This window comes from Camellia sinensis, chromosome 10 (genome assembly GCF_055761805.1).
Source record: "Camellia sinensis isolate YWXY chromosome 10, ASM5576180v1, whole genome shotgun sequence".
Classification (NCBI taxonomy): Eukaryota; Viridiplantae; Streptophyta; class Magnoliopsida; order Ericales; family Theaceae; genus Camellia; species Camellia sinensis.
In genome coordinates this window covers 114,691,532-114,763,620 of record NC_138970.1, presented here as the reverse complement: position 1 = coordinate 114,763,620, position 72,089 = coordinate 114,691,532, and the positions used below count along the sequence as shown (strand labels likewise).

Sequence of the window (72,089 nt, the reverse complement as noted above, 5' to 3'; positions counted from 1 at the left end):
GCAACTGAGAGACAAGTCCATCCCAATGGTGAAAGTTGAATGGAAAGAACACTATGGGATGGATGCTACATGGGAAAAAGAGGAGGAAATGCGATTACGCTATCCACATCTGTTTCCCGACGAAGGTAAAATAAGTTTGGGGGACCAAACTTCCTAAAGGGGGGAAGACTGTGATAACCCTGTCCCTTATAATGTTAATTGGTCCTTAATACGAATGTGATTATGTGTTTTGATATGATTTTGTGTGCCATTAGGTGAAAATATGTGGTTTTGAATTTCTATCTATTCACCGTAGGAATATCTATTTAATTGTCTGCTTTGGAAATTAAATTGAAGGCCTTATCGGCCACAAAACCCGGAATTGATTGCGCCATTGTGATTGGCATAATTTCTAGAGCCTACGGTGAAATTTAATTGAAAACTGATTCGGATCAAATTAAATTGATTTAATTAGTGACTTTGTGCTCTATTATTTGATATTAAAATAATATAACAAGCGGGGCTTTTAATATGGGCACTACACACCCAATTTCTCTCCTTTAAGCTTTATTTGTCTGATCATAAACACTAAGAAAAGGAGAGGGTCGGCTAGAGGGAGAGAGGGTGAAGGAAAATTGAAGTTTTGGCCTCAAAACTTGGTGATCTTGAAGGCACACTCAAGAATTTACCATAAATTGTAAGGATTAAGCTCCTAGGTGAGTAATCATCGCTTGATTCATAAGTTTGGACTTGTGATTTTGTGTATTCAAGCTAGTTGGGTAATCAAGAGTGAGAATTGACATAATTTGAGTTGTATGTGTTGAATTTAAAGTTAATAGATGCATGCATGTAGGAAATTACTATGAATTTCTATATTTGAACACAATGTGTATTGTAATACCCCTGTTCCGTAATATGTTAATTGGTCCTTAACATGATGTGATTATGTATTTTGATATGATTTTGTGTTCCACTATGTGGTTTGAAGTTCTATCTGTTCACCGTAGGAATATCTGTTTGAATAATCAGCTTTGGAAATTTAATTGAGGGCCTTATCGGCCACAGAACCCGAAATCGATTACGCCATTGTAGTTGGCATAATTTTTAGAGCCTACGGTGAAATTTAATTGAAAATTTATTCTGGTCAATTTAAACTGATTGAAATGATAAATTAAGTACCCCATTATTTTATATTATTATATTGACTTAGTGAGACTTAATATATTTGAGCACTACACCTTATTTCTCTCCCTTAGCTTATTTTGGCTGATTCTTGAACTCAATTTGAGAGGGAGAGCCGACTATAGGGAGGGAGAAAGAGGGATTATGCAACTTTGGTCTTGAAACTTGGAGATTGGAAGTCTAATTCAAGATTTGATCATAGATTGTGAGGATCAAGCTCCTAGGTGAGTGATTCTTGGATTATAATTGTAATTTTGTGCATGTCCAAGCTATCTTGGTGATCAAGAACAAGATTGTAATGAAGTTGAGTTGTGTTTGTTGAATTGAAGCTTAATATGTGCATGCATGTAAGAAATACTTTGAAATTTGCATGTTTGAGCACAAATGTGTATAACCCATGTGAAATATTAAAGGAAACTCATGTCTTGATCACCATTTGTGTTATCTAAGTTGAGAATGTGGCTAATCCATCACATGCATGTACAAATTGAGAAGATATGAGCTTTGAATGCATGAAATGGTTACATTGGTAATGAGTTGGTGGAAAATGAGCCATGCATGTAAATAAATTATGAAATTGAGCTTCAATATGTTGTAATTCTATGTTTGTACCATGTTAGTATATGATTATGTGAAGTTTGGGCCGAAATCATGCATTTAGAGCCTTTGAATGTCGAGATGAAGCTCAAGAACTCAATCTGGAAAAACCCAGATTTTTGATGTCCGCTCGAGCGGGTTAAGTGACGCTCGAGCGAAGAAATCGAGCTCCCAGCATTTTCTGCAGACATGGTTCCCGCTCGAGCGTGGAAGTTGACGCTCGAGCGTGGGAGCTATTTTGACAGGCCTTTCGCTCGAGCGCCCTATTTAACGCTCGAGCGTATTTTTCATGCAACCAGTACTTTTGCAGGCCTTGAGGGTCTGCTCGAGCGGGTAAATTGACGCTCGAGCGGGGACCCTAATTTCTGGAATTTTGTTCATGCGTTCTGTGTTTCGTTTTCCGTTCTCTTTCACTTGTAATCACTCTTAGGCGTATGTTAAACATTATAAATGAGTTAATGAGATAAGAATAAAACCTAAAGAGGAATATGTGAATTAAGGGACGGATTGAATTGTTAATGACCCTTTTGTGTGCATGGAATGTGTAGGGTCAAGCTCCAGGGCGAATCCACAAGCCGATCACTGTGAGTAATATCAATATTTGAATGCTTGCGAATGTCCAATTGTTTACTCCCTTTTAAGCTTTATGAATTGCTAATTGGGATTGTGGACGTAAGTCTGATATGAATGCATGAATGGACCAAAGGTCGTTTTGATGTGAATGAATGGACCAAAGGTCGTTTTGATGTAAATGAATGGACCAAAGGTCGTCTTGATATAAATGAATGGACCAAAGGTCGTCCTGATGTAAATGAATGGACCAAAGGTCGTTTTGACACATGTGAGTGGGCCGAAGGCCGTTTTGACATGAATGAGTAGGCCGAAGGCCGTTTTGACATGAACGAGTGGGCCAAAGGCCGTTTTGACATAAATGAATGGGCCGAAGGCCATTTTGACAAAAATGAATGGGCCAAAGGCCGTTTCGACATAAGTGAATGGGCCGAAGGCCGTTTTACCATGAATGGAAACCCAAATGGGCCAAAGGCCAGAATGTTGGAACTACAGTTACTTGATTTGCATTTCGTATAGTCTTATGTATTTGCCAATTAGAAGTATGAATTGGGCCCAAGGCCATTTGGAGCATGTTGTTCTACATATTGTGATGTAACTGTCATATTTGATATTATTCACTGGGCTATCGCTCACGCTCATTCATGTCTTTGTAGGTGAGCCAAGAGAAGTTCAAACCCAGCCCCAGTGAAGTCTGCCAGGAATAACATGAGTTTGGAGAGTCATCCTTGTGTCTCACGCACGAGACTCAACCTTGCCATTCTGTTATGTATTTCCATTTTGTCTTGTTAGCAAGGATCTTGTGTATATCGGTATGTAGTTGTGATATGGGTTGACTCAATTTAGATGATCCTGTCTGTAATGAATTTTGTGAAACTGTATCTTTGACGTGGGTTATTAACGTATCTGAGCATGGTTTGTTTGATGTGCATATAAGCACGGCTCTATGGACAAAGTTTTTAAATTTTTGCTTCCGTTTGGCCCCTTTACTCTGACAAGTTACGTCTGTATCGGCCTGAGGCCGTAGGTAATCACAGGATTACTGGCCGGTCATGTCCTTAACCCATAGGGGCGAGTTTGGGTCGTGACATGTATAATCTATGTTGAATCTTATTTGAAATCCATGTATTTGATCATCTCTTCACCAATTAAGTTGATATGAATGAATATTTCTCACATGCAAGAGTAGATCATGGAGGTATGAGCTTTGCATGTTTGAATTTGATGCATTGGTGATGAGTTTGGGTTAATTTGAGGCATGCATGTAAGTAATTCAACAAATTGAGCTTCATTGTGTTATGATTTGGTGTTGGTATCATGTGGGTATATGTATGTGTGAAATTGGAGCCATAATATGCAAGAAATGTGGTTGAAATGTCGAAATTGAACTCAAGAAACCATTCTGGAAAACCCAGAATTTATGATGTCCGCTTGAGCAGGGGAACCGACGCTCGAGCGGGGAATTCATGCTCCCAGTATTTTTTTTTTTAGGCATGGGTCCGCTCGAGTGGGGAGCTATGTCGACAGACCTTCCGCTCGAGCGCCCAAGTTCACGCTCGAGCGTGAATTTGATGCAACCAGCACTTTTGCAGACCAATTGGGTCCGCTCAAGCGAGGAAGTCCACGCTCGAGCGGGGACCCTGTTTTCTGAAATTTTGTTTATGCGTTCTGCGTTTCGTTTTCCGTTCTCCTTCACTTCTAAGTACTACCAATTGGGTCTGCTCAAGCGAGGAAGTCCACGCTCGAGCGGGGACCCTATTTTCTGAAATTTTGTTTATGCGTTCTGCGTTTCGTTTTCCGTTCTCCTTCACTTCTAATTACTCTTAGGCATGCATTGAGCATTGTAATTGGGTTAAAGAGATAAGAATAAAGCCTAAAGAGGCTATCCACCCAAAAAAAAAAAGCCTAAAGAGGAAAATGTGAATTTAAGAACGGATTGAATTGTTGGTGACCCTTTTGTGTTCATGGACCGTGTAGGGTCGAGCTCCAGGGCAAACCAACCAACCGATCACAATGAGTAATATCGATATTTGGAAGCTTGTCATTTGTCCAATTGCTTATTTTCTTATAAGCCTTATGCCTTATGATTTGCTAGTTTGAATTATGGACAAATGTCTGATAAGAATGAATGGGCCAGAAGCCGTTTTGACAAGAAGAATGGATGGGCCAAAGGCCGTTTTGACATGAATGGATGGGCCAAAGGCCGTTTTGACATGAATGGATGGGCCAAAGGCCGTTTTGACATAATGAGTGGGCCAGAGGCCGTTTTGACAGGAATGAAAGATAAATGGGCCAAAGGCCAGTATGTTTGAAACCACAGTCACTTGACGTAAATTGTGTATATAAATGTTAAATAAAAATGTGAATTGGGCCCAAGGCCGTTCGGAGTATGCTGTTCTACATATCATTTGTATCTTCTTATTTGATATTATTCACTAGTCTATCGCTCACGCTCATTCATGTGTTTGTAGGTGAGCCAAGAGAGGTCCAAACCCAGCCCCAGTGAAGTTTGTGTGGAACAACTGAGTTTTGGAGAGTCAGCCCTAGTGTCTCACGCACGAGACTCGTCTTCGCCTTTCTGCTATGCTATGTTATTTTTGTCATGTTGGCGAGGACTTTGCATATGTTTGTATATAGTTTTCATGGGTTGACTTAGCTTTTGGATGATCCTGTTTGTACAGAACTTATGCTACTGTATTTTTGTTGTGGGTTATTAATGTATATATGTTTGGTTGTTTGGATGTGCCATGTAAGCACAGCTCTATGGACAAAGTTTTGAACTGCTTCCGTTTGGCCCCTATTAACTCTGTTAAAATACATTTGTTTTGGTTTGAGACCGTAGGTAATCCCATGATTACTAGCCGGTTATGTCCTTAACCCACGGGGGCGGGTTTGGTTCATGACATTATGCCACCTCTGACCGGTGTTCGCAGAGGCGAGGGAGCGAGAGCTCCTGTTGCGAGGATGGGGCCTAGAGCGACTAGGGTAGCCAAGGCCTATGGAAGAGGGGCTCCTTAGGCGAGGCAGAGGACTGGCTGGCCGGAGCTGCCTACTACACTCACTTATTAGCGGTATACTGGGGAGGCATATCAGATTCTGATTGAGCCTACGGCAGCTGGGCACAGATATGTCAGAGCTCCTGACTCACCCCCGGTATGTACCATAGTTTTTTCCATCTCTTTCTGATATTTGTTCCCTCTGGACATTGATCATTCCCAAATGCATTTGCAGGCACCCCCAGGATACATCGAGGATCTGCTGGAGCTATTAGCCTCATTTAAGGGTATGATATTGAGAATGGGGGCACTGCTCGGCTTCCACCGCATTCAGGTAATTTCTTCAGTTTTCTTACATTCTAGTCATCAAATTTCTGCTGACACACTAAAACTGACATTTCAACTGAACACTCCCCCACACTGCACTAACACACTGCATCTGACATTTCGACTGAACACCTCCCCACACTGCACTGACACACTGCATCTGACATACTGCACTTCCAGACTGTACTCATACATTGTATCTAACTCCTGTATACTTGCATCTGATATGCATACTGTGGCTAACATATGACAACCGCCTTTTCAAGTCCCACTCATACCGACAGCACCAGCGGCGACTGCAGTAGGACCATTAGTGCTGTAATAACCCTCACCACTGCTTACCGATAAACCTTGATGACTGATAACTGAACTGATTATGACTGATAATTGAACTGATTAAAGTACTGAACTGACTGACTGAAAACTGGAACTGAATTGACTGAGTATGTATGTCACGACCCGAACCCGCCCCCATGGGTTAAGGACGTAACCGGCCAGTAATCCTAAGATTACCTACGGCCTCAAACCAAAACAGACTTAACACATCAGAGTAAAGGGGCCAAAAGGGAAGCAAAATTTAAAACTTTGTTCATAGAGCTGTGCTTACATGGCACATCAAAACAAACCATACATATGCACGTTAATCACTCACAACAGAAACATAGCGACATAGGTTCTGTACAGACAGGATCATCCAAACTAAGTCAACCCATAAAAACTATAAGCAGACATATACAAAACTTTGCCAACCTGACAAAATGTAAATACAAACAAAAGGGCGAAGACAGGTCTCGTGCGTGAGACACAAGGGCTGACTCTCTCAAAACCTTAGTTGCTCCACACAGACTTCACTGAGGCTGGGTCTGGACTTCTCTTGGCTCACCTACAAACACATGAATGAGCGTGAGCGAAAGCCCAATGAATAATATCAAATCAAATACAGAAGTTACATAACAATGTAGAACAACATGTTCCAAACGGCCTTAGGCCCAATTCCTATTTCTATTTAACAGATATATAACTATACGAAATTCAAATCAAGTGACTGTAGTTCCAAACATTCTGGCCCTTGGCCCATTCAGATTTCCATTCATGTCAAAACGGCCTTCGGCCCGTTCATTTACGTCAAAACGGCCTTTGGCCCATTCATTTCTATCAAAATGGCCTTCGGCCCATTTGTTTACATCAAAACGGCCTTCGGCCCATACATTTATGTCAAAACGGCCTTCGGCCCACTCATTCATGTCAAAACGACCTTAGGTCCATTCATATATGTCAAAATGACCTTCGGTCCTCTCATTTCTATCAAAACGACCTTCAGTCCATTCATTTCTATCAAAACGGCCTTCGGCCCACTCATTTCTATCAAAACGGCCTTCGGCCCACTCATTCATGTCAAAACGACCTTCGGTCCACTCATTTCTATCAGAACGACCTTTGGTCCATTTATGTTTATCAGAACGACCTTTGGTCCATTTATGTTCATCAAAACGACCTTTGGTCCATTTATGTTTATCAGAACGACCTTTGGTCCATTTATGTTTATCAAAACGACCTTGGGTCTATTTATGTTTATTCATATCAGAGTTACGCCCATAATCCCAATTTAGCAATTCATAAAGCGTATAAGGGAATAAACAATTGGGCATTCACAAGCATTCAAATATCGATATTACTCACAGTGATCGGCTTGTGGATTCGCCCTGGAGCTTGACCCTACACATTCCATGAACACAAAAGGGTCATCAACCATTCAATCCGTTCCTTAATTCACATATTCCTCTTTAGGCTTTATTCTTATCTTATCAACTCATTTACAATGCTTAACATATGCCTAAGAGTGCTTATAAGTGAAAGAGGACGGGAAACGAAACACAGAACGCATGAACAAAATTTCAGAAAATAGGGTACCCGCTCGAGCGTGGACTTCCCCGCTCGAGCGGACCCTATAGGCCTGCAAAAGTGCTGGTTGCATCAAAAATACGCTCAAGCGTTAAATAGGGCGCTCGAGCGGAAGGCCTGTCAAAATAGCTCCCCCGCTCGAGCGTGAATTACCCCGCTCGAGCGGGAATGAAGTCTGCAAAAAAAAGTACTGGGAGCACGCATTTCCCGCTCGAGCGTCAGGTTCCCCGCTCGAGCGGACCTCAAAATTCTGGAAAATCCAGAACTGTGTTCTTGAGCTCCAATTCGATTTTCCAGCTATATTACTTGCATGCAATGGCTCAAATCTCAAATATAATCATACCAACATGGTACCAATGCAAGATTATAACATTATGAAGCTCAACTTCTTGATTTATCTACATGCATGGCCCAAAATATGCCAAACTCAACACCAACATAACAAATCCATGCATTCAAGCTCATATCTTCTCAAATTGTACATGCATGTGACGAATTAGCCACATTCTCAACTTGGATAACCCAAATGGTGATCAAAACATGAGTTTCCTTTAACATTACATATGGATTACACACATTTGTGCTCAAACATGCAATTTCACAGTAATTTCTTACATGCATGCACATATTAGGCTTCAATTCAACAATTCCAACACAATTTCATTTCAATCTTACTCTTGATCACCAAATTAGCTTGAACACACAAAATTACGAACTATAATCCAAGAATTACTCACCTAGAGGTTTTGACCTTCTAAGCTCTAATCAATTCTTGAGCTAAATCCCCAAAATGCCAAACTTTAAGCCAAATTGCACAATTTCTCTCCCCTTCTCTCACCAAGGCCGACCCTCTCTCTCTCTCACAATTGAATCCCCTCAGATTTTTGAGTCCATCAGAGTTAAAGGGGAGTGTAGTGCTAATATACAACAAGCCCCACTAACAAATATTTATATATAAAATAATGGGGTACTTAATTTATCAATTTAATCAGTTTAAATTGACCAGAATCAATTTTCAATTAAATTTCACCGTAGGCTCTAAAAATTATGCCAACCACAGTGGCGTAATCAATTTCGGGTTCTGTGGCCGATAAGGCCCTCAATTTAATTTCCAGAGCAGACTATTCAAACAGATATTCCTACGGTGAGCAGGTAGAATTCCAAAGTCGCATATATTCACATAATGGCATACAAAAATCATATCAAAACATATAATCACATACGTATTAGGGACCAATTAGCATATTACGGAACAGGGGCATCACAATGTACGTTTGAATTGCATTCTATCTGTTGATTGTTTATTTGATCTGTTCGTATTTTAGTGTTTAAACTGCTAATTGAAGGCCTTATCGGCGGCCAAATCCGGAATTGATTGATGTTTTATGATCATCATAATTAATGTGATTTTACGGTGTAATTATCTAAAAACTGATTAGGTATGATTAAATTAGATTAAATATTAACCAATTGCAGAGTTTGACTCATTTACAACTTTGCCCTTGAGTGGGCCACTACCTATACACCTTTGAGCTACACCACACTTAAATCAAAACATTTCATCAGCCTTGTTTGAGCTCTTGCCGACCTTAGAGAGAGAGGAAGGGAGAGTAGTGAATTCAACATAGAGATTTGGCTTGAATCTTGAGGAATTGAAAGCTTAAGTGTATAATTGAACCTCTAGACTTGCATTCAAGGAACCTAGGTATGAATTTCATCTTTTTGATTTCGTCTTTAAGTTGATTCATGCATGGTTCATGTCTAATTGTAGAGCTAAGTCATGAATTGGTTCATTAATGGTGAATTGAAGCTCATTTCCTGCATGCATGTTAGAATTGTTGAGTTGTGAGTTGATTTCATGGTAAAATGGTACACGCATGTCCATAATTTTGTAATGGTCCATGTTTTCAACTTGTTTTTGGATCAATTGGCTCCTTAGAGCATCAAATTGAACTTTGAAGTTGTTTAAAATTCTTGCATGTTTGCATGTTCTCCATGTTCATGAAATTGGTTTGAAATTGGGTTTCAATTAAACACCCTTGGGCTTTGATTTCACAAAATTAAGCTTTGAACCACGATATTCTATGTGTTTACAAATGTTTTCTGGAAATTCAGCCCAAGAGGTCGAGTTTTGAATTGTGAAAACTTGGTTTGAGCTTGGAGGTGCAATCTGGGTTTTCCAGATTTTGCACTTCCGCTCGAGCGGGGAAAGTGGCGCTCGAGCGTGGAATCCGAGCATCCAGTATTTCTCTGCACTATTTTACAGTCTGCTCGAGCGGAGGATCGGGCGCTCGAGCGGAGGATTGTGTCTCAAGCTCGAGGGGGCGTCGAGCGTCCGTCGAGCGGAGATTTCACCCATCCAGTACTTTCCAGTACGCTCGAGCGGGGGATTTGCCGCTCGAGCGGGTGCCTTTGTCTGCATGTCCGCTCGAGCGGAGTGACCTACGCTCGAGCGTGACCCCTGTTTTCTGAAAATTATGAAAATGCTTTTAAAAGTACATCCTTGCATCCTCATCCCATTCTAGGCATTCTTAGGCCTAGTTTAAGACATTTTAATGAGGATATAGATGTAGAACACACCGATGCATTAGGGGTTAAGTTATTATCTTTCCCAGCTGTGTAGCTTAGTGTGTTCAATCTGTTAACTGTGTAGGGTTGGCGACTGGGGAGACACGCTCTAGCATACTGTAGCCCAAACTCTGTGAGTAACGATTGTGTAAAGATATGTTCACAAATGATTATCTTCTGAACAACTGAACTGTACTGTTTTCTGAACTGATTACTGTTAACTGAATGAATGTATGTCCTATATTATGAACTGTATTGTGGCATCCTTAGCACCTATTGTTTACTATTACTGAGACAGAAATCTCTGTCGGTTCCCTTTTTGGAACCACTACTGTTTACTGACTGATGGCCATCATTACTGCTCGGTCTTTTAAGACCTACTGTTTACTGTACTGTTATGCTAATGGGTGTACCACATATGACTGTACTGACTGAACAACTAAAATACTGTTTAAATGAACTATTTTCATACTGTAAGGACATTCATTCTTAACCTCTTTACGCATTATGTTATTCACTGGGCTTTAGCTCACTGCTCATATATATATGTAGGTGTTCAGGCACCAGACCGCGGCTAGGAGCGTCAGGGTTACTCCAGTTTTGTTAAGCCAACTACTGTGCCTCACTGCGAGGTTCCGAGCCTATCATGTTTAGGCTTAGGGGCGTTTTGCAATTCCCCCTTCTGTACCGTCTTACTATTCTGTATAGACTGAATGTTTGCTGTACAGTTATATAGGGATTGAGTCCCTAGTCTGAATGATTGTAAATATTGTGCATACTGTTCTGTACTGTTTACATATAAATGTATGGAAAGTCTTTTTGCATACAGACTGTCACAGCTCATTGGGCATTCTTTCTTTACTGTTTTGACTTCTGCCAGGCCCTGTACTCTGTTTTACTGTTCTACTGTTAAGCAGGCCTTCGGTAATCTCGGATTACTGGCCGGTTACGGTGCTAAACCCATAGGGCCGGGTTTGGGTCGTGACAGAGTGGTATCAGAGCGATACTTACCACGAGTTATATCGCACACACGTGTCCAAATGAGCTATAGGGTGTCCTAGAAAAGTAATTAGGGCATCTCATGAGCATGATAAGTGTGTCATATGACTGACTGAATCTATGCTAACGTGTTAAACTATTAAACAAATGACTGCTTATGTTTAAACCTGTTATAACTGCTTATAGTGAAATGGATAATGCAAATACTGCAAATGAAACTGAAACCTCATCCTCTGTGGCCAGAATGGCCAGACTTGAACAAATGATGGAACTGATAACTGCAAGATTGGACCAACAACTGAATCAACAGCCCCTATCTCCTCCGGTTGTACCGGAACAGAATGTGAATGTGAATGAACAGAATGTGAATGCTAATGATGGGGACATAATTGCTCTCACCCAGAAGTTTAGCAAAATGAAACCGCCATCCTTTCAGGGAGGCCTTGAACCGTTAAAAGCTGAAGCTTGGGTTCTGGAGACTGAAAAATTGTTTGAAGTTTTCCCGTGCTCTGAAGCACACAAGGTACTGTTAGCCACCTTTACATTGCAAGAAGAAGCTAGAAGGTGGTGGATGCTCATCCGTGATGAAAATACCGTTCTGACTTGGGCTCAATTCAAAAGAGACTTCTTTGAAAAGTACTTCCCTCAGTGTGCTAGGGACAGAAAAGTAACTGAGTTTGAACAGCTGAGACAAGGGGCAATGTCTGTGGCTGAATATGAGACGAAATTCACCGAGCTTGCTAGATATGCACCGCATATGGTGGATACTGAGTATAAGAATGCCAGAAAATTTGAAGGCGGCCTTAATGTTGCAATTCTTGACCGAATAAATGTTCTGAAACTACCGAACTATGTGAATGTCCTTGACCGAGCCTTGATGGCTGAATCGAACATTGAAGCACTGAAAACTAAAACACCATTGCCTGAATGGCGGGGTAAAAGGCAGAGTTTTAAGTTTAAGAAAGGCAAGCATGGTCCATTGAACAAGAAACAGAATACGGGGTCAACGACTACGTCTAGTCAAGGAAACCGTACAATACCGCCCTTTTCTGAGTGTGGTAAAAATCACAAGGGAGTCTGTTACAAGATATCAGGAGCCTGTTATAGGTGTGGCAAAGTGGGCCACATGGTTAAAGACTGTCCCTCTGCTCCACAAGCTAGTGGTAAAGCTACACCAAGCATAGCGGCATCAATTGTTGCACCGAAACCGAACCCCAAAGCTACCGGGAAAGAGCCTATGAGGCAGGGCCGAGTGTTCGCCCTAGTACCGGGAGACGTCCAGAATACCGAGACTGTTGTGTCAGGTATTCTCTCTATTTGTACTCAGAATGCTTATGTACTGATTGATTCGGGGTCTACGCATTCTTATGTGTCGCATGCTTTTTTGCGTAAATTGAATAGACCCTTAGAACCTATGAATTATCTGTTAGCTGTATCATCACCCGTTTGGGGATCTATGACCTGTGCATACATGTACCCTGCTTGTGAAATCATTGTTGGAGATGCACATCTGTTTATCGATTTACTGCCATTGAACATTGACCATTTTGATGTTATATTGGGGATGGACTGGTTAACGAAATATCATGCCACTATAGACTGTGTAACGAAACAAGTAGTTTTCCATCCACCTGGTCTACTTGAATTTGTGTTTAATGGGGTTGGAGTAGTACCTCCCCCGTATCTAATTTCATCTGTGAAAGCTGTAAAATTGATTAGAAAGGGCTGTAAGGGATATCTGTGTTCTGTATTGATTGTGTCTACTGATGATAATGCTAATGTGAACTGTATTCCTATAGTCAGAGAATTCCCAGATGTTTTTCCAGATAATCTTCCAGGAGATTTGACTGACAGGGAGATTGAATTTACCGTTGATGTGGTTCCCGGAACACAGCCAGTATCTAAAGCTCCTTACCGAATGGCTCCAACTGAACTGAAAGAACTGAAGGTGCAATTACAAGAACTCTTAGACAAAAAGTTCATCAGACCTAGTACCTCACCATGGGGCGCACCTGTTTTGTTTGTAAAGAAGAAAGACGGCTCACTGAGACTGTGCATTGACTATCGTGAACTGAATAAGGTAACTGTAAAGAATAAATACCCATTACCGCGTATTGATGACCTGTTTGATCAGTTACAGGGTGCTAAAGTATTTTCGAAGATTGATCTCAGATCCGGATACCATCAGTTGAAAGTTAAATCAAATGACATTGATAAAACTGCTTTTAGAACGAGGTATGGACATTATGAATTTTTAGTTATGCCTTTTGGAGTCACGAACGCACCAGCTGCATTTATGGACCTCATGAACAGAATTTTTAAACCGTACCTTGACAATTTTATTGTTGTATTTATTGATGACATACTGATTTACTCCAAAAGTATAGAAGAACATGAACATCATCTGAGACTTGCCCTACAAACCTTAAGAGAACAGAAACTGTATGCTAAATTGTCTAAATGTGAATTTTGGCTTAACCATGTTATGTTTTTGGGGCATGTTGTTAGCAAAGATGGAATTTCTGTTGATCCGCAGAAAATCGAAGCTGTAGTGAACTGGCCTAGACCAACCAACGTGACTGAAGTCCGAAGCTTTTTGGGTTTGGCTGGATATTACAGAAGATTTGTCAAAGATTTCTCCAAAATTACTTTACCGTTGACTCAACTGACTCAGAAGGGGATATCATTTGACTGGACTGACCAAAGAGAATCTGCTTTCCAGGAGTTGAAAACTCGATTAGTGACTGCACCGGTTCTTACCTTACCTTCAGGTACGGATGGTTATACTGTATTTAGTGATGCTTCTCATAAGGGTTTGGGATGTGTTTTAATGTAGAATGGGAGAGTAATTGTCTATGCTTCCCGTCAACTGAGACCGCATGAAAAGAACTACCCGACCCATGATCTGGAACTTGCTGCAGTAGTATTTGCACTGAAAATTTGGCGTCACTATCTGTATGGGGTGACATGTGAAGTATATACCGACCATAAGAGTTTGAAATATTTCTTCACACAGAAAGAACTAAACATGAGACAACGGAGACGGCTAGAACTGATTAAAGACTATGACCTACAGATATTGTATCATCCCAGAAAAGCCAATACCGTTGCCGACACATTGAGCCGGAAATCAATTGGGAACTTAGCATGTTTGCTTACCGGACAGAAAGAGTTGCTTTGTGACCTTGAAAAATCCGAAATTGAAATTGTTTTGCGAGAACAAGGTGGAACCTTAGCTGCTATTTCTGCTCAACCGGCACTGATTGAAGAAATTAAAGAGAAACAACAACTGGATGACTTCTTGAAAAAGATCATCGAAGAAAGAGAATCTAAACCGAGACCGGGATTCAAATTTGAGAATAATGTACTGAAATTTCAAGAAAGACTGTGTGTACCAAATGATACTGAACTGAAAAGAAGAATTCTGCAAGAGGGCCACAACTCAAGATTTTCTATCCATCCGAGGAATACGAAAATGTACCAAGACCTGAAATTGAACTTCTGGTGGCCGGGAATGAAGAAAGAAATTGCTGATTTTGTATCAAAATGTCTTCATTGCCAACAAGTTAAAGCCGAACATCAACGACCCGCAGGCTTATTGCAACCCTTACCGATACCGGAGTGGAAATGGGAGCATATCACCATGGATTTTATAGTGGGATTGCGTCGCTCCAGTAAAGGTATGGACTCGATTTGGGTTATTGTTGATAGACTGACTAAATCTGCTCACTTCTTACCTGTTAAGACAATTTATAATGCGGACAAATTGGCTATACTCTACATTGACGAAATTGTTAGACTGCATGGAGTGCCTGTGTCCATTGTTTCTGACAGGGATTCGAAGTTTACATCGAGATTTTGGCAAAGCCTACAGACTACATTGGGTACTGAACTGAGACTGAGTAGTGCCTATCATCCTCAGACAGATGGCCAATCAGAAAGGACCATCCAGACTTTGGAGGATTTATTGAGAATGTGTGTCCTTGATTTTCAGGGAAACTGGAAAAGTCATTTACCATTGGCTGAATTCGCCTACAATAACAGCTACCATTCGAGTATTGGTATGGCGCCTTTCGAGGCATTGTATGGCAGACAATGTAGATCTCCGATTTGCTGGGCAGAAGTTGGAGATGGGCCTTTGCTTGGGCCCGAGATTGTTTATGAAACAACTGAGAAAGTAAAACTGATACAACAGAGATTGAAAACTGCACAGAGCAGACAAAAGAGTTATGATGATGTCAGAAGACGAGACAGAGAGTATGAAGTGGGTGATCACGTATTTGTGAAAGTGACACCGATGAGAGGCCAGACTCGTTTTGGAGTCAAAGGCAAGTTAGCACCGAGATACGTCGGACCATATGAGATTATTGAGAAAATCAATCCGGTGGCGTATCAAGTTGCGCTTCCTCCTAAAATGGAGCATATGCATAACGTCTTCCACATTTCTATGTTGAGAGACTACCTCCGGGATCCTTTTCATGTGATAGAGCCTACTCGTGTAGTGTTGAGTGATGACTACACTTACGAGGAACGGCCTATACAGATTGTAAACAGACGGATCAAGAAGTTGAGAAACAAAGAGATCCCGCTAGTGAAAGTCGACTGGAAAAACCATGGTGGCGTGTATGCCACTTGGGAAAGGGAAGATGACATGGCTAAAAGATATCCTGAAATGTTTCCACTGAATCCTGTTTTCTTCCAGAACGAAGGTAACTCGAGTTTAGAGGACTAAACTCTTTATCAGGAGGGGAGACTGTAATAACCCTCATCACTGCTTACCGATAAACCTTGATGACTGATAACTGAACTGATTATGACTGATAATTGAACTGATTAAAGTACTGAACTGACTGACTGAAAACTGGAACTAAATTGACTGAGTATGTACGTTTGAATTGCATTCTATCTGTTGATTGTTTATTTGATCTGTTCGTATTTTAGTGTTTAAACTGCTAATTGAAGGCCTTATCGGCGGCCGAATCCGGAATTGATTGATGTTTTATGATCATCATAATTAATGTGATTTTACAGTGTAATTATCTGAAAACTAATTAGGTATGATTAAATTAGATTAAATATTAACCAATTGCAGAGTTTGACTCATCTACAACTTTTCCCTTGAGTGGACCACTACCTATACACCTTTGAGCTACACCACACTTAAATCAAAACATTTCCTCAGCCTTGTTTGAGCTCTTGCCGACCTTAGAGAGAGAGGAAGGGAGAGTAGTGAATTCAACATAGAGATTTGGCTTGAATCTTGAGGAATTGAAAGCTTAAGTGCATAATTGAACCTCTAGACTTGCATTCAAGGAACCTAGGTATGAATTTCATCTTTTTGATTTCGTCTTTAAGTTGATTCATGCATGGTTCATGTCTAATTGTAGAGCTAAGTCATGAATTGGTTCATTAATGGTGAATTGAAGCTCATTTCCTGCATGCATGTTTGAATTGTTGAGTTGTGAGTTGATTTCATGGTAAAATGGTACATGCATGTCCATAATTTTGTAATGGTCCATGTTTTCAACTTGTTTTTGGATCAATTGGCTCCTTAGAGCATCAAATTGAACTTTGAAGTTGTTTAAAATTCTTGCATGTTTGCATGTTCTCCATGTTCATGAAATTGGTTTGAAATTGGGTTTCAATTAAACACCCTTGGGCTTTGATTTCTCAAAATTGAGCTTTGAACCACGATATTCTATGTGTTTACAAATGTTTTCTGGAAATTCAGCCCAAGAGGTCGAGTTTTGAATTGTGAAAACTTGGTTTGAGCTTGGAGGTGCAATCTGGGTTTTCCAGATTTTGCACTTCCGCTCGAGCGGGGAAAGTGGCGCTCGAGCGTAGAATCCGAGCATCCAGTATTTCTCTGCACTATTTTACAGTCCGCTCGAGCGGAGGATCGGGCGCTCGAGCGGAGGATTGTGTCTCAAGCTCGAGCGGGCGTCGAGCGTCCGTCGAGCGGAGATTTCACCCATCCAGTACTTTTCAGTACGCTCGAGCGGGTGCCTTTGTCTGCATGTCCGCTCGAGCGGAGTGACCTACGCTCAAGCATGACCCCTGTTTTCTGAAAATTATGAAAATGCTTTTAAAAGTACATCCTTGCATCATCATCCCATTCTAGGCATTCTTAGGCCTAGTTTAAGACATTTTAATGAGGATATAGATGTAGAACACACCGAGGCATTAGGGGTTAAGTTATTATCTTTCCCAGCTGTGTAGCTTAGTGTGTTCAATCTGTTAACTGTGTAGGGTAGGCGACTGGGGAGACACGCTCTAGCATACTGTAGCCCAAACTCTATGAGTAACAATTGTGTAAAGATATGTTCACAAATGATTATCTTCTGAACAACTGAACTGTACTGTTTTCTGAACTAATTACTGTTAACTGAATGAATGTATGTCCTATATTATGAACTGTATTGTGGCATCCTTAGCACCTACTGTTTACTGTTACTGAGACAGAAATCTCTGTCGGTTCCCTTGTTGGAACCACTACTGTTTACTGACTGATGGCCATCATTACTGCTCGGTCTTTTAAGACTTACTGTTTACTGTACTGTTATGCTAATGAGTGTACCACATATGACTGTACTGACTGAACAACTGAAATACTGTTTAAATGAACTATTTTCATACTGTAAGGACATTCATTCTTAACCTCTTTACGCATTATGTTATTCACTGGGCTTTAGCTCACTGCTCATATATATATGTAGGTGTTCAGGCACCAGACCGCGGCTAGGAGCATCAGGGTTACTCCAGTTTTGTCAAGCCAACTATTGTGCCTCACTGCGAGGTTCTGAGCCTATCATGTTTAGGCTTAGGGGCGTTTTGCAATTCCCCCTTCTCTACCGTCTTACTGTTCTGTATAGACTGAATGTTTACTGTACAGTTATATAGGGATTGAGTCCCTAGTCTGAATGATTGTAAATATTGTGCATACTGTTCTGTACTGTTTACGTATAAATGTATGGAAAGTCTTTTTGCATACAAACTGTCACAGCTCATTGGGCATTGTTTCTTTACTACTTTGGCTTCCGCCAGGTCCTGTACTCTGTTTTACTGTTCTACTGTTAAGCAGGCCTTCGGTAATCTTGGATTACTGGCCGGTTACGGTGCTAAGCCCATAGGGCCGGGTTTGGGTCGTGACAAGTGCCCCCTTCGACAGCAGGGAGGGAGAGACAGGCTCCAGTGCACAGCCAAAGCTGAGCTAGGAGTGCCCGAGATGAGAATGGCCCTTCCGAGCCCATTTTGAGCAATGACGAGGCTGAGACCAATAAGGCCGAGGAGGCAGCGAGTCAGCATGCTGAGTCATCCGAGAGCGGAGATGATGATGCTGGCTCGGGGTCTGCTAGTGGAGATGATGCTGAGTCGGGCTCTGAGGCAGAGGGCAACGACAATTCTAGTCCTGGTTCAGGGAGAGGTGCAAACAGCGGCGCTAACGAAGACAGCTCTGAGGCTCTGCCCAGGAAGAGGACGAAGAGGGCCTCTTGAGACTGAGATAACTGGCGCTGATTCTCTGTATTTTTGCTTTGTTTCTTCTTGCTAGTAGTGTTAGCACTTTGTACAAATTTAGATAGGTTTTATTTGCTTTAAAAACTTGTACTCTTCTTGTAAAAAGTAACCATGATCGGAATGAAAACCAATCTTTTTGTACGAAAAAAGTGTTGTATTTTGCATTCTGAGCACCACATTGCATAAAAACGAGATTGAACTTGATTGATGGAATTTGAACATTGTATTGGCACAACCTTCTTAATCAGGTAATGAACCGAGTACCAACAAAACAAGAAAAACAATGTACAACTCGATAAATAATCAAGTAATATACGACTTGATAAAAAGCACACAATATACAACAACTCAATAAGCAACACAAATACAACTCGATAAATAAATTGAAACAAAACGGCTTAACAAAACTAACTAAAACTAGACAACACAATGCACAAAGAGCAGAACAAAACACAGATTCTCATCACTCTCAATACACAAGAAGACCACAGGACAAACAAGAATGCTGCCAGCCATGAACAGAGGCTGTCGGCCACTAGTGGTAGCCGGATAGCTACAAAAGGTGGCTGTCGGCCATCACCACTGGCCGGTCGGCCATCAATGTGAGGGACCTCCAGATTGTTGCCACCTATTTTCCACTCAGTGCCTTATCTTCTATAAAAGTTGGAACTTCATAGTTTCTTCATTCCAGCTCTGTTTTTGCCACAAATGGAGCCATTTTTTACTGAAAAAATCTTAAATTGGATTACAACTTTAGATGGCTCAAAAAAAGTGAATTTTCGGGGTTTCGGGATAAATGCACTATTCCTGCTAAGTCGTTCTCCACTGTGTTTTTCATTCCTTCATGCCGCGGCTAGGTATTGGAACCCGGTTACACATGTTTTCAGCTTCGGGGGACAAGAGATATGCCCGACAATCGAAGAATTCTGAGTTTTGATGGAATCCGAGCGTGATGAGGAAATCTTGCCCCAATCCCGTTTTGGTCATATCCAAGCTTTAGGAAGGAAGTGTGGGCTCACTTTACATGAGGCTCGATCCTTGGTTCACAACGAAGAGCTAGATATTCCCAGCCTCATTCATCAATTTTCTGACGTCGGTGACCGCGGCGACCGTCTTTAGCAGAGTTTTCGGCAACATTCCCTTTGTTTGTGTATGTTGGCTTATTTTCTTGTTGCCCCAAGTTTCGGAAGGTCTAGCATTCGCTTGATCGAGGTAGCCCAAGGTTTAAAAGAGGGCCTAAGCTGCATTGGCTTAGCATTAGCCGAGACTTTGATGGGCTTAGACGCCTTCCATCTGCGGGAGACGACCAAATTCGCGGGAAGTCCACTACTTTTGCAAGTAATGTTTCCCACCCTATCTCATATGTGTTTCTCACATCACTCAACACTCAGGCTCTGTTTTTCTCTCAAAACCCTTTCCCACTTTTCCTCTCTACATACACCTCTCTATTATTTAATCTTTCTTTTCTTTCATCTCTCCCCAGATATGGCTCATGGATAAACTGAAAGTATTGGACTCTTGCCCTACATATTCAGCACGAGGCTATTTCTTTCGCCAACGGCTAGTTGATTTCCCAAACGATGGGTGGTGGTGCCATTGGATGTGCAACAAGTCTGCTGTTGACATTGCTTGGCATTGCCCCTGGTTTGATTTGCCTGAGATGAGCTATAACATGGCTTTGTAACCTGGCATTCAACTGATTGGCTTGACACACTGCGCATTCTACTTCCCATTCCGATTCAGACGTCAGTTCAAACACGACTAGACCTGCCCAAAAGAGGGTGTATAGTACTCGGCTTCATTTCCAATCCGAGGTTCACAATTAGCTCGATATCCCACTGCTTGGAGGACAAGAGAACTTCTAGCTCCTGCTCCAAATTTCAGTTGTACCCTTTCTGGCGAATGCTTGGCTTGGCTTGAAGATGAAGCGCAAGTTGGGCCTACTTTAGCATCTCAAGCTTCCACAAGTGCAGGGAGGGGACGCAAGAACATCTGACTCATCTATGCCCCAAGTTTATTGCTTTGATCTAACTTTTCAAGTTTTCTTTTTGAATGTAATAAAAGCAACTTTGATTTGCATTGAGAGTTTTAGAACTTTGTATTGAAATCAATGAAATTGAATTTGTGGGTGCTGAAAATTTTCCTTTTGATCCAAAGATGGTCTAGGTTGTAAAAAGATTAATTTGAACAAAATCAACTTTTATTAAAACTTTTCAAAATCATTTTCGGTAAGGATCACAACTTGACACACATGGGATCTATCCTCCAGATGTACAACCCCGAATCTAGAAATGGAAGATTGCCCCTAGATTGAATAGCACTACTCAGCACTGTAACCAGCTTTTCTCTCAGGGTAAGGATCACAACCGACCTTTCAGATAATGAGCAGACAAAGATTCCTTGATTAAGCACATGGACTCGGTTGATTTGGAAGTGTTTACGACCGGACTTCAAAATGAAGTTACCTAAGTATCCCGAAGATGGGAATCAAGCCTTACGTAGTTCGGTTCGGGTTCACTCGGGTATTAACACTCTCCTTTTACGCTCTAACTTTTGCCAAGGCCGCCCTTCATGGGTTTTCAACCTTGCGAGCTCAGTTTTTTTTTTTTTTTTTCTAATTTTTTGTGCTCTAACTTTTGCCTAGGTTGCCCTTCTGGATTTTCGACCTAGTGAGCCACTCAAGGATAGTATTTCTTTAACTTGTCCATGTTGATTGGTTGGGAGAATTCTAGGCCATCTAGGTCCATAAGAATGACAGCTCCACCCGACCAGATTAATTTGATGATGTAAGGACCTGTCCAATTGGGTCTGAACTTGCCCCTAGGCTCATGGATAGGAGCTCGATTGTCCTTCAGCACCAAATCCCTTTCTTTCAGATTCCTGGACTTAACTTTCTTGTTAAAAGCCCTGGCAATCCTGCGTTGATAACCTTGAACATGGTACAGTGCCTTCAGCCTCCTCACATCGAACAGCATCAGTTCTTCGAACCTGCTCTGCTGTCAATCCGCTTCTGTTATTTGGTACTTAGCCATAACCCGCAGCGACGGAACCTCTATTTCGATCGGCAGAACAGCCTCCATCCCATAAACTAGAGAATACAGAGTTGCCCCAATAGATGTCCAAATTGAAGTCCTATAGCCCCAGAGAGCAAATGGAAATTTGTCTAGCCAGTCCCTATAAGTCTCAACCATTTTCTGCAAAATGTACTTGATGTTCTTGGTGGCCGCCTCAACAGCTCCGTTGGTTTACAACCGATATGTGGATGACTTATGAAAAGCCACGTTGTATTTTTCTAACAAGTCGATCACTTCTTTCTTAAAATGGGAGCCATTGTCTGAAATGATCTCATTTGGGACTCCATAACGGCAAATAATGTTGTTGCGGATGAACTCAGCCACATGCGCTGCTTTCAACATTGCATAAGACTGAGTTTCTACCCACTTTGTAAAATAGTCTATTGCCACCAGGATATACTCATGCCCATTCGACCATTTCAGTGTAACTGCCCCAATGATATTAATTCCCCAGACTGAGAAAGGCCATGGTGAAGTCATGTTGTACAGCTTCAACGGCAGGATATTCATGCGATTTGCATGAATTTGGCATTTGTGGCATTGCCGAACAAAACCGATACAATCCTCCTCCATGGTAGACCAGGAGTAACCCTGCCTGAGAATCTTTCGGGCTAGCATTACTCCGTTCATGTGCATTCCATACTCTCCCCCATGTATGGCCTCCATTAGGCGCTTCGACTCTTTTGTGTCAACACACAGCTTGTGCATCGCCAGATGACCCCTCTTATACAACTTACCCCCGCAGATGATAAACTGAATGGCCATCCGCCGTATTGTCCTCTTATCTTTGGCATTTGCCCCTAGTGGATAAACCTCATTTTCTAAGAAGTTTCAAATATCATAATACCAGGGGTTTTGATCTTGTACTTCATCTATTGCGGCGATAAACTCATAGGCCGGCACATATCTCTGCTCGATAATGATGGGACGCATTCGGACTCCAAACGGGATGTCTATCATAGAAGATAGAGTTGATAAAGCATCAGCGAACCTGTTGTTCTCTCTTAGCAGATGCGTGAAGGTCAACTTCTCAAACCTAGGAATTAGAACATCCAAGGTTTGGTGATAGATTTTCATTCTTTTTTCTTTAACCTTCCAGTCTCCTTTTGCTTGAGACACAACCAGGTTCGAGTCCCCAATGATGTCTAACCTTTTTGCCCTTAGTTCCAAGGAGGCTTCCAAACCAGCGATGCACGCTTCGTATTCTGCTTCGTTGTTAGATACCTTGAACCGGAGTTTGAAGGCTAAGGGTATATGGGAATTGTCGGGTGCTATCAGTAACACCCCTATCCCATAACCGTACTAGTTAGATGCTCCGTCAAAGTACATTGTCTAGATTTCTTCCTCGACTTGCAGAATAGCCTCATCTGGGAATAGGTATTCTACTGTTTCATCTCCTTCCACCAAGTGATCTGCGAGAAACTCTGCTGCTGCTCTCTCATTGACAGACTTGCGAGTCACATACTTCAAATCAAATTTGGAAAGGAGAAGCAACCAACGGGCTAGCCTACCCGTAAATGCTGGTTTCTCAAAGAGATATTTGATGGGATCTAATCTCGAAACCAGAATTACAAAGTGAGCTAACAAGTAGTGCCTCAACTTCCTGGTAGCCTATACCAAGGCTAAGCAAGCCTTCTCTAGTGGGGTGTAACAGGTCTCATAATCCAGCATCTTCTTACTCAGGTAATAGATGCCCTTCTCCACTCTATCCTCAGATTCCTGAGCAAGCATGCATCCTATTGTTGTGTCTGTTACTGACACGTACAGAATCAACGGCTTCCCCGGCTCTGGCGGCGACAACACGGGGTGGGTTCTGAAGATACTGCTTGATCTGCTCAAAAGCAAACTGGCATCGGTCATCCCATTGGAATTTCTTTTCTTTCTTCAGGTGACCAAATAATGGTTCACAAGTCAAGGTTAGTTTTGCAATAAACCGTCTTATGAATTGCACGTTACCCAGAAAGCCTCGCACCTCCTTTTCAGTCCTTGGTGGTGGCATTTCTAGTATGGCCTTGATTTTGGAAGGATCAACCTCGATGCCCCTTTGTGTGATCAAGAAACCCAGCATTTTCCCTGCTATTACGCCAAATGTACACTTTTGTGGATTCAACCTCAATCTGTACTCTCTAATCCGTTGCAAGAATTTCTTCAAGGCGATGTAGTGGCCATCTCTTTCCTTGGACTTGACAATCATGTCGTCCACATACACCTCAATCTCTTTGTGGATCATGTCATGCAGAATTGTGGTTACAGCATGTTGATAGGTGGCCCCAGCATTCTTCAACCCAAACAACATCACCGTATAGTAGTAGGTTCTCCACGGCATGGTGAAGGCAGTCTTTTCTCTATCCTCAAGTGCCATCAAAATCTGGTTATACCCGAAAAATCCATCCACGAAGGAGAGTAGTGCATGGCTTGCGGTGAAATCCACCAATTCATCGATGTGCGGTAGAGGAAAGTCGTCCTTCGAACTAGCTCTATTCAGATCTCTAAAGTCCATACACACCCGAATTCTGCCATCTTTCTTCAGCACTGGAACAATGTTGCCCAACCAAGTCGGGGTACTCAGATACTAGCAAAAACCCTGCGTCTATCTGCTTGGTGACCTCCTCCTTAATCTTCAAAGCCCAATCCAGGCGTATTCTCTGCAGCTTCTGCTTGACGGGTCGGGCCTCGAGATCAAGAGGGATCCGATGCTGTACAATCTCAGGATCGATTCCAGTCATGTCTTTGTAGGACCACGCGAAAACATCTTTGAAATCTTTTAATAAAGCGACTAAGCGCTCGCACTCCTTTGAAGACAACGTGGACCCGATCTGGACCAGGCGTGGATCCTTCTCAGTACCCACATTAATTGGAATGATTTCATTAACAAGGGGTTTTATAAACCTCTATTCCTCTCAATCAATCAAATGTTTCAAAACCAAAGGAATTCCTTCATCGTTTTTATCAAAATTTTGAAAGTCGTGATCAATGAAATACACAAGAGGCACGGAAAAGTACTCAGAATCTGCTACAACATTCTCATTCAAAAGATCCAGCTCATCCAATTTCTCGATTACAACCGACTCAAAAGAAAAAGAAAAAGACGACCTGGACACAACATCAGCATTCGAGTTATCAACCCCAGGAATACCGGACTTCGACTTAGAGGAACTGGAATCTGATTCCGACTCCACAGACTCTGTGGAATCAGATTCTGACTCACTACCCGATTCAGAACTGCTAGACAAAAAGCCCTTCTCCAGCTGCCAAGTGGGAGAGGGTGCATTAGATGCATTGAGAATACCATTGGAAGGGTCCACACCTAATTGGTCTCTGATCATGGAAATGGTTAGGTTATCCCCCAAGCTCTCCAGGTTGATTTGAGGATCCGAAAGGAGACATGCTAGTGCTACTCCTATCTCAAGTTCACTACTGTTAGACTCACCCTCTGTACTCTGTTCAGCCTCAGGAGTTAATTCAGTCTGTTCCTCTATGGCTTCACCCTCTTGTAGCTGTAAGTCGAAGAAAATCTCGAAGCCGGGTAGATGCCGCTTCTCAGAGTTCAACCATGGCTCAGGAAAGTCACAAAAATGGGAAGTCTTCCCCCTCCCAAACAAAACGGCCATTCAGAGTTCCCTGAATTGGCCTATGCACAAGCTCATAGTGCTTCCCACTTTGCTTTGCTCTGGCTCTTCCGGCCATTTCCTTTCCTTTCCAAACTCAGTCATCTTTGGTGCGTGTATAGCCCAAACCAAAGACATGAGGGTTATGTGGCACTTCAGCCAGTGCAGTAACGCCCTTCCGGCCACTCTTTCCTAATCCCATCTCGGGTATATGCTGTAGCTTGTTCATAAGATACACTGATTGAACAGTGACATATAAGCCCTCATCAACAGCCAAGATATTTTACACCATTTGGGCCTCATCCAAGGTAAAACCAAACAAGAAAACATCCTCATCGCCATGTACAATCTCCAGTACGGGTGTAGTAACCTCTGGCGGATGATGTATAGATGAATTCCCGAACACAATGGCTACCCCCTTTCCAAGAGAGTACTTCAGCATGTGATGCAAGGTGGAAGAAACAACTTTTACTTGGTGCAGTCAGGGTCGCCCAAGTAACAAGTTGATAGTAGTTGGAACATCCAAGACATGAAACTCAATATCCTGTTGAGCCGGCCCGACCTGTGTTCTAATCTGAACTGTTCCCATCACCTCTTTGCTTGTGTTATCATAAGCCCGGATCACCTGGACCGTTAGTACAAAATCGGCTGGTTTCAGGCCAATAGCATAAGTCGTGCAGCATGGACAGACATTAATTGTAGACCCAATGTCAACCAATACAATTGGCACCCACTTCTCTCTACACTCAACTGAGATGTATAGCGGTTTGTTATGTGGGCAGCCTTCGGGCGGCAATTCCTTACCCGAAAAGGTCAAAGCAGGCGAAGCACCTTCTGGGAAGACAAGTCCCACTAGTTGCTCTAGAGTTGTGTTGATAGACAATTTGGCTTTATCTATTGCCGACAATACAGCTTGCCGATGCACACGCGAAGCCATAAGCAACCCCCAGATAGATATGTCTGCTTGGATCTTCTTTAACTGTTACAGCACAGCCTCTTCCTCTAGCAGTTTTTCCCTCTGTTTTTCAACCCTCTTGTCCTTTCCGGATGCTTCGGGTTGGTCTAAGTGTGGGGGCTTGAAGTACCGCCCGCTTCTAGTCATATGATCCACCTTCTCAAAGTACCAAGTGTCGTCTGGCAGATCTTGACCCCAATCCTCATCAATGTGGGCAAGATGCAGATCGTTATCTTCCCACCATACTCCTTCGGCAACCGACAGGCAATCGTCTGATTTCGTCGAAATTATTCTTACATCACAGTCATCCCCCACGGGGTGTTTCACTCTTCCAGTTTTTTGACTATTCTCATCCATTTCCTGCTCAAACCGCTTCAGCGCGGCTTCTTGCTCCGTATCAGCAGTGCTAATGATGCCCATTTCTTGAGCAAAATTCTTAATACCGGCGCTCTCCGGCAACTTCCCCTTGTCCTCGGCCGTTCCGGCCCTTATAACAGTTCCTGCTTCCTGCTCTTCCATCATTCGTTGAAGCCCCTTATCTACATCAGTTTCATCACTGAGCCACCCAGAGTTGTCTGTTGACCCATTCGGATCGAACCAGTTAATGTGCACATCTAATCCCTGGCTTGGACCATCCTTCCGGACCACACTCACCTTAATTCCTATTGGCAACTCCAGCTCTAGTTTGGCCTGATTGGTTGGTACAATATAACGGCATGGGTTATATTCCTCCTCAGATAAATCCATGGAGCCCTCAAGCACTGAACTGACATCCCCATTCTCCACCAAAGTTGATCTCCCTCCATCTTCCACTATCACCACCACAGGTTCAATTTGGATTGTTGATGTGTTCATCATGCACAAGTTTGTGCTCTCAGGGATGAATAACGCCAACTTAGGCAAGTGGGAGGGGGTGATGTATATACTGGGGTCGTAAGGGACGATCAGTGTATAGATGAGGTTTATTTATCGGGGTGGAGGGGGTTGGTTATGTGGTGAGAGAGGATTTGTAGTGACGTTAGGCTTTTCGAGAGGTGCTATCACTTTGTTGTCAATGAGATCTTGAATCTCATGACGCAGTCTGAAACACTGATTAGTATCATGACCATGCTGTTGGTGGAAAGCACAATATTTGGCCGGGTTGTGTTTATGAGGGAGAGGATAGGGCAGTTGACGTTGTTCTAACGACTTCAGATGCCCTTTTCTAATCAAGACCCTCAGGGCCATAGACAGAGACATGTAGAGTGGGGTGAAAACCCTCTGGCCTCGGGCCTAATGGCTTGAGGTTTGGGAAGTTATATTGGATGTGCTGGCAAAGGGGTTAGCAGTCTTGGGTGTGGTGGTGACGATGCTCACATCTGAAGGCCTTGTAGCTGCACTACCGCTAGTAGTCGCATTGGAACTGCATGTGAAAGCCCTCTTGGGATGCTCCTTCTCACTGTCTATCAGCCCTAGCTTCATTGCATCCTCAATTTGCACCCCTATTTCGTAGAGCTCAGCAAAAGTAGACAAAGGCAAGACTATCATTTTTTGTAATAATCTTCCTTGCAAGTTATGGACCACCATTCTGATCTGGTCCTTTTCAGACAGCCGGATAGTCATCATAGAGGCCTTGGCCCTCCGCCGGATCACAAAATCTGAGAAGCCCTCCTTCGGCTCCTGGTGAGTCGCTTCGAGATCACGAGTAGTGACCTCAATCCGAGTATTGTAGGAGTACTGCGCTATGAAGGCCCCGGCCATTTCCTCCCAATTTCTCTTCACAGAGTCTTCAAGTTTGGCATGCCAGATGGCCACTATACGCAACAGGGTTTGGCCAAAGAGCGACAACTTCTGTAGTCTGGTTAGGCCCATCGGCCGCAGAATGTTTGAGAATAGCCAGAGATGGACCATAAGATCCCCGGAACCGTCAAACCGGTCTATATACGGCATCTTGAATCTATCTGGCAATGTCACTACCGAATCAGTATAGCAATCATCTATGTCAGGGATCGAATTCGCACCCTGTGCCCGTTTGAAGAGCTTTTCTAGCTTGCTCACTTTCAGTGCAATAGGGTCGACCTCGAATTCAAACGGCGCCTCTGTCAGATAAACCGGTGCCTTGGAGGTCTGAGATAGGATAGGATTCGTCTGAATGCCTGCATTTTCTTGGACATTGATTGTGACCTCGGGTGCCGGAACTCCCACTGGGAGTGCATGAGATGCTGTGCCTATGGCAGGTTGCGGCTGTTGTTGTTGGAGCCTTTCTATTACCTCAGCTTGGAGGGCTACAACCTCAGCTTGGCGGGCTGTGGTCTCAGCTTGTTGGGCAGCATCTAGCTGCATGTTCTCAATAGTCTGCTGGAGTTGGCGAAGCATGTCTTCCATGTTGATTGGAGGACTTTGAACTGCCGGAACTGGCGAATACTCTCTGTCTGGAGTAGAAGTAGATGATTGGGCCTGACTAGGCACATACGAGGTAAACGGTGATTGCTGAATTAGCGAATTCTGCCTAATCCTTCTCCGTCTAGTAACCGGGGAAAGTGAAACAAACACTGGCTATCCCCTGACTAGATCCCCAAATCTACAAATCCTTCTAACTCGGGTCCAAAGTACTTGGGGGGTAACAGAATCGTCTGAAGCAATGGTGAAAGACTACCTTGCAAAAAGAAAATAAAGCAAAAAGAAACAAAAATCATAAACTGCACAGCACTTCGGCTCAGACATAAACAACACGCAGTTGCAATCATAAGCTGGAGAACTGTACTCAAACACTAATTTCTGTCCCAAAACTGATACCCAAACTTGCAACTAAAACACCTTGTTTCTCTTTAGAAACACCTTGTTTCTAGGGATTCCAGTCTTCAATTTTCTTACTGAAATGGCCGGAGTAAACGTTGATCTGTCTTCATTTAATATGCGAGCTTTGGGATCCGAAGTTGCCTCTTCTGAGGGTAACGTTGTAGGAAATTTTAACCATCGTGTTAATTGTGCTTTGGTTTCTGAGGTGTCAAACCCCGAAACCCCGAAATTGGGCTTTGATAGTAAATCAGGGCAAAACCAAATTTCTGAGGAAGATCTTGCTAATATTGTTGATGTTGTGAGACGCAGTGGTGGTATGGAGAAAGTAACACAGACATCCATGTCTGTGTTAGCAGATCGACTCCAAAGGTTGAGGTTATAGATCCATTTTGATGATCCTGGTACATGTAATAGAGATCAATCCCGATCTGAGGTGGAATCGTTGATGGGTCCTACTGTGAATACTCCTCGGAGTCAGATAGGCTATCTGAGATAGAGTGAAGTGGTGGATGAAGGCACAGAGGCAAAGCGATTCGATGGGGTTAAAGACAGTCTTCCCCTCACGAGAAATCGAGGGATCTCTGCATCGTCCCATGAAGGAGTTATTCCAGGTAGCGATAAAGTGTCTGATGTTATCAATGTTCGATTGGGCGATGATGAGGTTCGAGTCCAACCTACCAGAGGAGAGCGTGGTGGTAGAGGTTATGGGGCTTACCGTGGTGGTCGTGGTAGAGGCGGTAGAGGAAATCTGGGTGAAGGAGGAAGGAATCCTAAGGTATATTCCTCTACCTCCTTCTGATAACCCTAATGTTGTGGAACTCCCCCCTCGAAATGAGGATCTGGGTAAGTGCGAATCATGTTTAGTGGGGTATTTCCTTGATAGGAAATTACCCTATAATATGTGAAGAATTGTGCCTCCAACCAATGGAAAAATATGGGTCTGAATGAGGTATCTGCAAATGGGGAAGAATTCATGTTTTTCTTTTTTGACAATACTGACTCCTGTGAAAGTGTGTTAGAAAGGGGGCCATGGTATGTAGGTAATCAGCTGCTCCTGTTGAAGAGATGGAAGCGTATGATGAAGCTAACAAAAGAGTCTGTTTTCCAGATCCCTATTTGGGCTAAACTGTTTAATGTCCCTATGGAATACTGGGATTTTGAAGGGTTGAGTAGGATAGTTAGTTTTATTGGTACCCCCCTTTTTATGGACCACCTTACTTCATCGGGTACAAAAATCTCCTTTGCTAGGGTCTATGTGGAGGTGAGTGTGGAATCAGTAATCCCTGAGAGTTTCTTTGTTAAATGTGGGGATGAGGTGGTTGAAATAAGGGTTGAATGTCAAGGAATACCTGCTAAGTGTGAAATCTATAAGGTATTTGGGCATAATACAAAAAATTGTATTAAGTCCCAAGTGGCAAAATTGATGTAGATGCAAAAGGAAACCGAAAATGAGAAGGAAGACGGATGGAAGACTATCAAGGCCAAAGGTAAAAAGAAGATTGGGGAATGTGAGGATGATATTTGGCCCTGCTGGTCCTTCTGACCATTCCCCTGCTGTGTTATCTGTTACTCCTAAGGGTAAAAGTTTCAGGAAACCTTTCAAATATTTTAAGTTATGGGCTGACCATAAAGATTACATTCCCATTGTTAGGAGTGTTTGGTGCACATATGTGAAGGGTTCCCCCATGTTCAGAACCTGCTGTAAACTGAGGTCCCTTAAGCCTTTGTTAAAAGATCTGAATAAAAAGAAGTTTAGTGACTTGACTGCCAGGGTCCACTGTGCTAGATCTGAGTTAGAAGCTGCCCAGATTAAGCTTGATAGGGACCCCTTGAACCTGGTCTTTCAAACTAATAAGAGGAATCTTTGTAGAAATTATGTGGACTTGTGCAAAGCTGAAGAGAGTTTAGCCCATCAAAAGTCTAGAATCAACTGGCTTAGTTTGGGTGATAGAAACACTAATTTCTTTTTCAGATCTGTTAGAAATAACCAGAATCGGAACATAATAAGTGGGGTTACTTTAGATAATGGGGTTAGGCTCACTAACCTTAATGATATCCACAGTGCCTTTGTCACTAATTTCTCTAATTTGTTTGGGACCCCTCTTGATGATACTTATTCTGGGTTTGAGAGGGTCAATGCTTTAGTCAATAAAAGATTGACTACTGACCAGATGGTTACTTTGGCTCAAGATGTGACTATTGAAGAGATCAGGGATGTCTTTAAAACTCTCAATCCAAATAAGGCCCCTGGCCCTGATGGGTACTTTGCGAGTTTTTTCTATAGTGCTTGGGAGGTTGTTGGTCCTGAGGTTACTATGGCTATCAAGTCCTTTTTTGATTCTGGTGAAATGCTTAAGGAGATTAACAGTACTACTATAGCTTTGGTTCCTAAAGTTCCCAATCCCTCTAAGGTTGGGGACTATTGACCCATATCCTGCTGTAATACCATCTATAAATGCATTGCGAAAGTAATTGCTAATAGGGTTAAGGGTGTGTTGCTGGATGTCACTGATCCAGTTCAGTTATTTAATTTGTAAAAATGATTTATAACCACTCAAAAGATAAAATTATATAAAAATAATTATTATTTTTTATTTTTTATTTCTTAACCAAATTAATTTTTAATTTTTTTAAAAAAATTAAAAATAAATTTCTAAAAATCTAACCAAACATATTCTAAGGATTTTTTGACAAGCCATTTATTGTGTTTTTAACTTATTTAATTTTTTGTTAATTTTATGATATTTTCATCATCTGACACTACAACATATAAGAATTTTAAAGACCAAATTTTTTTATATCTAGAATAAAAATTTTGTTGCTAAAGACATTTAGGGACTAATTTCTATCGTCATGAGAATAGTCGCTAAAAGATCGCTTTGAAAAGTAAAAAATAAGGCTTTTAGAGATAAAATTTCAAAAATGTCAATAATAAATAGACTTTTATGGACAAAATAATTTGGTCTCAAAATGGTTTTTTTTTTAGACAAAAAAAATTGATACCAAAAAGATAATAATTAATCACTAATGTTCAATTTTTGTTACTAAAAATATAATGACACTTTTTGTAATAAAAATATTTGGTTCTTAAAAATAATTTTATTCCTAAATTTTGGTCTCTAAAATCTTAATTTTTTGTAGTGTGGCTTGAGCTAGCATATGATTGGGCATTCTTCTTGGTGCCAACCTAGTTGGGATTAGGGAGTAATGTTATGATGCTCCTTGATCTCGCCTCTTCTTTATTGATGTAGTGTCATATGCAATGTATGTTCATTTCGGCAATAAAATTTCTCTTTTTGCCAATGTTTTAAAAACCGGACCGGTGAGCGAACCGGAAAAGGGATCGGGTGGACGGGTCAACGGTTCAACCGTCGGGTTGAACCGGAATCGAACCGTGACGTAATAAATATATTAAAATTATATTTAAATAAAAATATAAGTAATAAAATTATAAATTAAAAATATTAAATTATCTTAAATATTTGTCCTAATATTTTTTTTACTGAAAAATATAATAATATATTTTAAAATATTATTAATTTCAATTTTGGAAGATGAAATCAAATATTTAATATTCCCTCCATATGATTTTAATTCAAATAATTTGATTGAAAGAAAAGCAAAAATTTTGGAGGGATATCAAAATTTCAATATTCTCTCCAATACATTTGATTCAATTCCACATGGATTTCTTGAGTTATTTTGAAAGAGTTTTTTTCTTATAAATAGGTGAAGACTTTCACAATAATTTCATCAAGCTTTTATGATGTGTTTGGTTGGAGGATTTGGGGAGGGATTTGGAAAGGGAAAGGGAAAAGGTGTGTGAAACTAAATAAAAAAAACAAAGAAAAAATAAAAAATAAAAAAATTTCTGAGACCGGTTCACCGGCTCCGGGTCGACCGGTTCGCCAGTTCAACCGCCGGTTTTTCCGGTTTTCGCTAAAAATGCCGGTTTTCAATCTTGGCCGGTTTAGAGGGTCCATTCGGACCGGAACCCCGACCAGTCGACTGTTCAACCGGTCGAACCGGCTGGTTCAGGCCAGTTTTCAAAACCTTGCTTTTTGCTAATAAAAATAAAATAAAATAAAAAATGTTTGTATGGGTGTGTGCATGTGGGTGTTTACTGTTAAGTCTATAAGTTTTTGGGAAATGAGGTCATGAAGCGTTACGAAATTGGCCCTAAACATGGTTAAAATTTATCCTTCAAACAAATATGTAGAAATTATTCACCATTATTAATTATTATATCACTAGGAAGAAATCAACTAAATATGGTTTTCTAATCTTATATAGTTCTATAACCTTTGACATTAACCCAAATTAAAAATTCTTCAATGATAAGCAATAGCGTAACCCAGGGCAAAAAAACTAGCTATCTTACCACACGATAACATAAATTGGGATAATTAACACTCTAGTTTTCACACTTCCATTTTTAAACAGGCAAGCCACTTAATTTACTTTCTGTTTCCTTGCTTTCTTAGCAAGGGCACAAGGGTGTTGCACAATGCCAACTAAAGCTCTAACTTCGCATAATTTGTTGCCAATCGGAAAATGAGAACTCAAACATTCAATTACATTTATGCACACAAATTTAATAGTCAGACAACTAGGATGAAATATTAAACCATAAACATACATTGCTTACATTACATTACAACTAATAAGACAATGTCTAACGGTTCATCAAACTTTACATCAGATTAAAAATTTGGTGAAAAAGTCACTTTTTGGAACTCCAATGGTTTCACTAAATTGGTATCAAAATGAAAATAGAACAAAAAATTCGTCAAAGTGATAACAGGCTCCAGATTTCACCATTTCACTGTGCATTACTATTAGGGTGGGCCAACCGGTCAACCAACCGGTTGTCCGGCCGGTTGACCCACCAGTCGACCGGTTCCCTTTCAAATAGTGGGTTCAAACCGGTCAAAAAATGTTCAAACAGGTAAAAAAAATAAAAATTGCCCTCACCGGTCGACCAACCGATCGACCCTTCCCTTTTGATGTACGGTTGGAGCAAGCCATATCAAATATTAAATTGATTTTTTTTACTCAAATTTAGTGAAAAATTTGATTCACCGTTAGAAATGCTTTAACTGCTTAGCTTCTGCTTCTGTGCACAGATTCCCAAACACCCAGAACCATTCTAATTAACAGCAACCATAAAATGTGGACAAAAAATATATAAGTACTATGTAAGGAATTGTAATATATTTTTAGGAGATACCTCCAGACCTGTGGGCCTACCACGGGCTCACAACAATGATTTGATTAGTTCATTTTGCAAGTCTGTGCGTAGTTCATTTATTAAACAAAAAAAAAAATCTCAAATTGAACTAATAACTATAGTCACATGATTTCATCAAATTTGTCTTAAAAAACAAAAAGTTTATTTTCAAATCATACTTCTTGTCCAATTTTTTTGAAAAACCATTTCTTTTTTAAAAAGTAATATTATAAAAATATGTGGTTATAATTATCAAAAAAAATTTAAAAAAAATATATTTTTATTTTTATGAATGATCTAACTCAGAAACCTAAAAAAATAAATAATTCAAATCATCACACAATGGAGTGGATGGAGAGAAGCTTACACCTATTATTTACATTTTTATTGCAATTTAATACACAATGCAGAGACAAAATAACATGAATATCAATTAAAAGCTTCAGAACACTAGGAAAATGAAGTATATAACAACATCATGACATGAATTCATTCAGAATCAGTGCAACAATGAAAAGGAGTATAAACTAAACGAAGCAGAGCCATTAATGGTGAACACAAAAGTCATAAATGAGCAACACATTAAAATGACTGTAAAATGCCAGAAACAAATCAACGAATTCAAATACGATTTTCGAAACATATTTATATGGGTAATGCTACATATTATGAAATAAATATCATGAAAAATTTCATGAAACTAATCTAATGGTGAATGCATAACATACAATAAAACACTACAAACACTAGAATCTAATCCAAGGGTGGAGAATCTTCATGAAAACTTTTCATGACATTGTTTTCATGATACCTAGCATTATTGTATTTATATATACTAGTGGGTGTGTGCAATTTAAATAAGTAGGAATAAAAAAAAATAATAATGAAATTAATATTATAATGTTTACTTAGCTTCAGTGGTATGAGTCCTTGTACTTAAACCCATGGTCATGGATTCAAGCCTTACCCATCTCTTTGTTTAACTTTTTTTTAAAAAATAAAAAATACTGTCACATGGCATGAGAAGAGTAAAACTTCAGGACACCTCTTAAACTTACTGTCACATGGCATGAGGAGAGTAAAACTTCAGGACACCTCTTAAACTTCAGGACATGGCATGAGAAGAGTAAAACTTCAGAACACCTCTTAAACTTACTGTCACATGACATGAGGAGAGTAAAACTTCAGGACACCTCTTAAACTTCAGGACACCATAAGAGGTGTTCACTTTATAATAGTATAGATAGATAGATAGATACGTAAATTTTATTTAGAGATAGAGATCCCTGAGATGAACGATCCGAGGATTTGAGGCTGGGATCTAGATCGAGAGAGAAAGAGCGCGCGTCATATTGCAATTTTATATACATTGCTGTTGTAGCTGTATGCGTAATGATTAAAAATCTATATATACATTCCATACTCTATGGCGCATTTTGCCCAAAAAAACGAAAGAAAGAAAATCACCTCCTTTGTTGATTTTTTTTTTTTAATGATTTCTTTTTTCGAAATTATATATAAAAAAAAAAAATTATCTTTCCGGTCGAGGGGATGAATCTAAAAAGTATACTCTTTTGAAAAAAAATTTAGAAAAAAATCATTAAAGATGAAAATAAATCAAAAAATATTATTTATTTTAGCTTATTTTTGTCTTCTTTGAATTTTTTTTAAAGAATTATAATTTTCCGATTTATCTTATCCAACTTCATTAATATTTTTTAATTAAACCAAAAAAAGATTATTTATTTTTAAATTTTTTTACTTAAATTTTTTTAAAAATTTTAAAAAGAAAATCACTAAAAACGAAAAAAAAACACTTCTCAAAGCCCCTCATATAAAATAGAATAAATTATAATACACCACTTGAGATTTAATTAAAATACGAATCACTTCAGTGATTCTAAAAATTACATTTCACCCTTGAAATTTTTAATTTCATAACAAATTGTCCCTTTTATTAATAAATTATAAAGACAATTAACATTTTTTAATGATATTAGAAATATATTTCAATTAATAATTTAGATAATTTTATTATTGTATATGAGACAATTATAAATTTTATTTTTTTAGTTAATTCTGTTAAATAAAATATTCTGACAATAGAATATTTATAATTTTTCAAGGAAAAATTAGCCTAAGGTCCCTCTCCCATTTTTAGTAATGGAAGAGATCCACAATATTATTTTATAATGTCTAAGGTCCTTCAACCTCCACACCTATATATCACAGAGAAATTTGACTTCTCTCTCTACCAACTTCTCCATTATCGAATCTCTGTCTCTCTTTATCTGTTGTGTCTCTTCTCTCCCTCAATTGTGTTTCTCTTTATTCTCTTTTATTAGCATCATTGACGACCGGCGTTGGCGGAGCGTGGTGAAGCCGATCTGAGTTCGTAGCAGATCTTGAATCCTTACATCTTCTTGTTGAATCTGTCTAGCTCTTGAAATTCCGTCTGTAGTCAAATGAGGCCCACCCAGCACATTCGAACTGCTATGTGCTATCATAAGCTTTGCTGCCATCATTTGTGCTTGTTGTTGCGTCAGTGCCCCAAAACAAAGTTGTTGGCTTATTGCATTACTAATATTTGAAGCCTGGCTCAGATTAATCGAGTTCTAACCCGCATTACCCATGCCTGAAATTTGGCCCTATGGCGCTGAAATCGAAGTTCCACCCATCCCCCGTAGACCCCCCATACCTATGACGTTGCCAAGTCCTCCAAGCCCAACCATATTGTTGCCCATATTTCCCATACCCATTCCTGCTCCAAGTCTCATCATCATTTTCCTCTGCATCTGTGGCTGCTGATGTTGTTGTTGCTGAAACAGCTGAATTTGGTGAGGAGAAGCTTTGCTAACCATAAGATCACCCAATGGCATGTTTGACTTTTGCCCTATTGAATTTATGTGCGATAGTGGATGTGCACTTCTTCTAAATTAGTGTATTAAGTTATTTATCTATTGTTGCTTACTTAATGGTCAAAAAAAGAAAACTTCTAAAAGAAGTTTGGATCCAAATCCAAGTGGAATGTTATATTTTCAGATCCATGTTCAAGTATGATCTGGGCAAGTTTGCAGAATTGATCTGCTTGAGGATATCATTGAAGATGCAAGAAATAACAAAGTAGTCTTGCTAGTCTTTCAATTTGTTTATCATGATGATAAGCTACTAATAGTGCAAGTTTACATAAATTCTTCCTTATTTAACTTTTTGTTATTAGGAACCCTTCCTTATAATCTCAGGGCAGTGAAAACAAAACCACCTTGCTGTTAAACCATTTTCAATACTCTGTGTGAGAAATTTGTGCTAAAATTTCTCTGGTTTGGTTAATTTTCTCTGTTTTGTTTAAGTTGTTCTGTGGTGTTCAATTTTCTCTGGATAGATAGAGGGATTTGAATGTTGATCCAGAGAAATTTGATATTAGTTTGAAGAAATTTGAATATTAGTCCAGAGAAATTTGTGAAAGGTTCAAGGGTTTTTGATATTAGTCCAGAGATCTAGAGAAATTTGAAAAATGTTCAAGGGTTTTTGATGTTAGTCCAGAGAAATTTGAATGTTAGTCTAGAGAAATTAGTCCAGAGAAATTTAAATGTTCAAGGTCTTGAACCCAGAGAAATTCCAAGGATTGCTTTGTATGTTGAATTCATTATGAATATAAACATAAATATGGTTATTGGATCAAGTCCCTTTTTGTAGTATAAGAATAATATTAGATCAAATCACTGAAGCCATCAAACTGTACACAACAAAAGTGAATTTCTCTGGTTGGAGGGGATTTTCTTTGGGGTTGAGTAAATTTCTTTGGGGTGATGAGGGAAATTTCTCTGGGTAGAATCCAGAGAAATTCTCTGGTGAGATTTTCTCCGTGATGTGTCTAGAGAAATTTGGAATTTTCTCTGTGATTTGTCTAGAGAAATTCTCTGGATCGAATTTTCTCTGGATCAATGTTGAGGAACCTTAGACATTATGAAAATATTGAGTGTCCTTTATACTATAAAATCTTAATACCAGGGACCTTAAAAAAAATCCCCATTTTTCAAATTACAAAAAATAATCTATATTTTAAATAAATTTCAGAGGTATGTTTGTAATTTATCTTATAAAAGAATTCCAAATCTATATCTATATCTATCTGGGGCTGAGTTTACCGAACCTGCAAGTGGGACAAAATGAAGAGAGACGAAGAGGCTGCACAGGACCCGGCCTGGTGGCCACTGATGTGGCTCCGGTCAGCTGGTTAACGATAATTATTCTTTGTGTGTGTGTGTGTGTGTGTGTGTGTGTGTGTGTGTTTTGATGTTTTTAGTTAATTTTTTTATATATTTTAATATATATATTTTTAAATATAACTAATCTATTTGTACTTAAAAGTTAAAAATATTTAGAAAGAAATTTAAGAAAATTTTAATAAGGACAAAAAAATACGAAAATATTTTGGATTTTTATAATTTTTTGTATTTATTGAATTTTTTTTTTAAAAAATTATAAATTTTATACTTTTTAAATGTATCTAAGCTAAGTGTATTTAAAAAGTAAATAATTTTAATTAAAATACTACAAATAAAAAAATATATGAATTGAAAAGGAAACTCAAGCCATAAATTTAATTTTCAAACTTATTTTGTAATAGCTCGAGGCGCTAAACTCTTTAAGACCACGTTTGTTTTGGCGGATTAAGTTGGATAGTGAGAGGATGGTTAGTGAAGAAATTGTTAATGTGAAAATTGTTAGTGAAGGGATTAAGTAAAAGTATGTTTGTTTTGATGATAATATGAGAGATGTTCAGTGATGGCATTGTCAAATTATTTTTATATAAAATAAATTATTTTTATATTAAAAAAATTAAAACAAATATTAAAGAAAACAAGTGCACTTGGTAAAAAAAAAAAAAAAAATTTATATAAAATAGACTCAATCCCCTTCACTATTTTCTAAATCCCACTCAAAACCTAGCCAATCTAATTTCCTTAGTAAGAGAGATTACTAAGCCTCTTGGACTATCAATTCGCCCTCCCATTTCTATACCAAACATGCTGTGGGTGGAACCCATAACCATAGTAGTCAAATCCGGCCACTCAAACCGCAAAACAAATAAAAACATGCATTTTCTATTAAATTTATTACAATTTTATTTTTAATAAAATTAATATCTGTGAATTTGTATTTTCTAAATCTTTCAAATAAGATGAGTATTGAATATGAAATTTCAAAAATAAAAAATTAATAGGTTAATTTTTCTGTTAATCAAAACAGTGAAACAACATTTTTCAAAAAGTAAGCGCTCGAAATCGTGTCAACAATTTTGGATGGATAAATTTTGAAAAAATACATGGAATTAAAAAAATAAATAAATTTGTCCAAAATGGATAACAGGCCTCGAAAATGCGAGTGTGGAGATACATACAGCATCATTAGCAATTCCATTTGCAATCCTAAGCTTATTTTTCCATGACAATGATCTCTCATCCTGGCTACCATTATTGCAGAAAAGATTAGAGAGAACTAAAGTGCGTCGCCTCAATGGTCTTAGACCAGAGCCAGAAATTAAAACTCCATGAGCTCGAAAACGTTCTGTTAATTGTTTTGGTTATTTTTGCATCCACTGATTTCATAAGACTTGAGAAGAGAAGAAAATGTATGTGAAATTAGGTGAAATATAAGTATACTTTATTCACATTTCATCTAACTTTTCCCTTTTCCTTTCCAAATCCCTTCTCAAATCCCCCAACTAAACACAGCGTCAGGGAATTTGATTACTGCAGAACTAGTTACAGGACATTGATGAGATTGAAAATTGGTAATCAGGGACAAAAGAATACAAAGGACCCAAAATGCATAAAAACAATAGCAACACGAATTTGATGCATATGCGAACTTGAGTTTCTGACTGATAGGGTTGCTCATGAAAACAAAAAATTTACTAGAAGAGAAATTTGCATAGAACCTGGGCATTACCCTAACAGCTCTCAAAAGCCACACGATTGCGCGAGGCTCCAAGGAAATTAATGAATATCTGTATGTATGTATGTATGTATGTATCTAGCTGTCGATTTCAAATCTATATCTATGTATCTATCTGGGCTGGGTTTACTGAACCTGCAAGTGGAATAAAACGAAACAAAAGGCTGTATAGGAGAAAACACTCTGGAATTGAATAATGCATAACTAGTTACAGGACATCAATAAAATTGAAACATGGTCATCAGGGATAGAATACAGAGGATCCCAAAGCATTAAAAACAACTACAACAACAACGACAACTAACAACGCGAATTGGTGCATCTGTGTGGAGCAGAAAGTCAACATCTTATAATGGATTTATGGTTGAGCTGATTGGGGTTTGAACAAGCCTCTGAATTCGTTTAACTTCTTTGGCCACATCGATCATTTCTGGCCTATCTACTCTTTCTTTCTGAAGACATTGCATGGCAAGTTCTACAAGAGCTTGCAATTGTTGCTCTTGCATAACTCCTCCACCTTCCCCTCGGATTTTAGCATCCAAAATTTCATTCAGCCCACCATTTTGTAAATAATCCTGTAAGCTCTCATATTGCATGTGCAAGTCCCCAATTTTCTGTCCAGTCAGAAGTTCAACGAGAATCATGCCAAAATCGTAAACATTAGTCTTCACGGTAAGAATCCCTGTGAGACAATATTCAAGCTCCATAAGACCCAATATCCCGATTACCGAATCCTCCACCTATGATTCTCCAGGAGGAATCGATATAGAGAACGAGAAATCTAACAATTTAGCTGCACCACTACACCGGTCTATGATCACATTATTTGATTTTAGACTCCTATGAATGATGGGTGTAGGAAATGCAGCGTGGAGGTACATGAAAGCATATGCGATATCATTTGCAATCCTAACTCTAGTTTTCAACGATAATGATGATCCATCGTCATGATTCGCTATGTCCCCTTCCCTTTTGTACAAGGACCGAGAGAGAAGCTGTTCAATACTTCTTAGACCTTGATAAACCAGAACTGGGTATTGGAATTCCAAGCAGCAACCTATGAGCTTCACAACAATCTTTTGACTACTCATCTGTGAGGTAATCGCTAGGTCACGGACAGCACAGGCCGTGGTACTAGTGTCAGGAGTAGGGTTATCATACCACTTATACTACTTAACCAATATTGGGCGTTCTCCAAAACAGCCTCTGTACAATTTATAGTAAGCATCTTCATCATGTTGGAACAATCTTCTGTGTAAATAAAATAACTCCAAATAAATTCAAACAAAATAAATAAAAACATACCAGATTTATTTTGTCGAACCAAATAAAAATTACAAGACCAAGTCGAGTGTGTGACACTCTGTCCTTAAGACAGATTCGCCCCGCTAAGGTGCTTACGGTTGAATGACGTCTATCTTCCAGGATACAATGATCTTCACAAATTTATAGAAGCACTTCAAATAAATTTGTTCGGCGAACCAAACCTGTGATCTATACTCTCTTTAATTTATTCTAAAACTAAATATGAAGAATAAATGCACTCAAAGGAAAAATTGGACAACAAAGAGACAAAAATATCAGACTATATTTTGCACTGCAAAATAAGATTACACGGACTGAATTTTTCCCGGGGTCCAAGAATGCTGGATTAAAGGCTATATATATAGGCAACCAAATTTAGCCCCGAACAGTTCCCAACCAAAGTAAAACGGTGCAAACTGTTGCATGAATTCTTTTTCAAAAAGGTTTGAAAAATGTAAGAACAAATTTCAAACAATTTGAAAATAATGCCGTTGGAGAGTTTCAAACTGTTGGTCCTATATTATTATATAAACTATTTGAACATATATATATATATTAAACTATTAAATATATATATATATATATATATAACAAATTGAATAATATAATAAAGAAAGAAAAGAAGTATAAATTTTAAGAAACCACTTAGGAACCCAAAATTTGAATTTAGAATTAAATTAAATTCCCACAATAATTTTTATTGAAAAAATTCAAAAGAATTTTATCTAAAAAATTAATGTTAAACTCGAAAACGACGTCATCTTCCCATTCACTCATAAATGGTTTTGACGTTCCGTCTTCACCACTTCACCTTTTCGGACCCACCCCAAAACACGTTTGGGGTCCACCCAAATTGGGTTAAAAAATATGCCTATATAAAACCATTTTTTTCCAACAATCCCCCACATGAATGGAAGTTGACGGAGAGAAAATGCAACAACATGATCTAATCAGAGAGTTTAGAAATTGGAAATATTCTGCAAAGGATAGGTAGCTTTTGGCTTTGAACCTTCCCTTGCGAGACACTATCGAATTTACTAGCTAAACAGTGAACATGATGTCTTGAACTGTTCAGCCGTTTGTGTAAACCAAGACAATAGAACTCACACAGATTATCTCCAGACACAGTTTAGTTCTCACTATTGTGTTCATTTTGGCCCTGAACAACCTGGTCTTCATGAGTGCTTTAGAGAATTGTAGCCTTTCACAAATCTCATAGAACCGGCCCAATTCACACTCACATAGGTGATTCTTATGAAGAGTATCCTGCCATACTCCACGAGGTTTACCTAGATATAAGAGTCATTAAAATTTTACTTAACCTCAAACGCTGCAGACATCACTATTTCATCATAGAAATGGGTAGGAGTTGGACTCCACAGTGATCCTTTTGAGTCAATCACAACTCGATTGTCCCTTTGAACCTAGATCTTGGGATCTCCAGTTAACTAGGTTGGGTTGCCGTTGTGGTAACTCTTATTTAATAGGCTTAAGTCCCATTCCCCTCGATGAATTCTCAACTAACTCTCTTGCTAACCCTTTAGTTAGTGGATCCGCTATGTTGTCTTTAGACTTAACATATTCTATGGAAATAATTCCATTAGAGAGTAGTTGTCTCACGGTGTTATGTCGACGACGAATGTGTCGTGACTTACCGTTATACATATGACTCTGTGCTCTACCTATAGCTGATTGACTATCGCAATGTATGCATATAGCAGGCACCGGTTTTGGCCATATTGGAATATCTTCAAGGAAGTGGCGAAGCCATTCTGCCTCTTCCCCTGCTTTGTCTAAAGCTATGAATTCAGATTCCATAGTAGACCTAGCAATACAAGTCTGTTTGGACGATTTCCAAGATACAGCCGCCCCACCAAGAGTAAAGACATACCCACTGGTGGATTTCGAGTCTTTAGTATCCAATATCCAATTTGCATCACAGTATCCTTCAAGTACCGCTGGATATCTAGTATAATTAAGCCTAATGTTACGAGTAAATCGGAGATATCTTAGAACCCTTATCATTGCTTTCCAGTGTTCTACTCCCGGATTACTCGTATATCTACTTAATTTACTTACTGCATAAGCTATATCTGGGCGAGTGCAGTTCATCAAGTACATTAAGCTTCCAATAATTTGGGCATACTCTAATTGAGAAGTACTTTCCTGTACATTCTTAGAAAGATACAAATTAACATCTACAGGTGTTCTAGCAAGATGATCATCATCTTTGCTAAATTTGTCAAGTATTTTCTCAATGTAATGAGATTGTGACAAAGCATATCCTTATGATGTTTTGGTAATTTTCATACCAAGAATTACATCAGCAATGCCCATGTCCTTCATGTCAAAATGTTTATTCAACATTTTCTTGGTAGTTTTAATCATATCATTATTACTACCTATGATGAGCATATCATCTACATAAAGACATACAATGACATAACCTTTATCTGTGTTTTTAATATAAACACATTTGTCACACTTATTAATTTTAAATCCATTTGACATCATTGCCTTGTCAAATTTCTCATGCCATTGCTTTGGCGCTTGTTTTAAACCATATAATGATTTAACCAATTTACACACTTTCTTTTCTTTCCCTGGAACAGAAAACCCTTCTGGTTGTTCCATGTAAATTTCTTCATTTAACTCACCATTTAAGAAAACGGTTTTAACATCCATTTGATGAATTTCTAGATTGTATAGAGATGCAATGGCAATTAGCATTCTAATGGATGTTATTCTAGTAACCGGTGAGTATGTGTCAAAGTAATCAAGACCTTCTTTTTGTTTAAATCCTTTGACCACAAGTCTTGCCTTGTATTTGTCAATTGATCCATCCGCTTTTAATTTTCTTTTGAAAATCCACTTATATCCAAGAGGTTTACAACCTGGTGGTAAGTCCACTAGTTCCCAAGTGTGATTTTGCAAGATGGATTCAACTTCACTGTTGACAGCTTCTTTCCATAAAGGAGCTTCAGGACTGGACATAGCCTCTTTAAAAGTTAAAGGCTCATTTTCTACCATATATGTTAGAAAATCTGGACCAAAAGATTTTGAGGTTCTAGCACGTTTACTACGCCTAGGTTCCTCTTCTTCATTTTGATCTAACTCTTGTTCTTGATCATGTTCTTGATCATTACTAGTAATAGCATCAAAAGATCTTTTCTTATTACTAGTCTCTTGTCCAATCTTATTCGGAAATACATGTTCAAAGAAAGATGCATTCCGAGATTCAATAATAGTATTTACATGCATTTCGGTATGTTCTGATTTATGAATCAAAAACCGATATGCACTACTATTCTTAGCATAGCCAATGAAAATGCTATCAATGGTTTTAGGACCTATCTTAGTCTTTTTAGGACTAGGAATAGCTACTTTATCCAAACACCCCCACACTTTTAAGTATTTGTAGGATGGTACTCTTCCATGTCACAATTCATTAGGTGTTTGATTTACTTTCTTTCGGGATATTTTATTTAAAATATAATTAGCAGAAAGTATTGCTTCCCCCCACAAGTTCTGAGGTAAATCGGAACTTATTAACATGGCATTCATCATTTCTTTTAAAGTCCTATTTTTCCTTTCAGCAATTCCATTTTGCTGAGGTGAGTAAGGAGTTGTGGTTTGATGAATTATTCCATGTTCTTTACAAAATTCACCAAAAGGTGATTCATATTCACCACCTCTATCACTTCTAAGTTTTTTGATTTTCTTACCAAGTTGATTTTCAACTTCATTCTTATATTGAATGAAAGTTTCCAAAGCTTCATCCTTGGTTCGAATTAAATAAATATAACTATATCTAGTATAGTCATCTATAAAAGTGATTACATACTTTTTTCTACCTCTGGCTTGAATTGATTTAAAATCACAAATGTCACTATGAATTAATTCAAGTGGTTCCGTACTTCTTTCAATTGAATGAAAAGGAGTTTTAGATAATTTTGCCTCAACACAAATTTCACATTTATGATTTGAATCAATGTCAAATTTAGGTAAACATTCCATATTAATTAATCTACGCAAAGATCCATAATTAACATGTCCTAGTCTACCATGCCATAAATTTGAAGACTCAAGCAAGTAAGAAGAAGATGTAGTATTATTAATAACTGAGGGTACAACGGTCATTACATTTAACTTGAAAAGGCCATCAGACATGTAACATTTTCCTACATACATCCCATTCTTAGTAAGTACAAATTTATCACTCTCAAATACTAGCCTAAACCCATTCTTACTCAACAAAGATCCGGAAACAAGATTCTTGCGAATGTCCGGTACATGCAGCACATTGTTGAGAGTGAGTTCCTTTCCAGATGTCATCTTGAGTACAATTTTTCCTTGTCCTTCAACTTTGGAAGTTGAGGAGTTGCCCATAAAGAGTTGTTCACCATTATCCACTGTAGAATAAAATGTGAACATCTTTTTGTCGGCACAGATATGGCGAGTAGCACCAGTGTCCACCCACCATTCTTTAGGATTTCCGACAAGATTTGCCTCGGAAACAACTGCAGAAAGATTGATATCATCTATACCATTGGAAATATTGTCCACTCCAGTCATGTGGGCTTGAGCAGGCTTCTTGCTTATTCTTCTTTTGCTTTTGCCTTTGCTGCGGCAATCTTTGGCCCGATGTCCCTCTTTGTCACAGATGTAACATTTGCCATTAAACTTGTACTTTTTATTTCCCCCCCCCCCCTTTAGAGCCTTGTGATGAACTTTCTCCAGAAGACTTTCGTTTATTGGTTTTTGAAGCATGTTCCACCACATTTGCCTTAGACTCCATAGGAAGCTTACCAGCCCGCTTTTCAGAATTGCGGTTGTCCTCCTCAATCCTCAAACGCACAATTAACTCGTCCATAGAAATTTCTTTGCGCTTATGTTTGAGGTAGTTCTTGAATTCCTTCCACCCTTTTGGTAATTTTTCAATTAAGGCTGCAACTTGAAAGGATTCACTGGGAAACATACCTTCTGCGTAAATGTCATGCAGAATGAGTTGGAAATCTTGAGCTTGGCTGATCACAGTTTTTGAATCAACCATTACAAAATCCAAGAATCTGCCAACCACAAATTTCTTTGAGCTGGCATCTTCCGTTTTGTACTTTTTCTCCAACGATTCCCAAAGTTCCTTTGCTGTCTTGATTGGACTGTAGACGTTGTATAATGTGTTGTCAAGTCCGTTCAAGACGTAATTCCGGTAAAGGAAATCGGTATGTTTCCAGGCATCAACCGCAGCAACCACTTGCCGATCGGTTTCATCCTCTTTCAAGATAGGAGCATCTTCACGGAGGAAATGAGCCAGGTTCAGAGTTGTAAGATAAAACAACATTTTCTGTTGCCATCTTTTAAAGTCAGTTCCTAAGAACTTCTCTAGCTTTTCACCGTGATTTACCGGTACTGTTACAACAGGAGAGGGGGTTGGCGTCATTGCAGCCACCACAGTAGTACTTGTTTGGGCATTCGTTTCAGTAGCCATCAATTCTAATATATAAAACAAAATTATAATTAGAATTTATACTACACAGAAAATTAAACCAAATTCACAGAATTAAATTCTGTAAAAATAAAAGAAACAAGAATGTAACTTTTATTTTCCAATTAATTTGAAAATAAAATAAAATTTATTTAAACAAATTAATTCCACATAGAAAGTAAATTCTGTAAAAATAAAAGAAATAAAAATTATAACTTTTATTTTTCAATTAATTTGGAAATAAAATAAAATTTTATTTAACCAAATTAATTCCACACAGAAAATTAAATTTCTATAACACTTCAATAATTAAAATACTGAAACAGAATTTTAATTAAAGAAAACTCATAAAATAATTTCTAAAAACCAAAATTAGTTTTTTGACAAAATTCCACAAAAATATATTCTGAATTGTTAATGACACCAGTATCGTACTACTAGTTGTTGTCAAAGAAAAGAGACAGTATATTACTACTATCTGTCAAATAGCATATAATCACTATTTGTTTTTCCAACCAGAATATTATTTTGTAAATTCACAGAAAATAATTTTTTTTCTTCCGAAATTATTTACGAAGAATGAAAAAAGAAAACAAACGAAAAATTCTGTAAACAGAATAATTCGAATCTGTCTTAAGATTGTTGGAACAATCTTCTGTGTAAATAAAATAACTCCAAATAAATTTAAACAAAATAAATAAAAACATACCAGATTTATTTTGTCGAACCAAATAAAAATTATAAGACCAAGTCGAGTGTGTGACACTCTGTCCTTAAGACAGATTCGCCCCGCTAAGGTGCTTACGGTTGAATGACGTCTATCTCCCAGGATACAATGATCTTCACAAATTTATAGAAGCACTTCAAATAAATTTGTTCGGCGAACCAAACCTGTGATCTATACTCTCTTTAATTTATTCTAAAACTAAATATGAAGAATAAATGCACTCAAAAGAAAAATTGGACAACAAAGAGACAAAAATATCAGACTATATTTTGCACTGCAAAATAAGATTACACGGACTGAATTTTTCCCGCGGTCCAAGAATGCTGGATTAAAGGCTATATATAAAGGCAACCAAATTTAGCCCCGAACAGTTCCCAACCAAAGTAAAACGGTGCAAACTGTTACATGAATTCTTTTTCAAAAAAGTTTGAAAAATGTAAGAACAAATTTCAAACAATTTGAAAATAATGCCGTTGGAGAGTTTCAAACTGTTGGTCCTATATTATTATATAAACTATTTGAACATATATATATATATATATATATATTAAACTATTAAATATATATATATATATATAACAAATTGAATAATATAATAAATAAAGAAAAGAAGTATAAATTTTAGGAAACCACTTAGGAATCCAAAATTTGAATTTAGAATTAAATTAAATTCCCACAATAATTTTTATTGAAAAAATTCAAAAGAATTTTATCTAAAAAATTAATGTTAAACCCGAAAACGACGTCATCTTCCCATTCACTCATAAATGATTTTGACGTTCCGTCTTCACCACTTCACCTTTTCGGACCCACCCCAAAACACGTTTGGGGTCCACCCAAATTGAGTTAAAAAATATGCCTATATAAAACTTTTTTTTTTCACCAATCTGATCCTGACAGTGAAAGTTGTTGGTCGACCTAATCAGCTCTTCAGCAGAGAAATTACGGATAGGAATGTTACATTGACCATTCCATTTAGTAATGAACTCCTCCAGTACCTTGCTCCCATTTTCCAAGAATGACTCGTATCTTTCTGATTCCTCTCGTCTGCCTCTAGTGTTAAACAAAGACAATAATATTCCACCTCCGCACTCCATATATAACCCCAAAAAGTAAATCTAAATGTCACACACAAATGATTAACCACCTTGGAATAATTTTACAGAACAGACAGTACAAGCACACAGCAACAGAGGTTTCTTTCTTATATGACTAGTAAAAATTCCATATATCCACAGAAAAGACTAGTAGAGCTATGTTTTCTCAAGAATCACAACAATAATCAAACTAAAAATGAACAAAAGAAAACAACTATTATGCAATACAGAGCAAGAACGATGATCTTTGACTTCTTTTTTTTTTATGTTTGATCTACCTCTGGAATTTAGATAATCAAGACATGAAACTACATAAGCCTATCTTCACCGTAAATATGCAGAGAAATAACACCAAAATCGTCGCAGAGACTTTAGACGAAATTTCTTCCTTCCTTCCTTCTTTTGATCCTTTTTTTTATTCCACAGTTGTCATGATCATTCACTATTATCTAAGAATATAAAGGAACCTGAGGAGAAAACTCTTCATGAGTACCTATTCAGTGAGATTCGATTTCCACAAAGACAATATTAATATAAAGCTTCAACCACCGTGTGGAATTATTGTGGGTTGTGACTCATCTGCTACACCGTGTGGGGCACAAATTTGACTTTTTGACTGACAGGGTTGCTCATGAAAACAAAGAAATTACTGGTACAGAAATATGCACAGAACCTGGGCAACCATGATTTTGAAGTACTTGGCTGGCCTGGAAAACTACCGAAGAACAACAAACAAACTGAACAGGAAAGAAGCCTTACAACTTGACTAGAGACTCTACAAAGCCAATTAATCAAAGAGGACCAACAAAACAGAAGATGCAAAAAATTGCAATATGATATAAGACCGTTTAAAAATAAAAAAATGAGTGATGGCAACCCCATAAATCAAGCAGTAAACTAATGCCATAAATTCCAGCAAAATGCTTTCTGGAACAAAATCACTTCAAGAGTGTACACTCGAGCCTCGTTTGTCCATGGGAGGAGAATTGTTGACAATATTTTTCTTTCCCAGGAGCTTATGAGGGGGTACCATAAGCTCTCCCCCTCTCCTAAATGTGCCACGAAAGTGGATTTAATGAAGGTTTATGTTAGTGAAAATACCAGAAATAATTATATTTTATTGATAAATGATGCAAAGAAAATGAGATACAAATAGATCAGGCTGAGGCACGGATATCTCGTTTTCTTTAAGGAGATCAAGCCCACTGCGGTAGGAAGAACCCAAATACCGATGCAGCAGTCACAAAACTATGACTTGTCCCCTCCATGATACAATAGCCCGACCACTTGTCGTATGGTTCAGGCCAACTCTGCACAAGATGGTGAACCCAAAGCTCCACCAATAAAACACCCTTCTTTGCTAGTAATCTCTCTTTTATAGAAAAAATATTTTGGTGTATGTTGATAGAAAAGAGTAAACTATTTATAGGCCATTAGGACCTTACAGTTACACCAAAAATAATGACCATTAACTAAGTTCATGAATTCTATTTAACCGCCATTTATGACCAAGAGGTTACCAAAGTAATGAAACCCCATAAATAAATATAAGATATTAAAATGGTCTAACAATCCCCCACTCATTTTAATATCAACAAATATAAAAGAGATTACCAAACAAAGATAGATTAGTATGCATCATGAAGGTGTGCTCTACATTGAACCTTCATTAGTGAAACAGCAACCTCTACTCCAGAGTCAGTAGTGGTCTCAACTTGAACTATGGCTGCTTAGGGGAAATAAAGAATTACTGCTCACACATAATAATCTAGGTGTTGACATGAGCTTTAATAGCTAGCACATTGCGGCCTTGTGCTAATCCCAGTTTTTTCATGAGCATATTTGAGATTAAGCCTTGTTCTCATAGAAAGCGGCCCCACTTTCATGCTCACATAGGTGAAATCTGTCAAGGATGTTCTTATAATTTACACACCCCACTCAACAAGAGCTACAGAGTTTCATTAAGAGTATAAAAACTCAACCCTCCAACATTACAGGACAAATGCACTTACATCATAGGGATGGATAACAAAATATTAAAGAGTGCATTTTTTACAACCACCACATGATTCGTTCTTCCCATTAAACCTAGTTACAGGATCTTTGGTACCTAGGTTGGGTATCCTCATACATGGTTTATGATTTTATAGGCTTCAAACATATCCCCTTCGATGTATTACAGACCCTATCTCTCACCAAGGCCTTGGTTAACAGATCCGCAAGATTATCACAAGATCTTACAAAATTCACAGTTATGATGCCATTACTCAAATAGGATCTCACATTACTGTGTTTCCTTCGAATAGGTTTGGATTTACCTTTATAAAAATAATTGTTCACTCTACTAATAGCAGCAGTGCTATCACAACGAATTAACACAGGAGGAATTGGTTTTTCCCAAAAAGGAATTTCATGTAACAAATCTCTCAACCAATTCGCTTCCTCACATGCTGAAGCTAACGCTATAAGCTCAGCTTCCATTGTAGAATTAGCAATTATAGTCTGTTTTTTAGACTTCCAACATATAGCACCACCACCCAAGGTAAAAATAAAACCCGAGATAGAGAGAGAATCACCTGACAAAGTGTTCCAATCGACATCACTATATCCCTCAAGTACCGCAGGATACTTGTTATAAAGCAAACCATAATTTTTGGTTACAGATAAATATCTCATAATTCTTCCCATAGCTAGCCAATGATCTCGACTTGGCTTGCTAATAAACCTGCTAAGTACTCCAACATCATATGCAATGTCAGGTCTAGTACAGTCAGTAGCATATCTCAAACTACCAATCATGCTAGCATATTCCTTTTGATTAATTACTTCCTTTTCATTTGTTGCAATAGACAAATGTATGCTTGCATCAAAAAGAGTAGCAACATGTTTACAGTCTAGAAAATTATATTTCTTTAACATTTTCTCAACATAATGCGATTGATCAAGAAAAATACCATCATTAGTCTTGGTCATTTTAATTCCCAAAATAAAATTGGCTTCACCAAGATCTTTCATATCAAAGTGGCTATTGAGCATATTTTTAGTCTCATTTATAATATGCAAATTAGAGCCAAAGATAAGTAGATCATCCACATATAGGCTAATAATCACATGTGCATTTTCACCAGTTTTATAATATATGCACTTATCACATTCATTAGTCTTATAGCCATTCTCAAGCATGCAGGAATCAAATTTCTCATGCCACTGTTTAGGAGCTTGTTTTAAATCATAAAGGGATTTAGTTAGCTTACACACCTTACTTTCTTGGCCAGGCTCCACAAAGCCTTCGGGTTGGTCCATGTAAATCTCCTCATCTAGATCTCCATTTAAAAATGCCGTTTTTACATCCATTTGATGAATTTTTAAATCATGAATTGCAACCACTGCAATCAACAGTCTAATGGATGTAACTCTAGTAACCGGAGAAAAAGTATCAAAGAAATCAAGATCAACTTGTTGCTTAAAACCTTTAGCGACAAGCCTCGCTTTATATTTATCTATAGTTCCATCCGGTTTAAGTTTTTTACGAAGGACCCATTTACACCCAATAGTTTTACAACCTAGAGGTAAATCCACTAGCGTCCATGTTTTATTTGAAAGTAGTGAGTCTATCTCATCATTTACAGCCCCTCTCCAGAAAATGGCATCAGGTGATGATAAAGCTTCTTGCACCGTAAGAGGAATTTCTTCCACATTGTAAAGATAATATTCAGGGCCAAAATCTTTTTCAACTCTAGCTCGTTTACTTCTTCTTGGTTGGATTTGAAAATTTTCTTTTTCTTGAAAAACTTGAGAAGGAGTAGAAGAGCTAGGCATGGATAAAATATTTTCAGAAATTATTTGACCCCACTATTTCTAGATTTGAAAGGAAATTTATTTTCATGAAAAATAGCATCACCTGATTCAAAAATAATATTATTTTCCATATCAAAAAATCTATAAGATGTACTATGCAACGCATATCCAAGAAAAGCACAAGTGGTAGCTCGTTCACCCAATTTAGGTCGTTTAGGATCTGCAAGCCTCACAAAAGCTAAACAACCCCAAACCCTCAAATAACCTAGATTTGGTTTATGCCCCCCCATAAGTCATAAGGTACAATTTTAGTCTTTTTGTGTGGCACTTTATTTATCACATGGCAAGCTGTCAAAATAGCCTCGCCCCAAAGATTTAAGAGAGCACCTTTGTGGTAGAATTGCCATTACCCGCTTGTGTTATTAATGCATCTTGGCCTCTAGCCTCCTCTTCTACACGGATGCGAGTGATCAACGCCTCTAAGGAAGTCTCTTTTTGTTTATGGCGCATGCTCTTTTGGAATTCTTTCCAGGATGACGGTAGCTTGTCAACAAGTCCTGCAACTAACAAGTTGTCACCAATCTTGATGCCTTCAGATCTTACTTCTACAACTATCATTTGGAAATCTTGTGCTTGCTCCACAACAGATTTTCTATCTACCATTTGGAAGCGAAAAAAACGGCTAGCTGCATACTTTTTTGCTCTTGCCTCTTCAGTATCATCCTTAGTCTGTAAAGCTTTCCAAATTTTCTTTGCAGAAGTGTAAGTGGTGTCATAGTAATCATAAAATTGATCAGCAAGGCAATTTAAGAGATAAAAGCGATATTTATACTCATCTGTATTATAGGAAGTCATTTTTGCTTCATGTGCCTCATAGTCTTCATCATTCATCTCCTCGGTTGGGATTTTGTTTGGATTCTTTTCGGTAAGAACATATGCAACTTTCAAAAGGCTAAGGTAAAAAAGAACTTTTCCTTTCCACCTCTTAAAATGAACTCCTTTGAACTTGAATGGCTTGTTGAGATCTTCAATTCCATTATTGGTTTTTTCTGGTACTTGTTCCATGATTGATCTCCTTAAAATTGTTAGTGAAAATACTAGAAACAATTATATTTTATTGATAAATGATGCAAAGAAAATGAGATACAAATAGATCAGGCTGAGGCACGGATATCTCGTTTTCTTTAAGGAGATCAAGCGCACTGCGGTAGGAAGAACCCAAATACCAATGCAGCAATCACAAAACTATGACTTGTCCCCTCCAGGATACAACAGCCCGACCACTTGTCGTATGGTTCAGGCCAACTCTGCACAAGATGGTGAACCCAAAGCTCCACCAATAAAACACCATTCTTTGCTAGTAATCTCTCTTTTACAAAAAAAAAATATTTTGGTGTATGTTGATAGAAAAGAGTAAACTATTATAGGTCATTAGGACCTTACAGTTACACCAAAAATAATGACCATTAAACAAGAAAATGGTTACACCAAAATAATGACTATTAACCAAGTTCATGAATTCTATTTAACCTCCATTTATGACCAAGAGGTTACCAAAGTAATGAAACCCCATAAATAAATATAAGATATTAAAATGGTCCAACAGTTTATGATAATGTTCGGTGGGATTTCCTCTTTGATGTGCTTAAGGCTATGTCCTTTCTCACTAGGTTGATTCTTTGGATCAAGCTTGTGTTACATCTACTAGTTTCTCCATCTACGTTAACGGGAGTAGCCATGGGTACTTTCAGGGGGCTCAGGGGCTTAGACAGGGAGACCCCATGTCTCATTTCCTGTTTGTCATTGTTATGGAGGTTTTTGCTAGGATCCTTAATGAGCAATCCAAAGACCCCCATTTCAAATTCCACTGGAGATGTGTGAGGAAAAAAATTATGAACCTTTGTTTTGCTAATGACCTAATGGTCTTTTATAAAGGGCATGTCCCTTCTGTCCAAATCATTAAAAATGGTCTTATGGAATTCCAATCCCTCTCTGGGTTATCTCCGAGTCCAATTAAGAGTAATGCTTTCTTCTCTGGCTGTACCCCCTCTCTTAAAGTTGACATGTTGAGGATCACTCAATTTCAGGAAGGTAGTTTACCTATGAGTTCCTCTCATTACTACTAGACTTAAAGCTAGTGATTGTAAAAGTCTTGTTGATAGGATCACTAATAGGATTAAATCTTGGACTAACAAAACTCTGTCCTATGCTGGGAGGGCCCAACTGATTAGTAATATCCTGTTCTCTATGCAAGTCTACTGGGCTTTCCTTTTTATCCTTCCTAAAAAAGTCATTAAGGAGATTGAAGCCTTGTGTAGGTCTTTTCTTTGGTCTAGCCTTGAGCTTAAAAAATCTACTGGTAAGGTTGCTTGGGATAGAATCTGTGCCCCCAAAAATGAAGGGGGGTTAGGTTTTAGGTCCTTAGATATTTGGAATAGAGCTGCTATATCCAAGCATATTTGGTTTATAGTGGCAGGTGGGGAGCAATCTATGTGGTGTCAATGGGTGAAGCCTTACTTGTTGAAAGGCTATAGTTTCCGGGCTATTGCTGTCCCTAGTAACCCCTCTTGGGTGTGGAGGAAAATCTTATCTTTGAGGGAGGCTATGTTCCCCTTGATTAAGTATAAGATTGGTAATGGGGAAGGCACTTCCTTATGGTATGATAATTGGCACCCTCTTGGATCCCTCTGGTTTAAGTATAGCAATAGTTTGATGTATGACATTGCATTAAATGCTAAGGTTAAGGTGGCCTCTATTGTGGGGGCTAGTGGTTGGAATTGGCCTAATGCTTCTTCTTGGGAGGTGAGAGAGATTATTGCCCTTACCCCTCCGGACATTATTCTCTCCTTTGGAGGTCATGATAGAGCCATTTGGCTGCCTCAGAAGGATGGGAATTTCAATATTGGTTCTGTTTGGAATTCCTGGAGATTGAAATGGCCTCTTGTTAATTGGGCTAACCTAGTGTGGAGTCCTCACTCTATTCCTAGGGTGGGTTTCATCGTTTGGATGGCTATTCTGGGTCGGTTAAACACTGGTGATAGGCTTGCCATCTTTGGTATTAACCCTAACCCAGTTTGCCCCCTATGTGGTATACCTGGTGAGGACCATTATCACCTCTTTTTTCAGTGCACATTCTCTTCTAAGGTGTGGACTAATGTGCTGTCCAAATGCAATACAAATTGGCATAGCCCTACTTGGTTGGGTTTGGTGGACTTGATAGCCAGAGACTGCAAAGGCAAGTCTCTTGCTGTTATTGTCAAAAGGCTTGCCTTTTATTATACTGTGTACCATGTCTGGTTAGAGAGAAACAATCGCATTTTTACCAAGGAAAGGAAACTAGAAGAAATCATTTTGAAGAACATCATAAGCATGGCCAGATATAGGGCCCTTGCTCTCAACAACATTAAGAAATCCCATAATGATATGTGGTTTCTGCAGGAATGGAGATTGCCTCCAAATACCATCAAAATTTGAGGGCTTTGTTAGCTGTGTGGGTCGAGTGAATGGGAGCACTATACTGTGGGTTGAGTTTGGCAAGGTTCTATAGTGAGTTTCCTTCATCTGGTTTTGTTAATAAGCTTCTACGTTTTGCAGGTGTGGGATGTGGCAGCTCTCAAAAGAGGGTTATGAGTTCACTATATGTGGGTTGAGTGATGTTAGCCATATACTGAGTGCTAATGTTTGCTCTATGTTTGTAATGCAGGTTTGGGATCCTAGCTGGTAGTGGGGTAGGGAATGTTAATTGGTGAGGAAGTGAGCCATAAATTGTTGTTAGATCTTTCTCTACTTCTTTATTTCTGTTATGATTCTATCTGAGTTCCGTACACTAGTTTGTTTTGAGGGGTGTGGTTATTGAGGGTTGAGTGATATAGCCCTTATACACTGTGAGTTTTGCTATACATACAGTGTTTTGTGATCAATCTATTGTGTTTTTTCATTTGTGTGATGCTGCCTTTTCCAAGTTACTTTGATCTATTTTGGGTAGCAGTGGAGATAGGCTATTTTTGAGAGCTGTCTAGATTGAGGCCTCATGTGGTGTAGTTGTTTCACAGACCGAGCTGCATGCTGCGCCAGTTTGTTTTATTGACCTTTCTTTGCATTTGCATTGCATCTATGGTTGTTGCTGTCGATTGCATGCTGCTATAATCCTGATGCTGGATTTGGTTGGAAGCTTGGAAGTCAGTGGTGGAGTGAGCAATGTGCTGTCTACATTGAAGCTCTAGCTCAGGAGTGGTTCACCAGGACCAGGCTGCACTACTGCGCCAGTCTTAATGGAACTTCTTTACAAAGAAAATACTTTGTCTTTCTTTTTTTTTTTTTTTCGTTTTGTAACAGTCTACCTCTACATTGACTGTATAGTGTTTGGGATTGGGCCTTTTTATATTGTAGTATTTGGGTTTGTTTTCCTTCCTCTACGGGTTGTGTAGGTGGTCTTTATTCCTTTTGGCTGGGACCCTGTTGGTTCGGCTTTTCTGTTTGCTGTGGCCTTCTTGGTTGGTTCATTTAGGTGTTGTTTCTGTTCAGCCGCCCTTTCCCTTGCTTGGGATATGGTTGCTTTCCTTTTTTTTTTTCTGGCTGTTCCGTTCGTGTTTTGCTTTTATCGGTTGTGTATAGCTGTTGTAGGTCTTTGGGTATGCCCCTTGTAATCCTGTAAATCTTTTGTTTTATTTTATGACTTATTCACCCAAAAAAAAAAGATACATACATTCCTGTAGAGTTTCACTCTAAAAGAACATATCAAGCAAGTGAGAGCCAAAACACCCCTATGATAGGGTAGGGTTACCCTGTTCTAATTTCGTCAAGAGCTAGGGATTCACTACGCAAAACAAGCAGTTTCAAACAATTCAAGCATTCGGGTGAGCAACCTATCCTAGTTTGGAACAGTTTCTAAGCTTCCGATATGCAACTAGGTCGATTGGTCAAAAGGGTACTTCAGCAAGACTACCTAATATACCTCTCACACCTAACACTGAGAAGTGAAAGGAGGATCAAACGGAACAGCGGTAGTCCAGATCCAAGGGTTGTGTTCCCATCATGGCAGAGCCCGCAACCGATCAGCCTTTTGGCAAGCTTTTCCAAGCAAGCCTTCGGCAAACCGCTCAAGAATAGTAGATGGAAAACACTGTGACTTAGGCGTACCAATGCAAATACAAATACAAAGAAACACATAAGTGTAAATAAAATAACATATCATGAGTTCGAGTCAAGTTCTCTAATTCCCCAACAGAGTCGCCAGAAACTGTGGACTCGCCTTTTTCTCGCACCCCGCCTTTTGGAAAGGGTTTGAAAAAAAAGGCCTCACAGTTCGAACTCCCGCGGTTCTGAATCTAGTCTCACAAGTGCAATGTGAAACTAATAATCACCAAAAGAGTCCAAATTCGGAAAACCTTTTTGGAAAATCGATTTTAAATCAAATAATGTCAAAATTGGACTGCTTTGCTAGATATAGAGTCGCCACCTAAATATTTTATTTTGGAAAAATTTAGGAAATCCTGACTTGTGCCAAAGGCCATGTGTCCGTCATCACAAAAGTTGCCTAGAGGGGAAGGTCATGAAATGAGCACCCCTGCTCGCCCGATCAAAGATTGGCCTCTACTAATCATGATATGCTATTTTATAAATATTATGTGTTCTAATTCCGGTTATTAAACTAGCTTTACTACGTGATGCACACAAGCAAGTATAGACTAGTTTATTCAAGTTGGAACAATTCAACTCATGTTTGTTTGCGAAAACGGTTTGAATTTGCCACCTCAAGTGGGCTTAAAGATTGTGGATTTGCCACCAAACACAGTGGGCTTAAAACATGATTTTCCACTTAACAAAGTGGGCTTAAAACTTACATTTGTTAAATGGTTCCAATTCAAGCAACAGGCTTTCATCCACAGGCATTCATGCAGTTTAGCGTTTAAGCACATAGCCTCATTGCAAGCATGCGAAACATGGCAACATAGCAATCACACTCATGCAAGTATGCTAAAGCATAAAACTCACCGAGTACTCCAAGCCAAAACAAAAAACTAGTTAGAAAGATGCATGATCCTAACTATTTTAAGTCCCTAATGCAACGCATGCAATAATGCAATTAATAGGCTCGGCTACTAATATGGCATATGATTCAATTTGAACAACATGCGATTAAACACGTATTCAAAGAAGATATTGAAATTGCAATGCAGTTTGAATAATGCGCCGAGCCTCGGTGCATGCAAGACAAATCAATGGATGCAAACATGCGATATGCTAATTGAAACATGACGCTAATCTAACCATCGAAAGCGGTTAAATAAAAGGGAGAAAGACGTGGGGTTGGAAAACATTCACACACGCATGCACGCATACTTATTACAACATTATGCCCTAGCGAAAGAGGATCTGAATGAATAAGCTAACCAACTAGCTATGCTAATTAAGCTAACTATTACAACACAATATTTAACTAACTACTCTAAGCTAATTAAATATTACAACACTTAACTAACTCATTAGGTACTTTAACTAATTAATTACAAAACAACTAAACTAATTAATTACAACACGAATTAATCAACTAATTAACTAGACAAGTTAACTAAACGGCCTCGGGAAACGAGGAATGCATGCATGCTTGGTTCCTCCATTCGAAAAGCCACCGTTTTGCTACTGCGAGCCTCTGTTTGCACATTTTAACACCAAAAAAAAAGCTGCCAACTTCCAGAATACCTCTGCTCCACCTCAGGAACACACTGTGCAAATTTCATTGGTGGCCGATAGGGGGTTTGTCGACTACCAATGGTGGTCGGTCGGCTGCTAGTGGTGGCCAGTCAGCCACCAATGACATGAACTCCTCTTTTTGCTACAACAGAGAGCAGACAGAGCAAAACAGTGTATTCTCACAGATTATTTGCACACTTTGCCTCTCCTTTTCATGGGGAGATCAAAGAAGGGACAAAATTTGGGTTTACAAACCATCAATCAAGAAATTTCATTGCATGATGGTTTGTGAAACCAATTGTGCAAGTTCAATGAATGCAAAATGAGACCAAATGACCATCACCCTATCATGCATGATCAAGGGCAATGGAAACCAAGGAAAATGACATATTTCATCATTTTTGAGTATGAAATGTCTCATTTCCCTTGTGTTCAAACTAACGTCTGATTTGAACATATGCAATGCAACACAAAAGATGCTTATCTTGCCTCTTTTACTTGCCTAATTTTGTTTACTCATTTTAATTACCAAAACCATTCTTTAATTGATTTGTCCATTAGTGAGTGTCCTCTAATGGAAAGATGGCTCAAACAACAAGGTATTTTGGGCATGAAAGAGGCATTACACTGTTGGTAATGAACCCCCTAAGGGATTAAACCATTAGGTGCAACACCTCCATTTCACACTTAGGCAACTAAGGGGTTTAAAACCACTTTTAAAGCAAACAAAAGAGTGAAGAATTGAGGGAGATTGTAGAGATTTAGTGCTGAAATGAAGTGCAAAACAACACTAAAACATGCTATTAACTCAAAACAATGATGATTAAAGCATTAAAATATCAAGCTAGTGAAGGAAATTACACTGCAATTATGCAATACAAGGCTCAAATGAATTAACTAGCCCAAAATAGAGCCAAAACAGGCCAAAACAGAGCTTAAAACATGCTAGACTTCAGCCACAAAAAGCTAAAATAATAAGCTAACATGTGAGGCTAACTAGGCATGCAAACAAGACATAAGGAGGGGAGGCTAACCCCTCCAATTTTGGACTTCAAAACAAGGTTTTTACCACTGAAAAACCTCTGAAATTCAATGGTTAAAAGGCCCAAAAAATTTTGTTTGAAAGTGATGAAAAATGGCACAAAAGCTTAACAAACAAAGGAGCAAGAAGGGTGGACCACCCCGTACCCCAAAGAGACCTCAAACCCCCACTTTTAAGTCACAAAAATAGAGTTTTTGACAATTCAAAATCGGCCCAAAAATAGTTGAAATAGATAACAAAACCAAGATACAAAACAAGTATAAATAAGGTAAGTGCTATACTTTTGAAGCAAAGCACAAAATAGCCAATAATCCAAGCTCAAACCACCTTCTAGAGCTCAAACAAGACTCCAAGTAATCTCAGCCCAAAGGTGAGAGTATTTGGTTAAGGGTTGGTATGCAAAAGCTAAGGACTTGTGAGCAAATGTGTACAAAATATCAAGAGAGAGAGGGAGAGGGAGAGAAAGCTAGAGAGATATATATATATATATATATATTTTTGCTCTAATTTTTCTAACCCTCCAAAATGGGGGAAGAACCCCCCTATATATAGAAAAACCACCCCTTGAGCTTAGAAACATCTCACCATACACGTGTATGGAGATGCAGCTCAGTGTGCAACAGCTGGCACAGCTGCCAATAAATATCTAGAAAAAGGCACTTGTGGCCATCGCCCACCACTGATAGCTGACCGACCACCACTAGTGGCTAACTGACCACACCCATGGCCGACAAAAACATCCTATGGCCGACAACCTTGGGTGGTGGCCGATAGGTCACCAAGAGGTCCAGACACCAAGTTTTGGTCCAAAACAAGGCACAAAAAGAACAAGGTTTAAAGGCTCAAAGACAGGGCATTCTGCCAAGGACTTCGGGTGCTCAAAACGAACACAAACACACAATCATCAAGTGCACGAGCGATGACGTCTAAGTCTTGAGGACGGTAAAAAATGGGGTGTCTACAACAGGCATTACCTTGTAACAGTAAAGTCATTTCGGGGTGATAAATGTTGTTTTCTCTTCATCTGGGGCATACATCGCTATCTGGTAGTATCCCATGTATACGTTTAGAAAGCTCATTCTTCCATGCCCTGATGTGGCATCAACAAGTTGATCAATCTTAGGTAGGGGAAAGTAATCTTTCGGGCATGCTTTGTTCAAACTAGTGAAGTCTACATAGATTCTCCACTTGCCATTCTTCTTCTTTACCACCACTATATTGGACAGCCAGGTGGGGTAGTTTATTTCCCGGATCGCTTGTGCCTTTACTAGCTTTTCCACCTCATCTTCTACTGCCTGCACATGGACCCAAGTTGGTCTCCTTGATCTCTGAATCACTGTCTTGGCCATCCTGTCCACGTTAAGTTTGTGGCAAGTGACCTCGGTACTAATCCCCGACATCTCATTGGGTGTCCAAGCGAACAGTTCTATGTTTTCTCTCAAATAGACTTCCATTTGAAGAAGAATCGCTCCTCATCTCCTTCTTGTATGAGAACCTTTTTCAGGGTTCTTCGCTTTTGTCGATAAGTTCTTTGCGACATCATCCAAGACCTCGTGGTCTTCGCATTCAATCTTTGCATTCTCTAGTTCCCTTACATTGTAGGTGTACTTCATTGTTTCCATAGAGCAATTTTTCGTCTGTAGTTGGTCTCCCCTTACTTCTTCAATCCCCTGTTCAGTTGGGAATCGCAACAGTTGGTGCAGCGTTGAGGGAAGAACTCTCATTGTATGTAGCCAAGGTCTTCCTAGAATGATATTGTATTGGGGGGGGGGGGGGAGGGGAAGGAGTATCTATCACAGTAAATTCTATCATTTCCTTCCTGACCTCTACCTACACTTTTGGACTCGTGGCTCCTAGAGGCCACATCAGCGTCCCATTGAATCCAACCATAGGGTTGTCAGATTGTTCTAGATCATCCTTATGGAGGCCAAGCTCCTTATAACATTTGGCATACGTTATGTCAGAAGAGCTTCCCTGATCAATCAATATACGCCTTACTTGGCAATCTCCTACCTTCAATGTCACCACCAGTGCATCGTTGTGGGGATGCTGAACCATGTCCAGGTCCTCTTTGGTGAAAGATATCCTTGGCCCCTGATGTCCACTTGCCCTGGGTTTATTTGTTGGACATGGTAGTGTAGCTCGGCTTTTCGCGCCCTATTTTGGAAGCTCGAAAGAAAGCCCTACAGCTTGGACTCATGCGGTTCTGAATCTAATCTCACAAGTGCAATGTGAAATTGATAAACACCAAAGAGTCCAAATATGGTAAATCTTTTGGAAAATTGATTTTTGAATCAAAAATGCCAAAAATGGATTGCTTTGCTAGATACAGAGTCGCAACCTAATTATTTTATTTTTGGGAAAATTTAGGAAACCCATGACTTGTGCCAAAGGCCACGTGTTCGTCATCACCAAAGTTGCCTCAGCTTGGGAACTTAGGTACGAGAGGGGAAGGTCATGGATTGAGCACCCCTGCTCGCCCGATCAAAGATCGGCCTCTACTTATCATGATATGATTTTTATAAACATTATGTGCTCTTGTTCCAGTTATTAAGCTAGCTTTGCTATGTGATGCGCACAAGCAAGTATAGATTAGTTTGCTCAAATTGGAACAATTCAATTTCAGGTTTGTTTGCGAAAAGGGTTTGAATTTGCCACCTCAAGTGGGCTTTAAAGTTCACAGATTTGCCACTAAACATAGTGGGCTTAAAACAGTGAATTCGCCACTAGACATAGTGGGCTTAAACATACATTCGTTGAATCGTTCCAATTCAAACAACAAGCCTTTATCCACAGGCATTCAAGTAGTTTAAAAAGTAAGCATTTAGCCTCATGGAAAATATGCTAATCATGGCAATCACTCACACTCATGCAAGTATGCTAAAGCACAAAAACTCACCTAGTACTCCAAGCCAAGAAGATATGAGTTAGAAAAATATGCATGATCCCTAACTATACAAGATGTCTAATGCAACACATGCAATATGCAATTACTAGGTTCGGCTACTAAGGATGGCATATGACGCAATTCAATAACTTGTGGTCTAAGCACATATTCAAAGAAGGTATTGAAATGACAATGCAGTTTGAATGATGCGCCAAGCCTCGGTGCATGCAAGACAAGATGAATGTATGCAAGCATAAGGTATGCTAATTGAAACATGTCTCTAATCTTACCATCATAAGCAATTAAATAAAAGAGAGAAAGGCGTGGGGCTGGAAGACATACACATTATTACATTTTGCTCTCGCAAAGGAGAGTTCGAATGAATAAGAGCAAAACTAACTAGCTAAGCAAATTAAGCTAATTATTACAAACCGAATGAAATAAATAACTAAACTAATTAATTAATTATTACAACAATTGAATGAACTAATTAGTAACCTAACTAATTAAGTAATTACAAAACGATTGTGACTAATAACTTAACTAAGTAATTAAACTAAGCTAATTTGCTGTTCCGCCTCGAGACATGAAAGATGTGTATGCACATGCTCGGTTATCACCCGAAAAGATCTCTGTTTTGCTCTCAGGAAGCCTCTGTTTGTAGAGTTGAACACTTCCAGAACCATTTTGCTCCACCTTACCGACATTTTGCTGAAGTTTGCATCAGTGGCCAACCGGCCACTGGTAGAGACTACCGGCCCGGTGTCGGCCATAGAAGTGGCCTGCTGGCCATCAATGGTGCCCTGCCGGCCATCAATGGTGCCCTTCTGGCCACCTGCCGGCCATTGATGCATTGGTTCAACTTGCTGCAATAGTGAACAAACAAAGCAAAAAGAGGGTATTTCCACAGATTGTTTGCACAACTCACCCTTCATTTTCATGAACAAATCCAATGAGTAGTGAACTTAAGCCACAAACCACCAACTCAAGCAATTTCATTGCATGATGGCTTGTGATTCAAGAGGTGCAAGTTAATAAATGCAAAATGAGACACAAACCTCCCCCCTTTCATGAAAGATCAAGGGAAAAAGTTAACCTTGGAGACTTGGACCATTTCATCCATGTGTTGAATTAACATCTGATTGAACACATCAAAAACACAACCAAATTCTTATCTTGGCTCACTTTTAGTTCCAAGTTTTAATTACTCATTTTACTTTACCAACCATTCCTTAATCCAATTAAGTCCAAAAGGTGAGTTAAAGTTTGCTAATGGAGTGAAGTACCAAGTCAAGAGTTAACTTAAAACATGAAAGAGATGTCATGTCGTTGATAATGAACCCCTAAAAGGGATTAAACCATTAAGCATGACAACCTCAATCTCATGCTTAAAAGAACAAAGGCTTGAAACAATTCTCAAAGAAAAACAAAAGTTAAGAAAGGAGAGAGGTTGCAGAGATTATTAGTGCTGGAAATAAGTGATAAAAGCATAAAATAAATGCTATCAACTCAAATAAGTGATGTCTAAGACCTAAAACACTAAGCTTATGAGGACAATTACACTATAAGCATGCAAAGCATGACTCAAATGCAACTAAAAGCTAAGAACAGTCCTAAAACAGGTCTAAAATAATCCTAAAATATACTGGAATTGAGCTAACAAGAGCTAGAATAATAGGCTAAAACATAGAGCATGCTAGGCTAGTAAACAAAACACAAAGAGGGGAGGCTACCCCCTCAAATTTTGGACTTCAAAACATGTTTTTAGCCACTGAAATAACTCTGAAAAATAATGTTTAAAAGCTTAGAAAAAGATAGTAAAAGGGTGGGAAGCACAACAGCAAAGGCCTCTAAAACAAGGTACAAAGAAGGGTGAACCACCCTTCAACCTTTATTAGCCTTAAACCACAAGTTTCAGCCCAAAAATACAGAGTTTATACAGTCCAAAAATAGTACAAAAAAGTGCTGAAAAGAAGACCAAAGTAGCTAAAACAATAAGCTAAAACATGGCAATTTAAGCTAGTAAACAAGCCAAAAGGAGGGGTGGCTAACCCCTCCATTTTTGGGACTTCAAAACCACTTTTTTAGCCTTTGAAAACCTCTGAAAATCAGTGGTAAAAAGCTCAAAAAAAGTTGATGAAAGAATGGGAAACACAAGTGGAAAGGCTTAGAGAACAATGTTCAAAGAAAGGTGATTAACCCCTCTACCTTTAATAGCCTTAAACCACAAGCTTCAGCCCATAAAAATAGGTTTTAAGAGCTTAAAAATAGCAAGAAAACATGGAAAACAAGTGTTGTAGAGATGGTGCAAAAGAAAAAGAAGTATACCTCTTGAAGAGGAATGAACCCATAAGTCACAATCAACCAATTTCACATTCTCAAGTGCTTTAAGAGCTCAAAATCCAAGCTCAAATCACCTCAGCAAAAAGCTCTCTAGGTTTGGTTTGGTGTGTTTGGGCATAGGCTATGCAAGTTGCAAAAGAGAGAGAGAATTGTTGAGAGAGAGGATATTTTCCAAAATATTTCTTCACTCCTAATGTTTTCTAACCTTGAAAGATGAAAGGGAGGTCCTCTATATATAGAAATATACGAGCTTTGGTCGAAATATCTAAAAAATAGACAATTGGAACAGTATGGAACAGCTAGAGGGAAAATATCTGGTTTTTACACTGATGGCCGGCAAGCTTGTAGTGGTGGCCGGTTGGCAAAAAATGGTGGTTTTCCGGCCACAAATGGTGGCTGTCGACCACCTGCCGACCATCAGTGATGGCCCGACTTCAAATGGGCATATCTCCTTTATCCGGACTCGGGTTTAGGTCATTCTTGAGTCTAAATTGAAGCCCCGGAAGTCTAATTTCCAATGGTGGAAGCCTCAAATATAAATTCTAAGTGTTCAAAGAGATATTCCTATTTTAGTGAAGGTTGCTTAGTTTTGTCTTAATCGGATTGACACCTAACTTTACACAGCCATATCTCCCTCATCCGGACTTGGCTTTAGGAGATTCTTGGGTCTAAAATGAAGCCTCGGATGTCACGACTCAAACTCGCCCCCCCATGGGTTAAGGACAAAACCGGCCAGTAATCATGAGATTACCTACGGCCTCAAACCAAACCAAACTATTTTTACAGAGTTCATGGGGGCCAAACGGAAGCAATTCGACATTTTGTCCATAGAGCCATGCTTATAGGCACATCATTACATACATATGTTAATAACTCACATCATAAATGCAATAACATAAAATTCTGCACATACAGGATCAGTCAATCTAAGTCAGCCAAACAAAACAACATATAAACACATTCAAAAACTTCACCAACCTGACAAAATATAAACACATAACAAAAGGGCGAAGACGTGTCTCGTGCGTGAGACGCAAGGGCTGACTCCTCAAAACCTTAGTTGTTCCAAACTGACTTCACTGAGGCTGGATATGGACCTCTCATGGCTCACCTACAAACACATGAATGAGCGTGAGCGAAAGCGCAGTGAATAATATCAGATAAAGAAGGTACATAAACAATATATAGAACAACATGCTTTAAACGGCATTGGGCCCACTTCATATTTCCATTTATCATATACATACACAATTTAAGTCAAGTGACTATGGTTCCAAACATACTGGCCCTTGGCCCATTTATCTTCTATTCGTGTCAGACTATCATTCATATCAGACTATCATTCATTCATGTCAATCGGCCTTCAGCCCAATCATTTATATCAATCGGCCTTCAGCCCAATTATTTATCAATCGGCCTTCGGCCCAATCATTTATCAATCAGCCTTCAGCCCAATCATTTGTATCAATCGGCCTTCGGCCCAATCATTTATCAATCGGCCTTCGGCCCAATCATTTATATCAATCGGCCTTCGGCCCAATCATTTATCAATCTGCTTTCGACCCAATCATTTATATTAATCGGCCTTCGGCCTAATCATTTATCAATCAGTCTTCAGCTCAATCATTTATATCAATCGACCTTCTGACCAATCATTTATCAATCGGCCTTCGGCCCAATCATTTATATCAATCGGCCTTCGGCCCAATCATTTATATTAATCGGCCTTCGGCCCAATCATTTATATCAATCAGCCTTCGGCCCAATCATTTATCAATCGGCCTTCGGCCCATATACACTTTCGTGTCAAACGGGTCTTTCGACCTTTCAAACTTTCATCCACAATTCAAATTAACAGACTTATACGAAAATAAGCAATTGGACAATTGGCACATTGCAGATATCTTTATTAAGATACTACTCACAGTGATCGGCTTATGGATTTGCCCTGGAGCTTGACCCTACACATCACATAACACATATGGGTCACAAATAGTTCAATATGTTCTTTAATTCACATATTCCTCTTTAGGCTTCATTCTTATCTCTTTAATTCAATCACAATGCTCAATGTATGCCTAAGAGTGCTTAGAAGTGAAAAGGAACAGAAAAAAAGTTTTAGAAAACGGGGTCCCCTCTCGAGCGTGGACTTCCCCGCTCGAGCGGACCCTTAAGCCTGCAAAAGTGCTGGTTACCTCCAATCCACGCTCGAGCGTGAACTCGGCCGCTCGAGCGGACGGCCTGTCTACATAGCTCCCCGCTCGAGCGGGAACCATGTCTGCAAAATATGCTGGGAGCATGAATTCCCCGCTCGAGCGGCGTTTCCCCCGCTCGAGCGGACACCATAAATTCTGGGTTTTCCAGAATGGTTCCCTGAGTTCATTTTCAATATTCACCCAATTTTTTCTTGCATGCTATGACACAAATCTCACATATACACATGCTAACATGATAATAATGCAAGATTACAACATTAGGAAACCCAATTTCACAAATTAACTATATGCATGCCCCAAAATTAACTCCAACTCACGCATTCAAGGTTCCCATTTTAAATAAACAACATGCATGCCCAATTTGACTTCCATTTCCACTTCTAATGATGCAATTAGTGCTCCTTCCCATGAAACTCAACAAAAACATGCTTGCATGTGGGATTACACTTCTAATCTTTCAAAATTTACAATTCACATGCTAGATTTTGTGATTCCATAGGTGTTCTTTACATGCATGCACATATCAAGCCTCAATTTCAACAAAACCAACTCAAATCATGCTCTTGATTGAAAACAAACCTTGAACACACAAGATTACATATTCAAACTTACAAATTCAAGATCAAAGCTTACCGAGAGGCTCAATTCTTCCAATCTATGGTTAATTCTTGAGCTAGTCTTCAATTTACTCAAGCTTCAAGGCCAAGGTTGCACAATTCTCCCTTCTCTCTCTCTATAGCCGGCCTTCACACCCTCTCAAATGTATATCTCAGATTTTTGAAGTCAAAAGGAAACAAATGAGGGTGCATATGGCCCTTATATGGCTCCACTAAGCCATATTTAATAATAAGAAATAATTGGGCAACAAATCCTCAATTAAATCAATTTAATCTGGTCCGAATCAATTTTTCAATTAAACTTCACCGTAGGCTCTAAAAATTATGCCAATCACAATGGCGTAATCAATTTCGGGTTCTGTGGCCGATAAGGCCTCCAATTTAATTTCCGAAGCGGTAAAATCAAACAGATATTCCTACGGTGAACATATCGGAATTCAAAACCACATAATGGCACCCAAAATCATATTAAACACATAATCATACTCATATTAAGGACCAATTAACATACTACAGAACAGGGGTATTACACCGGAAGTCCAATTTCCAATGGTGGTGGCCTCACAGCTAAAGTCCAAATGTACAAAAGGATAAGCTTGATTTAGTGAGGGCTGCTCGACTCTCTCTTAATGGCTCATGCCCAACTTCTTCCCCAACTAGGTTTCTTCCCTCCACTCTTATTTTCTTGAACTCCAAACCTCTAAATAAGATGTTTAAAAGATTTTCAAAGAGTTCACCTCTCTTTCATTTATTTCCACTTTGTCCTTACTCGGTTTACAGAAAAGCGCAATTTTTAATGAAATGCGAGCTTCAAAACATCGTAGAAACATTTTCAAAAATATTTTAAAAGAAAGGGTTTTTAAGGTCTAAAATAATTTTGGTCAAAATAATTTTGGTGCAAAATGAGGTATAAGGTTGGGATTTAGAGCTCTCATTGCTGAAGAAATCGAACATTTGCATAGCACAACTTTCATTATTGAGTGATCAATCAGCGGTGCCCAAGTCTTAAGGGCAGTCAAAAATGGGGTGTCTATAGGTAGACATGCTGCATATGCCTTACCCTCTGAGTCTCCCTTTGCACTTTGTTCTCATTGACCTTTGAGTGAATTACATTGATTACCTGTGGCTCCTTTACTTGTAATGGTGGCGGTGGTGCTGCCGGTGCCTGGGCCATCTTTGTTTACTCCTCTCTTGTTTTTGCTTCATCGATCAGGTCTCTCAGGTGCCCTTGTCTGACAAGATTTTCTAGGTATGACTTTAGATCCCAACACCTATAGCGATTCTGATTTTTTACTCGACTTTTTTTGGATTCCGGACTCGGATCTTGTGGTTTGGTATTATTATTCATGTGTTTTTCCCTCTTTTTCCTTTTCTATTTGAGTATTGGGATGTCTTGGGCATGTTTGGAGCAGGTTGGTTGCTAGTTGTTCAAGTTGTTATTGCCCAAATTTTGGCTTCTTCACTCGAGCGAGGCTTCTTTCGCTCGAGCGAGCTTTGTGAACTCCCAGCATTTTTGCACTCGAAATTCTGGGAAGGTAGTGTTTTTCGCTCGAGCGAGGCTTCTTACACTCGAACGACAGTGTGCGTCTCTAAAACTTTTGAAGGTATGTATTCTACGCTCAAGTGACGTTTCTTGCGCTCGAGCGAGGTCATTTATTGTGTCTGGTCACTCGAGCGAGAGCTCTTTCGCTCGAGTGAGCCTCGCGTATATCAGTTCACAACAGAGCAGTTTTACATCACTTTTTGAGTTTCTTTCACTCAAAACCCTAAACCGGCTCCTCCTCTCTCTAAAATACTCTTTCTAAAATACACCTAGATTTAAGGATCTCTCAACCTTATTTCCTTTGTTAAAAGGATAGAGCATCTTGTGGACTTCCATTTGATCCGAACAAAGTTGAGTTTGGGCATTCTTGAAGTTCTTCCTTTTCTCTATTGGGCTTCTACACTTGAGGTAGGGATATTCTACACCTTAATATGATTTTTAACCTAGGTATTTGTTGTTATGTATGAATGATGAGATTTGGGGGTGTTTTGAGAGAATCTAGGGTTTGACGTAAAGTTTAAAAAAGGGGTTTCCATGTGATGTTATATAATTGATTATGGGGCTTGGATATGAGGAAATCTTGTGTTAAAATAGTTGATTTTAGCCTTTGGGTCAATATTTGCAAAAGGGGAAAATTTGCCCTAATATGAGTTAAATAATTATTTTGTATAAATAATGGAATTGGTATAAGGAATATGAAATTGGATGGATGTATAAATGAATGGTATAGTTGAATTTGTTTAATCACTCACCTATGAAAATTTGATAAATTATTCGTTATAAAGATTTTATATCTATTTAGAAATATCTGTATTGGACTATCGGTGGCGAATAGTTATGATTGTTTTAGAAATTGCATGAGGATTAGGAGAATTGAAACTACTCATTGAATATGACGGTGTTGAGACATTGAATACGTATAATTGAATGTCATTGAATATGCCGATGTCTTTAAATACATTGTATATATATAATGTTTTGGGAGGAGAAAGGGAATGTACTCCATGTTTTGGGAGGAGATCGGAGATGGACTTTATTGAAAATTAAGTTGGTTGGAGTGTCCAGGGTGAAAGTCCCAAAATCTTATGTATACATGGGTGCCGATCCTGCGGACAAAATTTTCGTAAAATGGCAAGATTGAAGTGTTTATATGATTGTTATGTTGATTGAAAACCATTGAGTTGTAGTCTCAGTTAGGTTATTTGGACAATTATACACTTGGCGTATGAGTTGAAATGAAACAAATTAACCTGAAATGAATAAATGGAAATGGATCGTGATATGAGTATCAGTATTGAATGCTCATGAGATGGATGTACGCTAGTCATAATTATTGAATGTGTACTTGACACTTATATCTTAGTTAAATCTCATATATTGTGGTAGACTATTTCTACTGAGCTTGGGCTCACCCTACTTGGGAAACCATTTTCAGGTATAGGTGACATGCTTCCTCCAAGGACGTAGCTTGGGAGGACTTCGGAGGTGGAGGCTTTATTTTGTTATTTTGTGTTTAAATGTTTAATCAAGCCTAGGGCTTTATATGTACTATAGCGATCCCGATTTTGACCCGTCTTTTGTGGTGTTTCGGGCTCAGGTTGGTATGGTTTTGAACGGTGTTACGTATCTTAGTTTCCTTTATATTCCCCTTATTTTTGGTTATCGGGTTATAGTGGTGTGTTTGGAACAGGTAATGTCTCCAAACCTTTAGATGCAAATCTAACTCGACTTGTGCCTTGCAGAGTTGTATCGAAAGTTAATTTTTTCATGTTTTGCCACTTCCCTGAGTATGTCAGGGGTCGAGTCACCCTATATAGCTTACGAGGGTCGAGCTGCCCGGTCAGCTCGCCGACGCAAAAATGTAAAATGCATTTGAAGTTGCTTCTCCGCTCGAGTGGCCATTTATGCGCTCGAGCAGAGAATGTTTGGTTCTAGATGTTTGACCTGTTTGCAAAAGTACTGGGAAAGTGTATTCGACGCTCGAGCGGCGCTTTCCATGCTCGAGCGGACCATGTTATATCAATTCCTGATTCTGATATTTTAGATCACTTTTGTGTATCTCTCTCTCTAAAAACATTTCCTTTCCCTTCTCTCT

The 72,089-nt window shown here is 39.0% G+C and overlaps 3 protein-coding genes across 3 annotated transcripts; 2 read left to right on the top strand and 1 right to left on the bottom strand.

Moving 5' to 3' along the window:
• Positions 1–30,498: 30,498 nt before the first annotated feature.
• Positions 30,499–31,476, top strand: LOC145800629 (uncharacterized). Its single transcript, XM_082890345.1, has one exon. It carries the CDS (start codon positions 30,499–30,501, stop codon positions 31,474–31,476), a length of 978 nt encoding a protein of 325 aa, XP_082746471.1.
• An 8,934-nt stretch (positions 31,477–40,410) lies between these two features.
• LOC114322607 (non-functional pseudokinase ZED1) lies at positions 40,411–49,810 on the bottom strand. Its single transcript, XM_082890344.1, is given in 3 exon segments — positions 40,411–41,410; positions 48,050–48,093; positions 48,642–49,810. Coding segments are annotated over 3 exon segments (1,080 nt in total). The 5' UTR covers positions 48,856–49,810; the 3' UTR covers positions 40,411–40,588.
• Positions 49,811–54,572: 4,762 nt separating this feature from the next.
• LOC145800628 (uncharacterized) lies at positions 54,573–56,127 on the top strand. Its single transcript, XM_082890343.1, has 2 exons — positions 54,573–54,744; positions 55,124–56,127. The coding sequence occupies exons 1-2, from the start codon at positions 54,573–54,575 to the stop codon at positions 56,125–56,127; spliced, it is 1,176 nt and encodes a 391-aa protein (XP_082746469.1).
• Positions 56,128–72,089: the final 15,962 nt, after the last annotated feature.

What these genes read in the sequence shown, in the direction of transcription:
- LOC145800629 (XM_082890345.1), top strand. Translation starts at nt 30,499, where the DNA reads ATGAGAAGGAAGACGGATGGAAGACTATCAAGGCCAAAGGTAAAAAGA.
- LOC145800628 (XM_082890343.1), top strand. Translation starts at nt 54,573, where the DNA reads ATGGTCTTTTATAAAGGGCATGTCCCTTCTGTCCAAATCATTAAAAAT. An exon ending in GATCACTCAATTTCAGGAAG is followed by an intron (nt 54,745 to 55,123) that starts GTAGTTTACCTA and finishes TTTGGTTTATAG; the next exon opens with TGGCAGGTGGGGAGCAATCT.